Raw genomic sequence first — 72,089 nt, forward strand, 5'->3', positions numbered from 1 at the left:
TCAACACGCAATCTGTAGATTCTATTCGATTAGATAGATTGAAATTGTACGTTAAACATCATAGCATAGTTCAAAGATATGTGTTGCGTAGAAACACGAAGTGGGTGGCCAGCAGAGATAGATGTGATGGGCTGAGGGAAGCTGAGGGTTGGTATGTGGAATTGGAGACAAGTTGTAATGGAGTTGCTGTGTGAGAAGGAGAATGATGGTCAAAAGATAAAGGGAAAAAAAGTCAAAATAAAACATAATAAAAGTCTTTAGTTCATTTCATCTCTTGGTTGTTGGTGCATTGGGGGGTTCTTGGGGGTGGGGAATGGAATAATTTTTTTTTAATTATTTTTTATTCCGGGGGGGACTGTGGGAGGGGTCTCGAATGGTTGAGGGACAGCTATTGGGGAACTGTGGGGGGGATCTTGGAGGGTTCGGGTTTCACAAGATTGTGATCATGAAAAAGGAAACTATGACATATATTTTATATCACTATCATGCACACACGCACCCTCACACATAAGGATGGCTCTGTTGCGGAAAGACTGATACATGTTTGATCGTGTCTTGATGCTGTATTGTTTGTCCTTCATGTTCTAATACTTTAATGTTACCCCTTCCTTGTGTTTTTTGTAATAAATAATTATTTAAAAAAATATATATATAATTAAAAGACGATGATCCAAACACACAATCAAGTCTATATGGAAATAGCTAAAAAGTAACACATTTGAAGTTTTGGAACGGCCTAGTCAAAGTCCAGACATAATCCCAATTGAGATGTTGTGGCAGGACTTGAAACGAGCAGTTCATGCTTAAAACCCCCAAATTGTCGATGAGTTAAAGTATTTCTGCATGAAAGAGTGGGCTAAAATTCCTCCACTGAAATGTGAGCGACTGATCAACAACTACAGGAAGTGTTTGTTTGGAGTCCTTGCAGCTAAAGGTGGCACAACCAATTACTGAGTGTAAAGGGGCAATTACTTTTTTCACACAAGGGCATCGGGTGTTGCATAACTTTGTTTATGAAATATGTATGTAATTGCTGTGTTATTTGTTCACTCAGGTTCCCTTTATCTAATACTAGGTTTTGGTTGAAGATCTGACAACATTCAATATCAAAAATATGTGAAAGTAGAAAAAATTGGAAAGTGGGCAAATACTTTTCACAGCACTGTAACTAGTACTCACATCTGTATTCATAAAAAGGCTTTGAAAGGCTGGTCAGGGCTCACATCAACACCACCATCCTAGATACTATGGACCCCACTCCAATTCGCATACCGCCCAAACAGATCCACACATGACGCTATCTCTATTACACTCCACACTGCCCTCTCTCACCTGCACAAGAGGAACACCTATGTGAGAATTCTGTTCATTCACAGCTCAGCGTTCAATACCACAGTGCCATCCAAGCTCTTCGCTAAGGTAAGGACCCTGGGACTGAACACAGCCTTCTGCAAATAGATCCTGGACTTCCTGATGGGCTGCCCCCAGGTGGTGAGGGTAGGCAACAACACATCCACTATGCAGAACCTCAACACTGGTGCCCCTTAGGGGTGCGGTTTAGTCTCTTCCTGTACTCCCCGTTCACCCACGTCTGCGTGGCTGCGCATGACTTCAACACCATCATTAAGAGTGCTGATGACACGACAGTGGCAGGCCTGATGACCACTTATAAGGAGGAAGTCAGAAACCTGGCAGTGTCGTGCCAGGACAACAACCTCCCCCTCAACATCAGCAAGACAACGGAGCTGATCGTGGACTACAGGACACGGAGGGCCGATGACGCCCCATTCACATCGAAGGGGCTGTAGTGGAGTGGTTCGAGAGCTTAAAGTTCCTCGGTGTCCACATCACTAAGGATCTATCATGGTCCATACACACCAACACAGTCGTGAAGAAGGCACGACGACGCCTCTTCCCCCTCAGGAGGCTGAAAATATTTGGCATGGGCCCTCAGATCCTCAAAAAGTTCTACAGCTGCACCATTGAGAGCATCTTGAATGGCTGCATCACCGCTGTGATGGCAACCGCAAGGCGCTACAGAGAGTAGTGAATACGGCCCATCCATGTCCTCTATACCAGGCTGTGAGGAATACCAGGCTCAGAGGATGAGCCTGGTATGTGAGGAATACCAGGCTATACCAGGCTCAGAGGAAGGCCCTAAAAATGTCGTAAGCAGTACCGATGCGCCAAGTCTAGAACCAACAAGACCCTGGACCCTACCCCCAAGCCATAAGACTGCTAAAGAGTTAGTTAAATAGTTAACCAAATAGCCATGCGGACGATCTGCATGGACCCTTTTTGCACAAACTGTTTTGTCTCATCACATATGCTGCTGCTATTGTTTATTGTCCATCCTGTTGACTTATACATATATAACTAGAAATAAAGTAATATCTATCTCAAATAACTCGTACACCTGCACATCAACTTGGTACTAGTACCCTATGCATATAGCCAAGTTATCACTACTCATTGTCTATTTATTATTACTTGTGTTATTACTTTTCTATTATTTCTCTATTTCTTTCTCAATTAATTGTTGGCAGGGGCCGTAATGAAATATTTCACTGTTTGTCTGCACCTGTTGTTTACAAAGCATATGACAAATACAATTTCATTTGATTTGTAATGCATTGAAATTGCTACTCCTCATTTTGATAGGAACGATCAAATGTATTTTCTTATCCATTTTAATCTTCTGTAGCTAAGATATTGATATACTGTCAGCCTACTCTTCTCTGTAAGCTATGATGAGACCCAGCGTTCAGATGGCATTTTGATGTGAGTTATGATGTCTTTGTATGTACTGTCATCTACTGGCCATATATGAGATTGCGTAACATTATATTTGAACATGCTTGTTATGCAGTGGGCGCTAAGACCCGGTTCAGACAGTAGTGTTTTGTAAGAAAGTGTCGATTGCCGAGTCATGGAATACTTTGCTCCATGCATGCTGCAAGAAGAATAAGGACAATTTACAAGTGGATACAACAAGATTACAATTATTGTTGTTTTTGACTTTTAATATCTCTTCGCGTAAAACGGGTTATTTGTTTGGAGCTTCAATTCACTAAATCGCTTTCCAGCACCAGCTTGTCTTGAGAAGGTGAGTGTTGTTATAACAGCAACAGATCTAAGCTAGCTAATGTAGCTAGCTAGCTATCTTGATAGGTCAAACAGATAACGCCACAAATGTATTGATTTTATTTTTTATTTAACTAGGCAAGTTTCACAAATGATAGTTAGAGAAAAACTCTACTGCTAAGGTTATTCTGAAGCTCTGTCGTTGTTGTCACATTGTTTAAATATGCTCTGTCTGTCAAAAAGCGGGCCACCAAGAAAAACAGGCTAAACAATGCCACTGGGACAAATGCATCATGATTCACATGATAATATCTGTAGTGCTCAAGAAATGATTCCATGAGAGCAACAACAACTGAAGCATTTGTTTAGAAAGTTCCATATCATATAACAACAAAAACATAAACAATGGAGTAATAGGGGTTAATAGTTTTTTTTTTGGGGGGGGGGGGGGTTTATGATAGTAAGGTACAGTTGTTCTTTCATTAAGAACATTTATGTACATCCAAATGAATAATTTTATTAGTTGAAATTACAATGTGCACTCTGACCTCTCTGAACTAGAGTTTGTGAGGGCTTCGTTCCTACATACCAAGCTACTCCATGGTACATTAGCCGTGTGTCGGCACACCACTGTAACCTAATTCTATGATATTTTGAATGAATATCAGTTGATGAAATGTGATGTGTTTCAGGTGTCTTAAGTGCCTTGACTGAATCAGAATTGGTCCACTGCCCACCCCAGATGACTGTCTGGGGTGCTTTTAGGAGCCATGACTGAAGCACTAACCATATCTTAAAGTTCACAGCCCAATATAGCAGGGTTGGCCTGGATCTCTTAGGCCTATTACGTCTGTTGAATGATTATAGACTAGGAAGAGATGCTTGCTGTGTTTTGCTTCATAGTACAACACACACACCTCAAGGAGATTCAATCTGCTCTTGACCCTGATACATTAAGTAGGGTATAGCATGATTGTCCTGCAAAATAATGAACAGGTGTTCATTGTGTTGACTAACTTCACATTTGATCGCTGCATTGGGGAGTTATGAATGGAAGACAAGTTGAATTTCATCATGAATAGCAGTTTAGAATAGGATACAAATAAGTTCCGGTGAAAATACTGCAGAGAATGTATTTTTGAAAACTAATTTCATGCAATCAACTGTATGATTTCCTTTGCCTGCCCTGCCTTTTTCAAATCTCTTAACATACATGCGGACCAGGTTTATGATATTGAGCCCTATGTGTAGGCTTAATGTGGTAGTAATATGTATGTTATAGTGAATACTCTCTTTCCCCTCCCTGTCTCCCCAGCTCCCAGCCACCATGGTGGTAGTGCAAAGCTACTGTGAGGCCAGCGCTTCCATTTCCGAAGCCTGGCTGGAGGGCGGCATCTCGCCCTGCTTCTACTTCACCCTGGTGCCCACCGTCCTGCTTACCCTCTCCTTCTTCTTCGGCGCCTTCCACTGCGTCTGCTACCGCCGCTACGGCACCGAGATGGAGCCCAAGTTCGTGCCGCGCTCGCGCCTCTATGGCCTCCAACTGGGAGTCTCCCTGCTCCTCCTGCTGCAGTTCCTAGGGGGGCTGGTGTGGAGGGCCGCCGGGGGAGGGGAGCTCCCTGGCTATGTGGTGCTGTATGGCTGCCTGTCCATGCTGGGCTGGGCCTGGGCCGTGGCCCTGCTAAGGCTGGAGAGGAGGTGGGTGCTGGTGAGGGACCGGACAAGGGGCCACAGCACGGTGCTGCTGCTCTTCTGGGCTGTGGCATTCTCAGCGGAAAACCTGGCCTTCGTCTCCTGGGCCAGCCCCTACTGGTGGTGGGGCCTGGAGAACACACAGCAGCAGGTGAGAGAGGACCAGCGGTATTGTTGAGGGTTTAACATTATAGAATGTCCCCAATAGAGCTGACGTGACTCCTCACTCTATATATCACTCAAAGAGACACGTCTATTCTGTATAATGTATTTATATCTGAATGTTTCACAACCTTGCCTACTGAACGTGGCACTGGAGTCTGTTCAGGAGGGTGTAGCGTTAGAGGACCTTCAGATAGAAATGTATTTGTGGAGAATAAACATGTTTAACTGTCAGGTTAAGTTGGAAATGGTGTTAGATCTGTTCCTTGCATTTCTGTCTGCATCGTTTGAAACGTTCCACCTCTTTGAATGAACCCCACAGCTCATTCCACAGTGAGGATGAACTGCCATCCCACTCCCTAGTTTCATTGAGGTTGTTAAAACATTGATATATAATGTTACTGGCTATTAGTATTACACTTAACATTGAGTTTTTACATTCCATCACACAAGTCTAGTAATTGGCTTCCTAAAAAGTAAGTTAGTCTACCCATAGGGTGTGATACTGTATCTGTGTAAATGGGACACATAGGCTAGGTTTTATGTTTCTTAAATCCCATTTCATAATGACTGTTTGTGATTGTAAAAAATATATATTACAAAGCAATTTCTCGCAAGAAGACTGCTAATATAGAAACTGGCATTCCAACCATGACACAGCAGTGAAAGGGGGCGGAACCATTATCATTAGTCAGCTATGAGTAACTCCAGGAGTGCTGAGTCATTGCCCTATCTTGTCATTCTACATCCCTCTCCCTTGGCCACGCCCCCAAATATACATTTTGTAACCAATCAGATCACGCCTTTTCTTAGTCCCACCCTGTTGCTGTCATTGGTCGTCCCACTCAGCATGACTTTAGGTTGTACAAGTCATGTCTGGAAGTATGGCTGTTTAATATGTCTCCCAGTTGTGTTCAACTGATGCATTCTGAATGCATCTTCATTAGTTTTTTACCAAGCTTTCACCATCTTCGTTCTTCCAATGGGTTGTTATACCACAAAGTATATGACACGGTCCACTGTTTACTTTGTGTCATAATATGTACAGTATTTTACTTTGTACAGTCAGTCTGACTGTAACCACTGACTCACCTCACCGCCGATCCTGAATGATCCAACAACTCCTGAGTATATTACTTTTGATTGATAACCTCGGCCTCACAGAGCAGACTTGATGACAAATCTGCTGATGTGCCCTTGAGCAATGCACTTAACCATAATTGCTCCTGTAAATCGCTCTGGATAAGAGTGTCTGCTAAATGACTTAAATGTCAATTGTATGTGTCGAATGGAGTATTGAAATATGTTTTTTTCTGTGTTTTATGCAGTTATGCTTGTCAGTCAGCACTTATTTAAAGGAATACTACACTCATACTACACTTATCAGTGGACAACATACTAAAATATAGTATATGAGTGCAAGATTCCTTTAAAGAGTCAATCTGTAATTGCTACATCCATTTTTGGACTAATGATCTATACTCATTGATTCTTGAAGATTATAACTTATGGAATGCCTCATCAGAACCCAAAATATGAGTTTGTTTTACTTTAATGTTTATAACATTGTAAATGTAAACAAACAGTGTATAACCTCTAAAGATGGTTAAAACTAGAATGTTAATACCATGGATGGTCAGTCCTTGCATCCATAGCTCTGTCTATGTATTTGAGTGGTTCCATTTCTCCAGGCCATCCCCTCAGCTTTTTACCAAAACTGCAGATTGCCCCTTCAAAGGTTCAGTCATGACTAAGCATTTTTCATTCATTACCTCAGGTGGAATTTTCTCTGTGGTTGATGCGCTACATCGGCACAGGAACACTATTCTTCCTGGGCCTGAAGGCTCCGGGATTACCTCGGAGACCGTACATGCTCCTGATCAACGAGGACGAACGTGACGTGGAGGGTGGCACTGGCCAGGTAACCTAGTAATGAAATCAAATGTTATTTGTCACATGCGTCGAATACAACAGGTATAGACTTTACTGTGAACTGCTTACTTACAAGCCCTTAACCAACAATGCAGTTTTAAGAAAATAGAGTTAAGAAAATATTTACTAAATTAACTTTTTTTTTTTAAACACAATAAAATAACAATACAGGGGGTACCAGCACCGAGTCAATGTGCGGGGGTACAGGTTAGTCAAGGTAATTGAGGTAATATGTACAGGTAGTTAAGGGTAAAGTGACTGCATAGATAATAAACAGCGAGTAGCCGCAGTGTAAAAAAAGGTATAGAGGTCCTGGATGGCAGGATGCTTGGCCCCAGTGATGTACTGGGCCGTACGCACTACCCTCTGTAGCGCCTTACGGTCGGATGCCGAGCAGTTGCAATACCAGGCCTCGACGTAACCGGTCAGGATGCTCTCAATGTTGTAGCTGTAGAACTTTTTGAGGATCTGGGAACCCACCAATCTTATCAGCCTCCTGAGGAGGTATTCTTTGCGTGCATTCTTTGCGACTGTCTTGGTGTGTTTGGACCATGATAGTTTCTTGGTGATGTGGACACCAAGGAACTTGAAGCTCTCGACCCGCTCCACCACAGCCCCGTCGATGTGAATGGGGGCGTGTTCGGCCCTCCTTTTCCTGTAGTCCATGATCAGCTCCTTTGTCTTTCTCACGTTGAGGGAGGTTGTTGTCCTGGCACCACACTGCCAGGTCTCTGACCTCCTCCTAAAAGGCTGTCTCGTCAGTGATCAGGCCTTCCACCGTTGTGTCGTCATCAAACTTGATGGTGTTGGAGTCGTGCTTGGCCAGGCAGTCATGGGTGAACAAGGAGTCCAGAAAGGGACTAAGCACGCACCCCTGAGGGGCCCTCATGTTGAGGATCAGCGTGGCGGATGTGCTGCTGCATACCCTTACCACCTGGGGGGCGGCCCGTCAGGATCCAGTTGCAGAGGGAAGTGTTTAGTCTCAGGGTCCTGAGCTTAGTGATGAGCTTTGTGGGCACTATGGTGTTGACTACAGCTCAGCATTCAATGAACAGCATTCTCACATAGGTGTTCCTTTTGTCCAGGTGGGAAAGGGCAGTGTGGAGTGCAATTGAGATTGTGTCATCTGTGGATCTGTTTGGACTGTATGCAAATAGGAATGGATCTAGGGTTTCCAGGATGATGGTGTTGATGTGAGCCATGACCAGCCTTTCAAAACACTTCATGGCTACCAATTTGAGTGCTACTGGGCGGTAGTCATTTTGGCAGGTTACCTTGGCGTTCTTGGGCACAAGCACTATGGTGGTCTGCTTGAAACATGTAGGTATTACAGACTCGGTCAGGGAGAGGTTGAAAATGTCAGTGAAGACACTTGCCAGTTAGTTCACACATCCTCTGAGTACACTTCCTAATAATCTGTCTGGCACCATGGCCTTGTGAATGTTGATCTGTTTAAAGGTCTTGCTCACATCGGCTACGAAACAGCTGGTGTTCTCATGCATGCTTCAGTGTTGCTTGCCTCGAAGTGAGCATAAAAGGCATTTAGCCTGTCTGGTAGGCTCGCGTCATTGGGCAGCTCGCGGCTGGGTTTCCCTTTGTGGTCCGTAATAGTTTGCAAGCCCTGCCACATCCGATGAGCGTTAGAGACGGTGTAGTAGGATTCTATCTTAATCCTGTATTGACGCTTTGCCTGTTTGATGGTTCGTCTGAGGGCATATCAGAATTTCTTATAAGCGTCTGGATTAGTGTCCCGCTCCTTGAAAACGGCAGCTCCATGGCTTCTGGTTGGGATAAGTACGTACGGTCACTGTGGGGACGACATCAACGATGTACTTATGGATGAAGCCGATGACTGAGGTGGTATATTCCTCAATGCCATTGGATGAATCGCGGAACATATTCCAGTCTGCTAGAAAAACAGTCCTGTAGCTTAGCATCCGCTTCATCTGACCACGTCAGTATTGAGCGAGTCACTGGTACATCCTGCTTTAGTTTTTGCTTGTAAGCAGGAATCAGGATGATCTAAGTTTTTATTTTTTTATTCTGGTTGTACAGGTGACATGTTGGAAGAAATTAGGTCAAACCTATTTAAGTTTGCCTGCATTAAAGTCCCTGGCCACAACCTTTTTTGTTGTTTATTGTCTCTGTCTGTATTTATTAAGTTCACAATAACCCCTAATATCTCTATCTGTATGCCAGCCCCTGTTGGATGGGGCAGAGGAATCCCAGTCTACCTGGCAGGACTTTGGGCAGAAGGTGCGTCTGCTGGTGCCCTACATGTGGCCCAAAGGAAGCATGCTGTTACAGGGCCTGGTGGTGCTCTGCCTGTGCCTGCTGGGTCTGGAGAGGGTCATCAATGTCTTCGTGCCCATCTACTACAAGAACATTGGTGAGAGAGCATCCCTCGTTTCGCAACATCTGCCCTAGATCCAGCTTTTATCTGGATTCCTAACCTGTACCCCCCTTTTATCTGGATTCCTACTCGTTGCTGTCACAGCCTTATTGGTTGTGTTGCAGGTTGTCTTTATTGGTGCTGCGCTGCATATTCTCAGAAGTATTTTGTGATATCATTGCGGCTGACATATGATAATCTGCCCAGCAAAACTGCAGAAAAGATGACCTGGGACTGTCAACCCTTTTCAAAACCTCTTTCTCTCACTCTCATAGTGAATGAGCTGACTGATGGAAGCAGCTGGAAGACCTTGGCCACCACTGTGTGTATCTATGTCTTGCTCAAGTTCCTGCAAGGTGGAGGGGCAGGTGAGTGCAAGGCTCTAAAGTGCAACTAATTTGGTAAATAATATTTTGCTGTGCAACTACGTTTTATTTTGTGCTTTATTTATAGATAGATAATAATTGTAATGATAAGACTTAGCTGTACCGTTGTTTCAGAGTGCCCTAGAGAAACAAGCGAGTGCAGATTCATTAGCGTCCTTGTTGCACCATTACTACAGCGAAAGCGGCTTGTTTCTAGCCAAACCAGGTCAAAAGATCTGACCCGTATTACCGCCGCAACATTTTCATCTTCCTATAGCGGATAGCTGGGACCACATTTTACATTCATAAACCATGTTGTGGGCCGTTCTAAAACTACTAGCGAACCATTTGTTGACACTTTGTTCTGTCATGTTACTGCATTGGCTAGCTAGCTAACAACCTGGTAACTTGACCAGTATATCCAGACATTTGGGGGCACAGAAAGAAAGGAAAAGGGATAGCTTCTTCAGGAGATCAATGAATATAGCAATGAATGAATGAGAGATATCTTGCATGTCATCATAACAAACCTGACTTTTTAAAGAGACAGTGTAAAATGTTTTATCTAATGCATCTCAAACAATATGGTGTATTTGCAGACTGCAATTCGGGGCATTTCCTGATGTTGTCATTCCTTGATATCAGGAAACGTCCATTGGTGCCTGCCATTGGTCAATTCTGGTGTTATGCGACGGATGGTTTCTCGACACATATGATTTGTTTACATAGCAGGTTAGGATAATTAACGTGGCAGGTTAGGATAATTAACGTGGCAGGTTAGGTGAATTAGCGTGGCAGGTTGGGAGAAGACTAAAGTTAGGAAAAGGGTTAGGCTTAGCTACAATGCTACAGTTGTCAACAACTGTTGTCCCCGACGTGAAAGAAACGGCCAAGGACCAATGGCGAGCAACAATGGGTGTAACTTGATATCAAAAAACGCCTATATAAAAAAAAAACGCCCCTAATTGCGGTCTGCAATTACACCCTTCTCTCTCAATAGGAAAATAGGGCTTTTACACAATGTACAAACCTAATATTCCACAAATTACATTGTAATTTCAATGACAGGTATTTGTATCAACGTTTTAGCTTTTATAATAAACTCATGTATTTACAGTGTTACATATTAGTTTCCAGGGCACAACATGTGCTTCAAAGCAGCTATAATTCATAATAGCCTAATATAAGCTACAGTGGGGAGAACAAGTATTTGATACACTGCCGATTTTGCAGGTTTTCCTACTTACAAAGCATGTAGAGGTCTGTAATTTTTATCATAGGTACACTTCAACTGTGAGAGACGAAATCTAAAACAAAAATCCAGAAAATCACATTGTATGATTTTTAAGTAATTAATTTGCATTTTATTGCATGACATAAGTATTTGATCACCTACCAACCAGTAAGAATTCTGGCTCTCACAGACCTGTTAGTTTTTCTTTAAGAAGCCCTCCTGTTCTCCACTCATTACCTGTATTAACTGCACCTGTTTGAACTCGTTACCTGTATAAAAGACACCTGTCCACACACTCAATCAAACAGACTCCAACCTCTCCACAATGGCCAAGACCAGAGAGCTGTGTAAGGACATCAGGGATAAATTGTAGACCTGTACAAGGCTGGGATGGGCTACAGGACAATAGGCAAGCAGCTTGATGAGAAGGCAACAACTGTTGGCACAATTATTAGAAAATGGAAGAAGTTCAAGATGACAGTCAATCACCCTCGGTCTGGGGCTCCATGCAAGATCTCACCTCGTGGGGCATCAATGATCATGAGGAATGTGAGGGATCAGCCCAGAACTACACGGCAGGACCTGGTCAATGACCTGAAGAGAGCTGGGACCACAGTCTCAAAGAAAACCATTAGTAACACACTACGCCGTCATGGATTAAAATCCTGCAGCGCACGCAAGGTCCCCCTGCTCAAGCCAGCGCATGTCCAGGCCCGTCTGAAGTTTGCCAATGACCATCTGGATGATCCAGAGGAGGAATAGGAGAAGGTCGTGTGGTCTGATGAGACAAAAATAGAGCTTTTTGGTCTAAACTCCACTCGCCGTGTTTGGAGGAAGAAGGATGATGAGTACAACCCCAAGAACCCATCCCAATCGTGAAGCATGGAGGTGGAAACATCATTCTTTGGGGATGCTTTTCTGCAAAGGGGTCAGGACGAATGCACCGTATTGAGGGGAGGATGGACGGGGCCATGTATCGCAAGATCTTGGCCAACAACCTCCTTCCCTCAGTAAGAGCATTGAAGATGGGTCGTGGCTGGGTCTTCCAGCATGACAACGAAACGAAACACACAGCCAGGGCAACTAAGGAGTGGCTCCGTAAGAAGCATCTCAAGGTCCTGGAGTGGTCTAGCCAGTCTCCAGACCTGAACCCAATAGAAAATCTTTGGAGGGAGCTGAAAGTCCGTATTGCCCAGCGACAGCCCCGAAACCTGAAGGATCTGGGGAAGGTCTGTATGGAGGAGTGGGCCAAAATCCCTGCTGCAGTGTGTGCAAACATGGTCAAGAACTACAGGAAACGTATGAGCTCTGTAATTGCAAACAAAGGTTTCTGTACCAAATATTAAGTTCTGCTTTTCTGATGTATCAAATACTTATGTCATGCAATAAAATGCAAATTAATTATTTAAAAATCACACAATGTGATTTTCTGGATTTTTGTTTTAGATTCCGTCTCTCACAGTTGAAGTGTACCTATGATAAAAATTACAGACCTCTACATGCTTTGTAAGTAGGAAAACCTGCAAAATCGGCAGTGTATCAAATACTTGTTCTCCCCACTGTATATATCAATCAATGAAAAAATATATATATTCTGGTGCTCCTAAATTTTATTTGGCGCTCCTAACTTTTTAAAATTGGGAACACCAGTGATACCAATAAAACATTTAAAATAATTTAGAGCCCTGGGTGAGGGGGATTTCACCTCCCATATTGTCTTTCTCTGCTACACCCATTCCTTGGACTCCTTGAGTACTGTTATTTTAATTGTCTCTCTTGCTCTAAATATCTCCTCTCCCCAAACCCACTCTTACACCTTGCCCGCTGTTAAAGGAATTTTGATTCCTGTTTATTAACCAATTCAATTAAAACACTCTGCCCATAAATAAGAATTTGTAAGATAATTATCAGCATAAAATGGACAGATACCAGTCTTAAAATCAATCAATCAATAGCGTTTATTCTCGAGAGTACTGATCATAATACATTTTACATCAGGTTATATAATAAAGATGATGTCATAGGTTTTAATGTCCAACCTCCTCTCAGATACAATGGCAATACAGTTCGAGTTCTCATTACTGTCTGCCACCTGTTAAACTATCTACAACCAACCCAAGGTCTTTCCCCTCCCTGGGTAGAGACATCATTCTAGCCTGTCTGAAGATAAACCCATTCTTTCTAACAAGGAACACATAACATTCAACATTTATGATTATAATAAGGTTCATTAGTAGTATTCTGTTTAGTTATAATTCTAAGTCAAATGTATACATATTTTAGTCATTAAACACAAAAATCCCGTAACACCCGCCCTCTCTCTCTTCTTCTCTTTCCTGAACCTCACTCTCTCCCTAGGTGCGTCCGGCTTTGTCAGTAACCTGCGCTCCTTCCTGTGGATCCGCGTGCAGCAGTACACCAACCGGGTGGTGCAGGTGCGTCTGTTCGGCCACTTACACTCACTGTCACTGCGCTGGCACCTGGGCCGACGCACCGGGGACGTCCTGCGCAGCATCGACCGTGGCACCTCCTCCATTAACAGCCTGCTCAGGTGAGTCTCCTAATAATAAATTGTGTTCGTGGTTTTCTGAGCCATGCCCCTACCTTTTTTTTAAAGGTATGCATATCTGTATTCCCAGTCTTGAGAAATCCATAGATTAGGGCCTAATGAATTCATTTCAAGTGACTGATTTTCCTTATGAACTGTAACTCAGTAAAATCTTTTAAATTGTTGCATGTTGTGTTTTATATTTTTGTTCAGTGTATATACTGTACAGTGCCTTCAGAAAGTATTCACAACTCTTGACTTAATTTTTATTTTTTTTACTCATTATTTAAAAATGAAAAGCTGAAATGTCTTGAGTCTATAAGTATTCAACCACTTTGTTATGGAAATTTTAAATAAATTCAGGAGTAAAAATTTGCTTAACAATAACATTTAAAAAAGAAGACATTGAATATCCCTTTGAGCATGGTGAAGTTAGTAATTATACTTTGGATGTTGTATCAATACTCCCAAGTCACTACAAAGATACAGGCGTCCTTCCTAACTCAATTGCCGGAGAGCAAGGAAACCGCTCAGGGATTTCACCATGAGGCCAATGGTGACTTTAAAACAGTTACAGAGTTTAATGGCTGTGATAGGAGAAATATGAGGATGAATCAACAGTGTAGTTACTCCACAATACTAACCTAATTGACAGAGTGAAATGAAGGAAGCCTGTACAGAGTAAAAATATTCTAAAACATGCATCCTGTTTGCAATAAAGCACTAAAGTAAAACTGCAACAACAAAAATGGCAAGAAATGTACTTTGTGTGCTGAATACAAAGCGTAATGTTTGAGGCAAATCCAAGACAACGCATCACTGAGTGCCACTGCATCATGTTATGGGTATGCTTGTAATTGGCAAAGACTAGGGAGTTTTTTTTTATATAAATAAATGGTATGGAGCTAAGCACAGGCAAAATCCTAGAGGAAAATATTGTTCTTTCTGCTTTCCACCAGACACTGGGAGATTAATGCCCCTTTCAGCAGGACATTAACCTAAAACACAAAGCCAAAATCTAAACTGGAGTTGATTACCAAGACGACATTGAATGTTTCTGAGTGGCCTAGTTATAGGTTTTGTCATCAATCGGCTTGAAGAATTTTAAAATAATAATGTGCTAATATTGTACAGTCCAGGTGAACAGAGCTCTTAGAGACTTACCCAGAAAGACTCACAGCTGTAATTGCTGCCACAGATCATTCTAACATGTACATGTATTGACTCAGGGTGTGAATACTTATGTAAATAAGATTTCTGTATTTATTTTCTGTAAATTAGCAAAATATGTTTATTTTGTTACTTTGTTATTATGGGGTATTTTGTGTGCGTTTTTAGATGGGTGAGAACAAAAAATCTATTTAATCCATTTTGAATTCAGGCTGTAACACATCAAAATGTGGAATAAGTCAAGGGGTATGAATACTTTCTGAAGGCACTATATATACATTACCGTTCAGGAGTTTGGGGTCACTTAGAAATATCCTTGTTTTCCATGAAAACATACATGGCATGAGTTGCAAAATGAATAGGAAAGATAGTCAAGACGTTGATAAGGTTATAAATAATGATTCTTAATTGAAAAAATAATTGTGTCCTTTTGTCAAAGAATCCTCCATTTGCAGCAATTACAGCCTTGCAGACCTTTGGCATTCTAGTTGTCAATTTGTTGAGGTAGTCTGAAGAGATTTCACCCCATGCTTCCTGAAGCACCTCCCACAAGTTGGATTGGCTTGATGGGCACTTCTTACTTAAACTATCCCCAATTCAATGGAATTACAACCGTCTGCATGCACAGTGCATTCTTCCATCACATGTGCAGTGCATTCTTCCATCACATGTACAGCTGATTCTCAAGATCTTGCACACTAATGAGATGCTATTGTGTCCACACTACTACACAGTCTGAGCCAAGGACTACTACTGCTGCTTTCTGGTAAGTTTTGATTACAATACTGGGTGGTGTGAATATATTTTAGATGACATACATGATTTTTTGTTAACTAGTAAATAGTAACAAACAGCAAAGTGTGTTTAAATAATTGCTAACTTGTTATCAATGTCTGCTAGTTAGTTTTTGCTACCATGTGGGTTTTAGCTCGCTTGAGCCTGCTAACTGTGGAGTTTCCATGTTTAATTTTAAAACATTTATCTTACAAAGGAGTTGTTTAATCTAACTGCTTAATTATCTGTACATGGAATTGTATTTTTATTTTTTTAACAATTTTTTTTCTAATCTTTACAGGAAAATGCCATGGGCACTATCTGATGTGTGGAGACATTTCACTGCAGCTGATGTAGAAGGAACAGCTGTGTACATTTGCAAATACTGTGCCAAATCATATGTGAAGAATGCAACAAAGATGCAGAATCATCTGGCCAAGTGCCTAAAGTTCCCTCAGCACTCACAACAAGCAACCTCTGACAAAAGTCCCTGTACTTCGATTCGAGGTGAAAATGATGAATCAGACACCTTATCGATAGCAACAGCTCATGGTCCTCCTGGAATCAGAGGTTTGTTTGACTCAGTGGAGGAACGTAGTCAGAGAAATGCTGATGAATGTCTTGCTCGAGCTGTGTATGCAACAGGTTCTCACAGGCAATGTCTATTGGAAGAGATTTCTGAATGTTCTTCGCCCAGCATACACCCCTCCAACCAGACATGCTTTATCTACTAATTTGCTGGATTCAAGAGTTCAAGTGAAAGCAGACTGTATTGCAATCATCTCTGATGGGTGGTCGAATGTTCGTGGGCAAGGAATAACTAACTACATCATCTCCACACCTCAACCAGTATTCTACAAGAGCACAGACACAAGGGACAACAGACACACCGGTCTCTACATTGCAGATGAGCTGAAGGCAGTCATCAATGACCTTGGACCACAGAAGGTATTTGTACTGATGACCGACAATGCTGCGAACATGAAGGCTGCTTGGTCTAAAGTGGAGGAGTCCTACCCTCACATCACACTCATTGGCTGTGCTGCTCATACATTGAATTTGCTCCTCAAGGACTTGGCACTGAAAACAATGGATACACTCTAGAAGAGAGCCAAGGCAATCCTTAGGTATGTGAAGGGTCATCAAGTTATAGCAGCAATCTACCTCACCAAGCAAAATGAGAAGAATAAGAGCACCACATTGAAGCTGCCAAGCGACACCATTTGTGGTGGTGTTGTCATCATGTTTGACAGTCTCCTGGAGGGGAGGGAGTCTCCAAGAAATGTCCATATCACAGTCTGCCGATATGGACAGCCCCATCAAGAGGATCCTCCTGGATGATGTATTTTGGGAGAGAGTGGTAATCAGCCTGAAACTCCTGAAACCTATAGCAGTAGCCATTGCACGGATTGAGGGAGACAATGCCATCCTGTCTGATGTTCAGACTCTGCTTGAAAATCCGTACTTCCCTGCCCACTTCACTGTTGAAACTGCAGATCTGAAATACATCAAAAAGCGTGAAGACTTCTGGCTGAAGCCCATACACGCCGCAGTGTACATGTTGGACTCCAAGTATGCTGGCAAGAGCATCCTGTCTGGTGCAGAGATCAACAAGGCCTATGGTGTCATCACTACCGTGTCTCACTAGCGTGTCTCGCCACCTTGGCCTGGATGAGGGCAAGGTTCTTGGCAGTCTGGCGAAGTACACTTCCTAGCAAGGGCTTTGGGAGGGAGATGCAATATGGCAGTCGTGCCAACATATCTCATCAGCCACTTGGTGGAAGAGACTTTGTGGATCTGAGGCTCTTTCCCCTGTTGCCTCCATCATCCTCCAAATCCCACCAACATCAGCCACCTCAGAGCGCAACTGGTCCTTGTTTGGGAACACACACCAAAGCACGCAACAGGCTGATCAATACAAGGGTTGAAAAATTGGTGGCCATCCAGGCAAATGTTCAGCTTTTTAAGCCTGACAACGAGCCATCCTCAACAAGGTTGTAAAGTGACAGTGAAGATGAGGCCTCAGAGTCTGATGTTCAAGAGGTGGACATTGAGGAGGTTCAGGGAGAAGACATGTAAGCCTGAGAGGAAGACAACCAAAGATTTAGTTTCTAGACTATCATTTTATGTATGTTGAAAACGTTTTTAGGAGATGCGATGGGTCATTGGGGATCATTCAAAATCTCCTTTCTTTTGTTGTTCAGTGAAATCATCCCATGTGAAGAGTAAACCCATTTAATTAAAGTTCAATATGTAACTAAATAGTTTTCTTTATTTCTATTGGAAGGATTTCCTAATTTTCAAGTATGTCTACTTATCATAAAGTAAAAGGTTTATGTTTCTGTCTCAATATGATATGGTAAATATATCCAATGCAAAAAAACATCTACATTTAAATGGTATTAATATTAATTTGCATATATGTCCGTTAATTTCCATGGAAAGTTTCCACCTCTGAATATTCCCCAAAATGTGCAACACTACGTACCATACGGTCAAGCTGCTCCCACAACAGCTCAATAGGGTTGAGATCTGGTGACTGAGCTGGCCTCTCCAATATAGAGAGAATACCAGCCGATTGCTTCTTCCCTAAATAGTTTTTGCATAGTTTGGAGCTGTGTTTTGGGTCATTGTCCTGTTATAGGAGGAAATTGGCTCAAGTTAAGTGGCGTCCACAGGGTATGGGCATGGCGTTGCAAAATGGAGTGATAGCCTTCCTTCAATAACCTTTTTACCATGTACAAATCCCCCACTTTACCACCACCAAAGCACCCCCAAGACCATCACATTGCCTCCTCCATGCTTGACAGATGGCGTCAAGCACTCCTCCAGCATATTTTAATTTTTTCTGCGTCTCACAGATGTTCTTCTTTGTGATCCAAACACCTCAAACTTAGATTCGTCTGTCCATAACACTTTTTTTCCAATCTTCCTCTGTCCAGTGTCTGTGTTCTTTTATTTTTATTGGCCAGTGTGAGATATGGCTTTTTCTTTGCAACTCTGCCTAGAAGGCCAGCATGCTGGAGTCGCCTCTTCACTGTTGACGTTGAGACTGGTGTTTTGCGGGTACTATTTAATTAAGCTGCCAGTTGAGGACGTCTGAGGCGTCTGTTTCTCAAACTAGACACTCTAATGTACTTGTCCTCTTGCTCAGTTGTGCACCGGGGCCTCCTACTCATGTTTCTATTCTGGTTAGAGTCAGTTTGCGCTGTTCTGTGAAGGGAGTAGTACACAGCGCTGTACAGTGCCTTGCAAAAGTATTCATCCCCCTTGGCGTTATTCCTATTTTGTTGCATTACAACCTGTAATTTAAATTGATTTTTATTTAGATTTCATGTAATGGACATACACAAAATAGTCCAAATTGGTGAAGTGAAATGGAAAAAATGACTTAAAATTACAGAAAAGTGTTGCGTGCATATGCATTCACCCCCTTTGCTATGAAGCCCTTAAATAAGATCTGGTGCAACCAATTACCTTCAGAAGTCACATAATTAGTTAGATTGCACACAGGTGGACTTTATTTAAGACTAACATTATCTCAGTATGTGTATATATATATACCTATTCTGGAAGACCCCAGAGTCTGCAACACCATTAAGCTTGCGGCACCATGAAGAACAAGGAGCTCTCCAAAAAGGTCAGGGACAAAGTTGTGGAGAAGTACAGATCAGGGTTGGGTTATAAATAAATATCCCCAAAAAATTAAGAATATGGCACCACAACAAACCCGCCAAGAGAGGGCCGCCCACCAAAACTCACAGACCGGGCAAGGAGAGCATTAATCAGAGGCAAAAAAGAGACCAAAGATAACCCTGAAGGAGCTGCAAAGCTCCACAGCAGAGATTGGAGTATCTGTCCATAGGACCACTTTAAGCTGTACACTCCACAGAGCTGGGCTTTAAGGAAGAGTGGCCAGAAAAAAGCCATTGCTTAAAGAAAAAAATAAGCAAACACGTTTGGTGTTCACCAGAAGGCATGTGGGAGACTCCTCAAACATATGGAAGAGATATGCACACTCAAGTTTTACGTTTTTTTTGTCTTATTTCTTGTTTGTTTCACAATAAAAAATATTTTGCATCTTCAAAGTGGTAGGCAGGTTGCATAAATCAAATGATACAACCGCCCCAAAAATCTATTTTAATTCCAGATTGTAAAGCAACAAAATAGGAAAAATGCCAAAGGGGGTTGAATACTTTCGCAAGCCACTGTACGAGATCTTTAGTTTCTTGGCAGTTTCTCGCTTGGCATAGCCTTCATTTCTCAGAACAAGAATAAGCTGCCGAGTTTCAGAAGAAAGTTCTTTGTTTCTGGCCATTTTGAGCCTGTAATCGAACCCACAAGTGCTGATGCTCCAGATACTCAACTATTCTAAGGAAGGCCAGTTGTATTGCCTCTTTAAATTGCAAAAAGGTTTTCTATGATCAATTAGCATTTTAAAATGATATACTTGGATTAGCTAACACAACGTGCCGTTGGAACACAGGAGTGATGGTTGCTGATAATGGGCCTCTGTACGCCTACTATATGTAGATATTCCATTAAAAGTCAGCCGTTTCCAGCTACAGTAGTCATTTACAACATTAACAATGTCTACACTGTTTCTGATCAATTTGATGATGGACAAAAAATTTGCTTTTCTTTCAAAATCAAGGACATTTCTAAGTGACCCCAACCAAACTTTTGAACGGTAGGGTATATATATTTTTACATCATATTTTTTGGAGTGGCGGTAACAATTTTAGTAGTGGCAGCTCACCACTTCTAAATGAATATAGGGAAAACACTGGACATACGTGTTTGATCTTGGTGTGATTTACCTTATCCTCAAAGTTTAGAGACTGCTTCCTCGGGGGTTTACTCAATTGTCAAAAAGAGAGATTAAACTCTTCTCCTTTCCACCTTAAAATTGAGTCTACATTCCATTTCTTCCATCACTACCAACCAGTGTGGTGACCCAACTATGATCCCCCTGTAGTATGTCTTAGTTTCTTAGTGTCATCCTAACCTCTCTCTGTGTTAATTCAGAGGTAAACCTGGCCTCCCTCTCTTTCTCTCCACAGCTACATTGTATTCAGCATCTTCCCCACCATCGCAGATATCGTCATCTCCATCATCTACTTCATCACCTACTTCAATGCCTGGTTCGGACTCATCATATTCGTCTGTATGTTCCTCTACCTCAGTGAGTACAAGGTCTCCTTTCCGGAACCAATTTAGTTATATTTATAAGGTAATAATAATCTGATCTGAGTCAAATATGTGAAATACTTTCAAATGACTTGACCTGCACCAATGGAATAGTCCCAAAAGTGTAAAGTAAATCAAATCAAAATGTATCGGTCACATGCGCCGAATACAACAGTGAAATGCTTACTTACGAGCATCTAACCAACAATGCAGTTAAAAATTTAAAATACGGATAAGAAATAAAAGTAACAAGTAATTAAAGGGCAGCAGTTAAATAACAATAGCGAGACTATATACAGAGGTGTACCGGTACAGAGTCAATGTGCGGGGGCACCGGTTAGTTGAGGTAATATGAACATGTGGGTATAGTTATTAAAGTGACTATGGATAGATGATTAACAGAGAGTAGCAGTGGTGTAAAAGAGACAATGCAAATAGTCTGGGTAGCCATTTGATTAGGTGTTCAGGAGTCTTATGGCTTGGGGGTAGAAGCTGTTTAGAAGCCATTTTAAATCAACTCCAAGCTAAATCAATCACACCTATTTGAAAGTATTTTGCATGTGCATTTGACCGAGGTCTGGTAATAACTATGTAATATTTCATAATGGTCCATCAATACATCTCTTCAGCCCTTACCATCATCATCACGGAATGGAGGACCAAGTACAGGCGAGACATGAACACCCAGGACAACAACACAAAGTCCAAGGCTGTGGACTCCCTGCTCAACTTTGAGACGGTACCGAGATGGTCCCATTGACCTTTAACCTCTACTTGGATTGTGTTCTTTAGGACACACAACAGAAAAATGTTTAAAACATTATTCAATGTAAAAATTCCAGGTAGTCTCTCCCAGTTTGTCTGTTTGATCCCTAATGAACACGACCCAGAATCCCTACCTGCCATGGTGGCACATGAAGATGCCCGCAAACATATTGTATTTCTGCAACTTCAGAGTTGCTTCATGGCTACAATTGTAACGTTTTTTCCAACAGGTGAAGTACTACAACGCAGAGAATTACGAGGTGAACCGTTTTGAGGACGCCATTCTGAAGTATCAGGTAATCCAGGCTATAGATGTCAAACTCTGAAGAGTTGAGAATATAGATCTGAGTTAATTTACGCCAGAGTGCTTGCTTTGGTTTTTCACATGCACAGTCCCAAGACCCCAGCAAAAATCAGCTTTTCATATATATGACTTTCATTTATCTGTCCAGCCTTTTATATTCAGCCTCACTATTATTTTTTCGTTATCAGGACAACCAGGGCTACAAGCAGGACACAAAACAATTTGACATAAACAGTTGCATTCATGAGTTGTATTGACAAATGTCAATAATAAAAATGAGGTCAGCCAAAGCAAAAACCTGATAAACATGAATTTATATGAATGCTGTAAGTACAGAAGTTGTTTGCTCATTTGGAAATGAATGTCCAACTAGTCAGTGACAACTGTGGAGTTTGACAGCAACTATGTAAGCGTATTACAGTATTATATTACAGACACTTTGTCCTGGGATTTCCTATGATCTTCTATGTAGGAGAACTCTTTACCTTCTAACGATTCTTGTGTAGCTTGTGAGTGTTCGTGGGAGTCTCATCTTTTCATATACTGTATAGCTTTTAATAGTTTGTAGCTCAAACCATTCGGACTGTACAGATGTTTTTGTTTACAAAACCCTGCCCTGGTCCCCTTCGAGATCCACCCTTGTCTCACAAATACCGCTGTAGCTCAACCCCTGTTAATCACACAGACTATGGATGCAGAAGAAATAGACAAATCCAATGTTACAATCCAGAAGTCTGTAGCGCAAACACACAATCTATAAAATTAGAAGTTAGAAGTCCTAAATCACACCTTCATTACAGTGGGGCTCATTGTGTACACTTGCAAGCCCTACCCAGCAGTGCAGTATTCAATATAATATCAAAAAAAGTTATAACTAATAAGAAAATGTTTTGTAATAACACAAGAAATAAGAGAGGAAGCTATATACAGGGTACATGTACAATGTGCAGGGATACTGGAGTTAGGTATGCACATGTAGGCAGGGATTAGGAGAAAGTGACTGGTAGCAGGATAAATAATAATAGTAAACAGGATGGCAGAAGCGTGTGTGTGTGTGACAGGTGCCTTCAGAAAGTATTCATACCCCTTGATTTATTACACATTTTGTTTTTACAGCCTGAATTCAAAATAGATTAAATATAATTTTGTCTCACCCATCTACACACAATACCCCATAATGAGAAAGTGAAAACGTGTTTTTAGACATTTTTGCAAATGTATTTAAAATGAAATACAGATATCAAATTTACGTAACTATTCACACTCAGGAGTCAATACTTTGTGGGAGCACTTTTCGCAGTGATTACAGCTGTGAGTCTTTCTGGGTAGGTCTCTAAGAACTTTCCACACCTGGATTGTGTAACATTTGCCCATTTTTATTCTTTATAAATTCTTCAAGCTCTGTCAAATTGGTTGGTGATCATTGCTAGACAACCATTTTCAGATCTTGCCTGAGATTTTAAAGTAGATTTAAGTCAAAACTGTAACTCAACCACTCAGGAACATTTACTGTCTTCTTGGTAAGCAACTCCAGTGTAGATTTGACTTTGTGTTTTAGGTTATTGTCCTGCTGAAAGGTGAATTCATCTTCCAGTGTCTGGTGAAAAGCAGACTCAACCAGGTTTTCCTCTAGGATTTTGCCTGTGCTTAGTTCCATTCTGTAAAAAAAAAATATTCTGAAAAGCTCCTCAGTCCTTAATGATTACAAGCATACCCATAACATGATGCAGCCACCACTATGCTTGAAAATATGGAGAGTTACGGTCCTCAGTTAATTGCTTTGACACATTTCTTGCAGCAGGTAGCCTAGTGATTAGAGTGTTGGGCCAGTAACAGGAACGGTTGCTGGATCGAATCCCCGAGCTGACAAGGTAGAAATCTGTCGTTCTGCCCCTGAGCAAGGCAGTTAACCCACTGTTCCCCGGGCGCCGAAGACGTGGATGTCGATTAAAGGCAGCCCCCGCACCTCTCTGATTGAGGGGTTGGGTTAAATGCGGAAGACACATTTCAGTTGAATACATTCAGTTGGAGAACTGACTAGGTATCCCCCCCTTTCCCTATTACTTTAGTGCCTTGTTGGAAACAGGATGCATGTTTTGGAATATTTTTATTCTGTACAGGCTTCCTTCTTTTCACTCTGTCAATTAGTTTAGTATTGTGGAGTAACTACAATGTTGTCGATCCATCCTCAACTTTCTTCTATCACAGCCATGTAACTGTTTTAAAGTCACCATTGGCCTCATGGTGAAATCCCTGAGCGGTTTCCTTCCTCTCCGGCAACTGGGTTAGGAAGGATGCCTGTATTTTTGTAGTGACTTGGTGTATTGATACACCATCCAAAGTGTATCAATAAATTTACAACAATCCTGACAGCAATATAGTTTGTCGCTCATGTGATTATTCTCATGTGACTACCGCCAGTGCTGAAAGATCTGCTTTAATTTACAACAAATTTACAACAATCCTGACAGCAATATAGTTTGTCGCTCATGTGATTATTCTCATGTGACTACCGCCAGTGCTGAAAGATCTGCTACTATAGCGACAATGATGTGATGCTATAAGATATTGCTCAAAGATATTCAATGTTAGCTTTTGTTTCTACCAATAGGTGCCCTTCTTTGCGAGGCATTAGAAAATCTCCCTGGTCATTGTGGTTGAATCTGTGTTTGAAATTCACTGCTCGACAGAGGGACCTTACAGATAATTGTATGTGTGGGGTACAGAGATGAGGTAGTCATTCAAAAATCATGTTCAACACTTATTGCACACAGAGTGAGTCCATGCAACTAATGTGACTTTAAGCACATTTTTACTCCTAACTTATTTAGACTTGCCGTAACAAAGGGGTTAAATACTTATTGACGAAAGACACTTCAGCTTTTCATTTTTAATTAATTTGTAAAGATGTCTAAAATTATAATTCCACATTATGGGTTATTGTGTGTGTGTGTGTGTAGGCCAGTGACAAAAATCTAAATTGAATCCATTCAGTCTGTAACACAACTAAATGTGGAAAAGTTCATGAATTTTTTCTGAAGGCATTTTACATGTAAACAAAAGTGACTGGTAGCATATATTTAAATACTATGGTAATATACTAATGATAATATATACAGTTGAAGTCAGAAGTTTACATACACCTTAGCCAAATACATTCAAACTCAGTTTTTCACAATTCCTGACATTTAATCGATTGTCATTATGGCCAAACAGTTTTGTTTCATCAGACCAGAGGACATTTCTCCAAAAAGTACGATCTTTGTCCCCATGTGCAGTTGCAAACCGTATTCTGGCTTTTTTATGGTGGTTTTGGAGCAGTGGCTTCTTCCTTGCTGAGGTTATGTCGATATAGGACTCGTTTTACTGTGGATATAGATACTTTTGTACCTGTTTCCTCCAACATCTTCACAAGGTCCTTTGCTGCTGTTTTGGGATTGATTTGCACTTTTCGCACCAAAGTACGTTCATCTCTAGGAGACAGAATGCGTCTCCTTCCTGAGTGGTATGATGGCTGCGTGGTCCCATGGTGTTTATACTTGCGTACTATTGTTTGTACAGATAAACGTGGTACCTTCAGGCGTTTGGACATTTCTCCCAAGGATGAACCAGACTTGTAGAGGTCTACAATAGTTTTTCTAAGGTCTTGGCTGATTTCTTTTGATTTTCCCATGATGTCAAGCAAAGAGGCACCGAGTTTGAATGTAGGCCTTGAAATACATCCACAGGTACACCTTCAATTGACTCAAATTATGTCAATTAGCCTTGGCTGATTTATTTTGCTTTCCCCATGATGTCAAGCAAAGAGGCACTGAGTTTGAATGTAGGCCTTGAAATACATCCACAGGTACACCTTCAATTGACTCAAATTATGTCAATTAGCCTATCAGAAGCCTCTAAAGCCATGACATCATTTTCTGGAATTTTCCAAGCTGTTTAAAGCCACAGTCAACTTAGTGTATGTAAACTTCTGACCCACTGGAATTGTGAAACAGTGAATTATAACTGAAATAATCTGTCTGTAAATAATTGTTGGGAAAATGACTTGTGTCATGCACAAAGCAGATGTCCACCCGACTTGCCAAAACTATAGTTTGTTAACAAGAAATGTGTGGAGTGGTTGAAAAACAAGTTTTAATGACTCCAACCTAAGTGGATGTAAACTTCCGACTTCAACTGTACATGTAAACAGGAGTAATAGTGACCAGTAGCAGAATGAATAGATAAATACGAAATGTGTTTGACCACCTCAGAAGCATAGTTAAATAGAGCTTGCCATCATTAATGATGTTCTAGGATTTTCGAACTGCAACCAGCAGACATTTCTTTAGCTTTTGTATCTCTACCCTGGTTCTAGGTCTGTTCAGCAGTGCAAACAGACATCACAAACAGATCTGGGACCAGACTATAACTCTTTTGATTGTACTGTTGCGTTTGTGGCCTGTTTGTTTGTCTGTCCCCTTCCGTCTTAGACCTCAGAATGGAAGACACAAGCCTCTTTGGCCTTCCTGAACCAGACACAGAACCTGATCATCGGTTCAGGTCTACTGGCCGGGTCACTGCTCTGTGCCTACTTTGTCCAGGAGGGCAAGTTTAAGGTACTGAGCTCGGAGCCCTTACTAGCTTAAAGGGAAAGTTGAGTATTTGACAAATTAATGTTAGATGGTTCCTCACCCTGACAATAGTCTATGAGCCAGGACTATGGTCTTTAATCCTTGTTTGGTTTTTATTAAATAACCACTTTCAGGGTGAGAAACCATTTAACATGAAGTTGTGAAATACTGAAGTTCCCGTTAAAGGTCTAGATACTCTTTTCACACTATTGAGCCGACCGAAACACATTGTCATTATCAGCACTGTTCCAGCAACAATGGTAAATGTCTGGATGTGTAACCTGACCAGTGCAGCTTGGTTTGCCTCAGTAGTGTGAAAATCCCTATTGACCCACCTCAAGCTCTCTTCACTCATCCACTTTTCTCTCCTCTATGCTAGGGCTATGTTGTTTTTTGGCTCTATGTCCTACATTAGATTAGGAAACGTTATTGTACTCTATGAAGGAAATGATTTGTAACTTTCCTTGCCGACAAAAGCAATCAATACAAATGCAAAACAGACATTGCGTCACTACTAGGCCGTGCAGCCTTGCTACTGTATGTATGTTTTCATGCATGTTTGAACATTTGCTAAAAAACGTACCTTTGACACAGTGTTGTGGTACTACATGTTTTTCTCAGTAATACATGTGGTGTATGAAGTATACATTCAAGTCAGCTGCTGTGAACTTTAGCCTGGTTAAACAAAACTGAACGAAGTGAAACAATAGTGAGCCAAAAGTTCAGTCCGGTTTAACCAGGCTAATGCACTCTATTTCCAGGTTGGAGACTTTGTCCTCTTCGGCACCTACATCATACAGCTCTACACCCCTCTCAACTGGTTTGGAACCTACTACAGGTGAGCGGTGTTATGGGCTGGGTTTCAATTCTACTTCCTGTCATCCTTCCCTAGTCTCTTTTATGTCTGTCACTTATAGCTAAATGGACTGTATTGGTTTCCACCATATTGCTTCCACATGTCTGATTAGATCAGGAAAGACACAAGCAAATTAAGCTAGACTATTGACACAGATCTATGGAAGGCATTGTTTATAGCATCATGTACTACAGTACCCATAATGCACAACAGGTGCTCTTTATAATACATATGTCCTCAACCTCCACAGAATGATCCAGAACTCCTTTATCGACATGGAGAGCATGTTTAAGCTCTTTACAGAGGAAGAGGAGGTAATTTTGAAATTGGTTGTCAATGACCAGCTTTTAGGTGTGTATGGGAGATACTCAATTGGAAAAGTCTGTCCTCTCCCCCACTCCTCCACCCTCCGTGACCCGGAAAAACGAGAAGTGATCGAGAAGTGCCAATTCGCAAGTAGGTCGTCTTCTCCCATCCTCGATTACCTACTTCGACCGAGGATGCACAATTAGTATCCTCGTGGCAGGTAGCATGGAAGTGTTTTAAAATCCCTTCGAATCAGCTTTTGTTTTCTCGGGGGAGAAAAGCATGTACACATTTAAAAACAACACACTACTTATCCTTTTTATCTATAAAATGTCTTGCACAACTAGCTAATTTAGTTTTTTATCACTACACATTTATTTTGCTGTAAGCATCATTTGCCTGATGATGCGTGAGTGGAGAAAGAGTCTCATTTCATGAAAAGATTATTTGTTTCCACGTTCCTTCTCCTCGCCACCTCTCCTTGATTACCTTCAACCTTTTTCAAACGAGGCGAGGATGGAAGAGAGGAGGGAGGAGGCAAAAAAAAACAATCGAGATTCTCCCTGTGTCAGAATATAATCTTTGCATTTCATTATGGGAAATCAATTTTTTGTAATTTGATGTGCTTTATCTTGATTTCCCTTCAGGTGAAGGACGTGGTGAATGCAGGGAACCTCCTCTATAAACTGGGAAAAGTGGAGTTTGAGAATGTGTACTTTAACTACACTGACGGGTAAGTCCTAAGATTTTTATTTATATTCAGGACCATCAAACAGGCAAAGCATCAATAGAGGACTAAGATTGAATCGTACTACACTGGCTACGAAGCTTCCTGCCATCCAGGACCTCTATACTAGGCAGTGTCAGAGGAAGGCCCTAAAAATTGTCAAAGACTCCAGCCACCCTAGTCATAGACTGTTCTCTCTGCTATCGCACGGCAAGCGGTACCGGAGCGCCAAGTCTACGTCCAAAATGCTTCTTAACAGCTTATCAAATGGCTACCCAGTTGCATTGCCCCCCTCCCCCTCTTTTACGCTGCTGCTACTCTCTTTTTATTATCTATGCATAGTCACTTTAACTCTACCTACATGTACATATTACCTCAACTAAATGGTGCCCCCGCACATTGACTCTGTACCGGAATCCCCTGTATATAGCCTCGCTATTGTTATTTTACTGCTGCTGTTTATTTTTTTATTTTTTTTTTTACTTTTCTGTTGTTTACTTAACACTTATTTTCTTAAAATTGCACTGTTGTTTAAGGGCTTGTAAGTAAGAATTTCACAGTAAGGTCTACACCTGTATTATTCGGTGCATGTGACAAATAAAATTTTATTTGATGAAATATCTTTTTTGTGTTTCTGTTTTTTTAAGGAAGGAGATTCTTAAGGACGTATCATTCACTGTGCAGCCAGGCCATACTGTTGCATTGGTAAGATTGGATTCCAAGCTTCCGAGCATTACCCAGAGGTTACGCACACTTGAGCAGTGTTCGATTTCTCTGTCAGTCATGTGATGGTTTGTGTCTCAACCATGTGTAGTACAGATGTTTTTTGCTTCTCAACAGTTTGTGTGTTTGTTGACATCCCTAGGTTGGCCAGTCAGGGTGTGGTAAGAGCACCATCCTTCGACTGCTCTTCCGTTTTTATGACGTCCAGGGAGGATGCATCCGCATCGATGGCCAGGACATCTCTAAGGTGAGTAATTTGCCCAGTTGCACAAAAATAGTTCCCAGACAAACTGCCTTGTTAGCAGGTGCTGTATATAACATTAGGTTTGTTATATGTTGGTGGTCTACTGGTTCAGTTATACAGTATAGTTAATATGATACACCTGGGTTGTGTTCATTAGACACCAAATTAAGAAAAAACGATTATCAGGACGTTTGAAAACATTTTTCCGTTGCGTGTCCTAATGATCTTGACCTTGTATTAATATAGTGTATTCCTCTTGGTATCTGGGCGCAGGTGAAGCAGGTGTCTCTGCGTGCCCACATTGGCGTGGTGCCCCAGGATACGGTCCTCTTCAACGACAACATCCGCGACAACATACGCTACGGACGCATCTCCGCCAGCGACCACGAAGTGGAGGAGGCGGCCATCGCCGCAGACATTCACGAGAAGATCCAGACGTTCCCAGAAGGTACGGAAATACCACGGTCTCTTTTGCTGGTTTCCCGGACACCGATTAAGCCTTGTCCTAGACTGAAAAACAATTTCAGTGGAGATTCTCTATTGAGTCCAGGACTAGGCTTAATCTGTGCCTGGAAACCAGAACTGTATGTTGCCATTATATTTCTGTCTGTAGTTAACCTGAAGGTGGCTTATGGGTGTCAATATTGTTGTTTTAAGGGTTTGTATTTACTAACCACATTTGCAGAATAATTTTGACATCTAAATCTCCTCAAACAAGTGGGGAGATTTGCGGCGTTCCCACAGTAGCTGCCAGGTGCATTGTTACTGTATGAGGTGAGTGACGTTTGTGTCTGTTTTCTGTCTGTACCCCTCCCAGGATACGACACCCAGGTGGGCGAGAGGGGTCTGAAGCTGAGCGGTGGGGAGAAGCAGAGGGTGGCTATCGCCCGTACCATCCTCAAGGCCCCTCAGATCATCCTCCTGGATGAGGTAAACTTTAAGGAAGGTTCACCAGTAGGCTCAATGACCCTGTTCAAGGTGTAAGGTGAAGATGCCCCGAGACACTGATCTTGGGTCAGTTTATAATTTTTACCCCAGTACGTTCAAATACTTTAAAAACACACACTTCCTCCCTTCTCTCCTTGAAGTTATTGCTGAGCTTACACAAATTGATAGGTGAACACAATGGCTCTGTCTCTTAGCTTTCACCAGTCCAGCCATGTCCGATCAGATATTTTTTCAAGAACGAGAGGAAGCAAGGACGCATTCTTAACGTATTTGATGAGGGCCAATGTTTGCCCACTGATCCTCCTGTCATATTGTGTTACAGTGGATTAATACAAGTTCACTGAACTTGAATATGTTATGCATGTTACTTATCTCATAAAGCTTTCCCTCTGCACAGGCCACATCTGCTCTAGACACACAGACGGAGCGCAACATTCAGGCGTCGCTCAACAAAGTGTGCTCCAATCGGACCACCATCGTCGTGGCTCACAGGTAAGGGATGGGTCTCAGGTGGACAAAAATGCATGTATAGAGGGAACCCATACATTAGGATCAGTGGAGGCTGCTGAGGGGAGGATGGCTCATAATAATGGCTAGAACGGAGCGAATGTAATGACATCATGATGTATTGGATACTATTCCACTCCAGCCATTACCACAAGCCCGTCCTCCTCAATTAAGATGCCAACAACCTCCTGTGATTAGGACACACACATTTCTCCCCTCTAATGCTGAGTTTGTATGGTTTGGATCAGTCTATAGTCTGATTGTGAATCATCTGTCTTCAGGTTGTCGACCATCATCGGTGCCGACCAGATTCTTGTTCTAAGTGACGGTCAGATAGCAGAACGAGGACGGTGAGGGAATGGTTGAAAGAGTGATTGTTCTATTGCTGCACACTCCACAAGCCTATTCCAATCAAAAGATTGTTTTATGCTCTTCAAGAAACAAACACCTAAAGAATGTATGTAAATGCCAAGAATGGGACAGGCCAATGTTTATGATGCTTCTCACACAATAGTCCTATTCTCAAAATCGTATACTGCCGATGTGGGAACATCTTGGCGATGATGTTAATGGTGATTGTGTGTCCCCATTGTAACTACATATTCTCCACTTTCTCCCTCCCAGACATGATGAGCTGCTGGCTAAGGGAGGGTTGTACTGTGACATGTGGATGAAGCAGCAACATGCCCAGGACTCGGACTCAGCCTCTGACACAGAAGCCAAAGACAGGAAGTCTGAGAAACTACAGCCCCCATCAGTCACTGCAGGCCACAGGAGCCACTGAGGATGGAGTGAGAGGTCAAGGATAAGTAGACATTGTGAGGAGACGGAGGAGGGACGCAGGGAGAGGATTAGATACCTCAAAAGGCTGTTTTGTCTGCACTTTTTTAGGGTATCTGTCCATCAAGGTTCATTCTGTTATGAGTGAAGTTAAGCACATTTATTGGGTATTTAATGTTTGATCATTCAATCAAAATGTTTGTGCCATGAATGCCTCAGGCCAGTTGTTTTTAAGTGTATTCAGGATCGTGTTCATTAGGTTAATTAACAGAAAATCTAAAATTAGTGTTTCTTATAGGACAAGTCCAGGAAGTCCCTCCTTATTGCAGTCTGTTTTGATCCGTTTCGTGCGTAATTAATCTCATTTTCCCCACCCCAATATTTTTTAAATGCTCGTTAACGTGTCGGAAAAGATACTAGAACGAGTAGCAGAAGCAGGGCGGTAGCTCCCTCCCACACACACTCTTTCTGCATGTTACGGGCAAGTCAAGGGGCCAAATGTCCCCTCCCCTTCAAAAATGTGAAAGATGCGAACACCTGCAAAATCCTGATTTCTCCAACTGATCAGTGGCAAAACATCTGTACAACAGAAACAAATTTCCTTGCTGTTGTCACATCCCACAGTCTGTTGACATACACTACGATACCAGTTCTGTTACATGCGTCTGTCCTCAAGAGATTAGTGCCTAATGAACACGACCAGGACTCAGTATAATTTGTCCTCTTGCTGTCTGAAGTCGGTTGACTGCAGCCATCCAGAGAAGTGGCAGCAAATCCAAAGTAGACTAATCCCTACCCTTAAGCGCAGGAATAGGCAGTTTGGCACAGTGTCTCACAACACTTTGAATTGTTGACTAATGTTTAGTGGTTGACAAATGTTTTATTTACAGCATCTAGAGATTTTTACTATACCCACTTTAAGCTTATTTTGTTAGCTATTATACAAGCAATAGACTTACATAATACTTTATAGACTAATGAAAAGATTCAGACCGATTTGTTTAACAAAGAAATCAGTTGCACTCTAATTGGGTTTTTTTAAAGTACAAAGGTATGTGATCGAGAACTTCAACTTTAACATTTTAATTTGGTTATTAGTAAAATAGATATTTAGTCTGTGTTTGGTCTGTTTCACATCCAAGCTGCATTAATTTTACCCCAATCTGACTCAGGTATTATCATGTACAGTCTAGGTGTTGACTGATGCATGCCAAATTATCCTGGTTGTAACTTTTATTTGTCACCAATGGTGATCAATAAGAAGTACTGGCAGAAAATTTAAGAAAACAGAATCGATAGAGTTGACTAAATTCCCAGCGGAAAAGCAAACCTTTCTCTATGAATGAACTCTCAAGCCTGTCTGTGCTGCTACCTATTTTGATTAAAAACCTACTGTCAGTGTATCTTTATTTTAATGGAAGAAATTTGTCTGTATTTGAATTTGTTAATATCTATGCCTTGCATTCCCAAGGCAGTGTGGAGTTTGTCAATATCTGTTGATAATAATCACACTCCAGTACGTATTGTCAAATTCTGTTTCATTTATTTTTAAAAAGGGCCATAAGGGAAGGTCTAGCCATTTAGCTGAAGTTAGTTATTTGAGAGAATGGGGACTTTACACTTCCGTTCAAAAGTTTGGGGTCACTTAGAAATGTCCTTGTTTTTGAAAGAAAAGCTCATTTTTTATGTCCATTAAAATAACATCAAATTGATCAGAAATCAAATTGATCAGAAATACAGTTAATGTTGGAAATGACTATTGTCGCTGGAAACGGCTGATTTAAAAAAAGATGGAATATCTACATAGGCGTACAGAGGCCCATTATCAGTGACCACCACTCATGTGTTCCAATGGCATGTTATGTTAGCTAATCCAAGTGTATCATTTTATAAGGCTAATTGGTCATTTGAAAACCATTTTGCAATTATGTTAGCACAGCTGAAAACTGTTGTCCTGATTAAAGAAGCAATACAACTGGCCTTCTTTAGACTAGTTGAGTATCTGGAGCATCAGCATTTGTGGGTTTGATTACAGGCTCAAAATGGCCAGAAACAATTAACTTTCTTCTGAAACTCGTCAGTCTATTCTTGTTCTGAGAAATGAAGGCTATTCCATGCGAGAAATTGCCAAGAAACTGAAGATCTCGTACAACGCTGTGTACTACTACCTTCAGAACAGCGCAAACTGGCTCTAACCAAAATAAAAAGAGTGGGAGGCCCCGGTGCACAACTGAGCAAGAGGACAAGTACATTAGAGTGTCTAGTTCGAGAAACAGACAGCTCACAAGTCCTCAACTGGCAGCTTCATTTAATAGTACCCGCAAAACACCAGTCTCAACGTCAACAGTGAAGAGGCGACTCCGGAATGCTGGCCTTCTTGGCAACGTGTCATTGGAACACAGGAGTGATGGTTGCTGATAATGGGCCTCTGTACACCTATGTAGATATTCAACAAAAAATCTACCGTTTCCAGCGACAATAGTCATTTACAACATTAACAATGTCTACACTGTGTTTCTGATCAGGTTGATGTAATTTTAATGGACAAAAAAAAAATAATCTTTCAAAAACAAGGACATTTCTAAGTGACCCCAAACTTTTGAACGGTTGTGTATATCTACGTGAAGTCCTTAGGGTTTGGGGTTGAATCGGAATTGGAAACTGTCTGCATTAATCAAGTGAAAACTGACATACTTAACAGCCATATAGTGCACAGCGGACTTTACATCATGAAAAGTTGTCAGACTGAAATAATTAGATGAATCCCAATGCATTTGAGCATTTGTGACTGCAGAAGTAATAACAAAGAGCTAGAGTGGTTCTGCTAGCTAATCATTGCTCTACCACTACAGTCAATAATTTGTAGGTGTACAATGTGCACAAATTGTTGCAGTCAAATGACTTACATTAATGCACCATGAGTTTGAAATGTTCTGTGCCAATGAGTGACATTGACACCACAGGAGGTTGGTGGCACCCTAACTGGGGAGAACGGGCTTGTAATGGCTGGAGCGGAATCAGTGGAATGGTATCAAATACATCAAACTATTGGTTTCCATGTGTTTGATGCCACTGCATTTGTGCCATTCCAGCCATTCTTTTTGAGCAGGTCTCCCCTCAGCAGCCTCCACTGATTGACACAGCGAAAAATGTGTTTGTTTTTTCTTTCTATTTATATGTTAATAAAGGGTATAATTAAAGGTGTATTATGACGAAGTGGGCTCTGTTTTTACTAATTTACCATATTGCTAGCTTTATATTATTAGACAACATTTTGAAGCCATACAGTAACTTGCATAACTGTTCCCTCCCTCCCTTCATCTCAGCTGTTGATTGGTTTCTAAGCAAGCTTGTCAGCCATTACAACAGGGGTTACTGCTGTGCTAGCTAGCGCTGTTTTATAGATATTCAGCTAGAGTTTTCTCTTTATAGTATTTGGCTAATGTTGGATAGACAGCATGGATTTCAGCTAATTGTTTAGTGAACGAACATTTCAATTTTCTGACTTGGAGACCTGAAAGTAGCTGTGCAGCGACGCTCCCCATCCAACCTGATGTGATATTTCAGTTTTTTTCTAAAAACCTGTTTTTGCTTTGTCATTGTGGTATTGTGTGTCGATTGGGTAAAAAATGATTTAATACATTTTAGAATAAAGCTGTAACATAACAAAATGTGGGAAAAGTCAAGGGGTCTAAATACTTTCCGCATAAACTATATGAAAAGTGCTACTGGCTGTTCTAGATATGTAAATGTGCTACTGAATCAAGAAACAGGCCCATGATGCAATCATTGTTCACATCAGCATTTTCAATCTGTGATCTTTTAACCTATCAGTGACCTTTCCACAGCTCTGCTCTCTCCTCTCTGACATGTCAGGCCCTCAGCGTTTCAGAGATTTTTTTTTAAATTGATTTTATTTTATTTAACCTTTATTTAACTAGGCAAGTCAGTTAAGAACAAATTCTTATTTACAATGACGACCTACCCTATCCAAACCCTAATCCGGACGAAGCTGAGCCAATTGTACGCAGCCCTATGGGACTCCCAATCACGGCCGGTGGGAAACAGCCTGGAATCTAACTAGGGTCTGTAGTGACACCTCTAGCACTGAGATACAGTGCCCGGGTAGATATTGTGCTCAACATCACAGGGTCCCCAGTATTGCAATATCAAGGCACAAGAAAACAGAGCAAAAACAGATATACAGTCAAATCCAAAGCTATTGACACCCTTGATAAAGACTATAAAAATACTGAGCAATACTAAATGCTCAAAAGTGTATTATATTATTTTAGTCTAACAATTGCTTTGAGAAAGATTTTTTTTTAACAAGTTTTTAAAAATTCTCAAAAAGATACGTGTCAAAATAATGAGACTGAGCTTTTATCTGAAATGTTTTATGAGATTGGAGAACACATTGGGAGGGATCTTAGACCATTTTTCCATACAGAATCTTTCCAGATCCTTGATATCATTCGTCTGCGCTTATGGAATGCCCTCTTCAATTCAAACCACAGGTTTTCACTATGGTTCAAGTCGGGAGACTGCGATGGCCATTGCACTATTTAGATTTTATGGTCAATGAACCATTTCTTTGTGGATTTTGATGTGTGCTTGGATCCACTTGCAGCCAAGTTTCAGCCTCCTAGCAGAGGCAACCAGGTATTGGCTAAAATGTCCAGGTACTTAGTAAAGTTCCTGACCCATGCCAAATCTGGAAAGATTATGTATGGAGGAATGGTCTAAGATCCCTCCCAGTGTGTTCTACAATCTCATTAAACATTTTCGATAAAGGCTTGGTGTCATTATCCACACAAGGGGAGGCTGCTGGAGTTTTGAAAACATATTTTTTTCAGCAGAAAATGATTACTTTTTAAACAAAATCTCTTTGTGTAAGACTAAAATAATATATACTGTACAAAAATATAAACGCAACATGTGAAGTCTTGGGCAAAGGTTTTAAAAAAGTGGAAACTTTCAATTGACAGGGACAGGCCCATAATGCAACCATGGTTTACAAAGCCACAGCTGGCTCTGGTTTTCAATCTGTGATGTTTTGACCCAACAGTAACCTTTAACACTGCACTCTGCTCACTCTTCTCTGACATGTCAGGCCCTCAGCGTTTCAGAGAAAGATATGAGTGGATATTGGGCTCAACATCATGGGGTCACCAGTATTGCAACATCGAGGCATAAGATAACTGAGCAATAGCAGATAAATAGCTAGTGGTTTGTCACAACACATCAGCAGAGACAGAGTGTGTACAATGGCCTCTGTCACAAAGCTGTACATTCTACTTTCTGTATTGATGGGAACCATCTATACTGTCTATGATATTAAAGCAGAAGGAGAAAATTACGATTTTACAACAATGTGGGAAAGGACTACTGTTTGAGCTTTAAATCCGAAGCTGAATAGAGCCTGTTTTTGGGGAACTCTTCTAACACTTCACCTGAAAATTCCACACTGAATGCCAAATTAAGGGATCGACTGAAACTGATTCATAACATTTCACCTGTCCTGATCCAGAACATCGCTGTCAGACACTGGACTATATAGAGCGGAGTGCTGGACAGCTGGCAAGGTGAATCTCCAGAAAAGCATCAACCTCAGTGTCTGCACTACTGAAGCTGTATAATCAGTTTATACGTATGTATGCTCCTTTGGGAGGGAAATTGGACCTGCAGTGTGGGTATTCTTGGGGGGAGAGTAACAGTACAGTCAGATGGAAATTTTGGGACATGAACGAACCCGCAAAGCCATTCATGGAGGAAGTAAGGGGCCGGGTGCTGTTGGCTGACAACGGACCCTCTCTCCATATGACCAACTTCACATTTAATGCCTGGTAGTGGAGAGACAGTGTTGTGTTTACAGTCAGACCATCTTAGCGATCTATAAGACAGTGTACTTTATAATCAGCATTTTGTGGGAGTGAATGCTTTGCTTCCCTGTTTCAACTCTGACCCTAATGGGACAAAGACAAGGTGGAGGAGAATCCTAAGTCATCAAGGGAAGCAGATTAAATGTTGTGGATGGAAGATTGTAAGGAAATTACTCCCTAGTCATCCCATCACGGATGCTCAACCACTCAGGGTTTTATGAGTGCCAGAAGAAGCCTCCATCAAGAGTCATCTCATATTGTCTAGTGGTGTGCCCAAAGTCTGAGCCCCTCAAAGAGTTCTTCTCAGAGGGAGGAGAGGTTTCCCCCACATGCAGCTCTGATTTTCCAGAGTATGACAGGATGGTGTGGTACAGAAATTGTACAAAGGTGTGCAATGTTATTCTGGACACAAGATGTAGAGTATGGATAAGTATAAACAATTCTCTGATGATTTGGAGGGCAGAATGAATGTATTTCTCCCTAACGTCTCTCTGGACCGGTCTAACAGTGGGAAATACTGGTGTGCTCTCATCTCTGACCAAAATAACATGGTCTGTTTATCAATAACTACAACCCACTTGATTGAAGGGGAGAGAGACCCGTTTGGTATCGACTCCACGTTCTATGCTGTGGACTTTTCACTACTGGTCTGTGCTCTGCTGGGGATGGTCTTTCTCATGATCAATGTGAACCTGGAGACCAGGAGAAGAAACCAGGCTTCCATGAAGACCAGGAGAAGTTACCAGGCTTCCCCTGAAGATCATGAAGTCTGCAGCCAAGACGCTGGGCAGCAGAACAGCAGAGTGGAAGAGGGGAGCGAGAGAAGAGAGTGAATTAAGGGGAGAGAGAGAATAGTGAACAGAAAAGAAAGTGAAGAATAAAGAGGACTTTTTCACTTGCTCAATTGATCCAGACAGGTTTAAAGTGCTCATTCGGGTTGTTTTCTTACTTTCAGTAGCTTCTGGCTAATCTTTTTGTGCATGTAACAAAGCTAATGTAATTGTGTAGGGCAGCTATATCTTAGTGCAAAACAAAATACATCTAAAGTCATTTTAAGTATGTCCAAAGGAACCTGTACAGTGACTTTGTCTTTTGAGTTTGCACATACAGTGGGGAGAAGAAGTATTTGATACACTGCCGATTTTGCAGGTTTTCCTACTTACAAAGCATGTAGAGGTCTGTAATTTTTATCATAGGTACACTTCAACTGTGAGAGATGGAATCTAAAACAAAAATCCAGAAAATCACATTGTATGATTTTTAAGTAATTAATTTGCATTTTATTGCATGACATAAGTATTTGATACATCAGAAAAGCAGAACTTAATATTTGGTACAGAAACCTTTGTTTGCAATTACAGAGATCATACGTTTCCTGTAGTTCTTGACCAGGTTTGCACACACTGCAGCAGGGATTTTGGCCCACTCCTCCATAAAGACACTCCTCCCACTCCTCCATCCTTCAGGTTTCGGGGCTGTCGCTTGAAAATGCGAACTTTCAGCTCCCTCCAAAGATTTTCTATTGGGTTCAGGTCTGGAGACTGGCTAGGCCACTCCAGGACCTTGAGATGCTTCTTACGGAGCCACTCCTTAGTTGCCCTGGCTGTGTGTTTCGGGTCGTTGTCATGCTGGAAGACCCAGCCACGACCCATCTTCAATGCTCTTACTGAGGGAAGGAGGTTGTTGGCCAAGATCTCACGATACATGGCCCCATCCATCCTCCCCTCAATACGGTGCAGTCGTCCTGTCCCCTTTTCAGAAAAGCATCCCCAAAGAATGATGTTTCCACCTCCATGCTTCACAGTTGGGATGGTGTTCTTGGGGTTGTACTCATCCTTCTTCTTCCTCCAAACACGGCGAGTGGAGTTTAGACCAAAAAGCTCTATTTTTGTCTCATCAGACCACATGACCTTCTCCCATTCCTCCTCTGGATCATCCAGATGGTCATTGGCAAACTTCAGACGGGCCTGGACATGCGCTGGCTTGAGCAGGGGCACCTTGCGTGCGCTGCAGGATTTTAATCCATGACGGCGTAGTGTGTTACTAATGGTTTTCTTTGAGACTGTGGTCCCAGCTCTCTTCAGGTCATTGACCAGGTCCTGCCGTGTAGTTCTGGGCTGATCCCTCACCTTCCTCATGATCATTGATGCCCCACGAGGTGAGATCTTGCATGGAGCCCCAGACCGAGGGTGATTGACCGTCATCTTGAACTTCTTCCATTTTCTAATAATTGCGCCAACAGTTGTTGCCTTCTCACCAAGCTGCTTGCCTATTGTCCTGTAGCCCATCCCAGCCTTGTGCAGGTCTACAATTTTATCCCTGATGTCCTTACACAGCTCTCTGGTCTTGGCCATTGTGGAGAGGTTGGAGTCTGTTTGATTGAGTGTGTGGACAGGTGTCTTTTATACAGGTAACGAGTTCAAACAGGTGCAGTTAATACAGGTAATGAGTGGAGAACAGGAGGGCTTCTTAAAGAAAAACTAACAGGTCTGTGAGAGCCGGAATTCTTACTGGTTGGTAGGTGATCAAATACTTATGTCATGCAATAAAATGCAAATGAATTACTTACAAATCATACAATGTGATTTTCTGGATTTTTGTTTTAGATTCCGTATCTCACAGTTGAAGTGTACCTATGATAAAAAAATTACAGACCTCTACATGCTTTGTAAGTAGGAAAACCTACAAAATCGGCAGTGTATCAAATACTTGTTCTCCCCACTGTATAGCAATGATGTCGCTCTTGCTGCTGGTGATTCTCTGATCCACCTCTACGCAGACGACACCATTCTGTATACATCTGGCCCTTCTTCGGACACCATGTCAACAAACCTCCAAACGAGTTTCAATGCCATACAACACTCCTTCCGTGGCCTCCAACTGCTTTTAAATGCTAGTAAAACTCAATGCATGCACTTCAACCGATTGCTGCCCGCACCCTCCAGCCCGACTAGCATCACTACTCTGGACAGTTCTGACTTAGAATATGTGGACAACTACAAATACCTAGGTGTCTAGTTAGACTGTAAACTCTCCTTCCAGACTCACATTAAGCATCTCCAATCCAAAATGAAATCTAGAATTGGCTTCCTATTTCATAACAAAGCCTCTTTCACTCATGCTGCCAAACATATCCTCGTAAAACTGACTATCCTACCGATCCTTGACTTTGGAAATGTCATTTACAAAATAGCCCCCAACACTACTCAGCAAACTAGATGTAGTCTATCACAGTGCCATCCGTTTTGTCACCAAAGCCCCATATACTACCCACCACTGCGACCTGTATGCTCTCGTTGGCTGGCCCTCACTACATATCCGTTGTCAAACCCACTGGCTCCAGGTCATCTATAAGTCTTTGCTAGGTTAAGCACCGCCTTATTTCAGCTCACTGGTCACCATAGCAACACCCACCCGTAGCACGTGCTCCAGCAGGTATATTGCACTGGTCATCCCCAATGCCAACACTTCCTTTGGCCGCCTTTCCTTACAGTTCTCTGCTGCCAATGACTGGAACAAATTGTAAAAAATCTCTGAAGCTGGAGTCTTATACCTCCCTCTCTAACTTTAGGCATAAACTGTCAGAGCAGCTTACCGATCACTGTACCTGTGCACAGCCAATGTGTAAATAGCACACCCAACTACCTCATCCCCATATTGTTATTTGTTTTGCTCTTTTGCACCCCAGTATCTCTACTTGCACATCATCATCTGCACATCACATCACTCCAGTGTTAATGATAAATTGTAATTATTTCGCCACTATGGCCTATTTATTGCCTTTACCTCCCTAATCTTACTACATTTGCACACACTGTATATAGATTGTTCTATTGTGTTATTGACTGTACTTTTGTTTATCCCTTGTGTAACTCTGTGTTGTTTTTATCACACTGCTTTGCTTTATCTTGTAAATGAGAACTTGTTCTCAACTGGCCTACCTGGTTAAATAAAGGTTAAATAAAAAATTAAATAAATACCTCCCCGGCAGATCTACAAATCGCTATTGCACTCCACACTGCCCTCTCCCACCTGGACAAAAGGAACACCTATGTGAGACTAATGTTCATTGACTACAGCTCAGCGTTCAATACCACAGTGCCCTCCAAGCTCATCACTAAGGTAAGCACCCTGGGACTGAACACCTCCTTCTGCAACTAGATCCTGGACATCCTGACGGGCCTCCCCCAGGTGGTGAGGGTAGGCAACAACACGTCTGCCATGCTGAACCTCAACATTGGTGCCCCTCAGGGGTGCGGCTTAGTTCCTTCCTGTACGCCTTGTTTACCCACGACTGCGTGGCCAAGTACAACTCCGACACCATCATTAAGAGTGCTGATGACACTACGGTGGCAGGCCTGATCACTGATGACAATGAGACCGCTTAAAGGGAGGAGGTCAGAGACCTGGCAGTGTAGTGCCAGGACAACAACTTCTCCCTCAACATCAGCAAGACAAAGGAGCTGACCGTGGACTACAGGACACAGAGGGCCGAGGATGCCCCATTCACATCGAACAGGCTGCAGTGGAGCGGGTCGAGAGCTTCAAGTTCCTCAGTGTCCACATCACTATCATGGTCCATACACACCAAATCAGTCGTGAAGAGGGCACGACAATGCCTCTTCCCTCACAGGAGGCTGAAAAGATTTGGCATGGGCCCTCAGATCCTCAAAAGATTATACAGTTGCACCATTGAGAGCATCTTGAATGGCTGCATCACCGGTTGGTATGGCAACTGCTTGGCATCCGACCGCAAGGTGCTACAGAGGGTAACGCGCACGGCCCAGGACATCACTGGGGCCGAGCTCCCTTCCATCCAGGTCCTCTATACCAGGCGGTGTCAGAGGAAGGCCCTAAAAATATGCTAATTCTCCAGACACCCAAGTCCAAGACTGTTCTCTCTGCTACCGCACGGTAAGCAGTACCGATGCACCAAGTCTAGAACCAACAAGACCCTGAACAGCTTCTACCCCCAAGCCATAAGGCTGCTACATAGTTAGTTAAATAGTTAACCAAATAGCCACCCGGATTATCTGCATTGACCCTTTTCTGCATTGACCCCATTTACCCTATTTGTCTCATTACATATGCTGCTGCTACTGTTTATTATCCGTCCTGTTGACTAATCACTTCATTCCTAGTTATACATACAGATCTATCTCAATTAACTCGTACCCCTGCACATCAACTCTGTACTGGTACCCTGTGTATATAGCCAAGTTATCGCTACACATTGGTGATTTATTATTAGTTTTATTATTACTTTTCTATTATTTCTCTATTTTCTTTCTCTCTGCATTGTTGGGAGGGGCCGTAAGTAAACATTTCACTGTTTTTCTGCACCTGTTGTTTACAAGGCATATGACAAATACAATTTGATTTTTTATTGCGTTGAAATTTCTACTCCTCATTTTGGACTTACAGGAATGAACAAATGTATTTTCTTATCCATCTTAATCTTCTGTAGCTAAGATGTTGGTATACTGACTGACTGTATACTGTCAGCCTATTCCTCTCTGTAGACTATGATGAGACCCAGCGTTCAGATGGCATTTTGATGTGAGGTATGATGTCTTTGTATATACCGTCATCTACTGGTCATATATGACATTGCGTAACATTCGTTTTGAACATGTTTGTGACCCAGGGGGCTCTAGGACCCGGTTCAGGCAGTGTTTTTTTTAGGAAAGTGTCGATTGTCGAGTCATGGATTACTTCGCTCCTGAATGCCGCAAGAAGAATAAGGACAATTTACAAGTGGATACAACAAAATGACCATTATTGTTATTTTTTACTTCTAATATCTCTTCGCGTAAAACGGGTTATTTGTTGGTAGCTGCAATTCACTAAATCGCTTTCCAGCACCAGCTTGTCTTGAGAAGGTGAGTGTTGTAATAACAGCAACAGATCTAAACTAGCTAATTTAGCTAACGTTAGCTATCTTGATAGGTCAGACTGAAAAACCCACAAATGGTAGCTAGAGAAAAATTACTACTGTAAATCTGACGCTCTGTCGTCACAGTCACATTGTTTAAATACTCCCTGTCTGTCAAAGAGCTGGACACCAAGAAAAACAGGCTAAACAATGCCACAGGGGAATATGCATCTTGATTCCTATGATGATATCTGTAGTGCTCAAGAAATGATTCCATAAGAGCAACAACTGTTTTGTAAAACATAATCTGAAGCGTTTGTTTAAAGTTCCATATCACATGACAACAAAAACAATGGAGTAATAGGGGTTAATAGTTTTTTGGGGGGTTATGATAATAGAGTGCAGTTGTTCTTTCATTAAGATAAGTCATGTACATCCAAATTAATAATTGTATTAGTTGAAATTACAATGTGCGCAGTGACCTCTCTCTGAACTGGAGCTTGTGAGGGCTTGTTCCAACATGCCAAGCTACTCCATGGTACATGTGTCGGCACACCACTGTAACCTAATTCTAGTGTGATATTTTGAATAAATATCAGTTGATGATATGTGATGTGTTTTGGTGTCTTAAGTGCCTTGACTGAATCAGAATTGGTCCACTGCCCACCCCAGATGACACTATGGGGTGTGGATTCGCCTGTTCATTGTGTTGACTAACTTCACTTTTGATCGTTGCTGGGGGAGTTATGAATGGAAGAAGTTAAACTAGTTGAATGTCATCATGAATAGCAGTTTAGGATAGGATACAAATAAGGTCCGGTGCAAATTCAAAAATACTATTTTGGAAAGCTAATTTCATGCAGTCTACTGTATGATTTCCTTTGCCTGTCCTGCCTTTTTAAAATATCTTAACATACATGCGGACCAGGTTTATGATCTTGAGCCCTATGTGTAGGCTTAATGTGGTAGTAATATGTATGTTATAGTGAATACTCTCTTTCCCCTCCCTGTCTCTCCAGCTCCCAGCCACCATGGTGGTAGTGCAAAGCTACTGTGAGGCCAGCGCTTCCATTTCCGAAGCCTGGCTGGAGGGCGGCATCTCGCCCTGCTTCTACTTCACCCTGGTGCCCACGGTCCTGCTTACCCTCTCCTTCTTCTTCGGCGCCATCCACTGCGTCTGCTACCGCCGCTACGGCACCGAGATGGAGCCCAAATTCGTGCCGCGCTCGCGCCTCTATGGCCTCCAACTGGGAGTCTCCCTGCTCCTCCTGCTGCAGTTCTTAGGGGGGCTGGTGTGGAGGGCCGCCGGTGGAGGGGAGCTCCCCGGCTATGTGGTGCTGTTTGGCTGCCTGTCCATGCTGGGCTGGGCCTGGGCCGTGGCCCTGCTAAAGCTGGAGAGGAGGTGGGTGCTGGTGAGGGACCGGACAAGGGGCCACAGCACGGTGCTGCTGCTCTTCTGGGCTGTGGCATTCTCAGCAGAGAACCTGGCCTTCATCTCCTGGGCCAGCCCCTACTGGTGGTGGGGCCTGGAGAACACACAGCAGCAGGTGAGAGAGGACCAGCGGTTTTGTTGAGGGTTTAACATTATAGAATGTCCTCAATCTACAAATGACTCAGAGAGGCATGTCTGTTAAACATAATGTATTTATATCTGAACGTTGCACAACCTTTGCCTACTGGACGTGGCACTGGAGTCTGTTTAGGAGGGTGTAGCGTTACAGGACTTTCAGAAATAAATATATTGTTGTAGAACAAACATGTTTAAAATGTCAGGTTAAGGTATTTTCATTGCCTTTCTATCTGCAACGTTACAAACATTTCACCTTTTTGAATGAACCCCACAGCTCAACCCTCAGTGAGGATAAACTGCCATCCAACTCCATAGTTTCATTGAGGTTGTTCAAATGTTGACATATAATGTTGCTTGATATAAGTATTAAACTTAGTTTCAACACTCCATTGCACAAGTGTAGTAGTGGGCTTTCTAAAAAATGAAGTTAGTCTGCTCATAGGGTGTGATATCCATGTAAATGGGAGACATAGGCTAGATGTAATATGGTAAGTACCTACTTAATAACCTCTAAATCCCTTATTCATCATGAGTGTTGTGATTGTATATATTTTTTTTTAACAATCTATTTCAAAGCAGTTTCTCACAAGTAGACGCTAAAATAGGAACTGATTTTCCATCCATGACACAACAGTGGGAGGGGAGCCATGATCATTATTCAGCTATGAGTAACTCTAGAAGTGCTGAGTCACTGCCCCATCTTGCCCTTCCACATCCTTCTCCCTCTGGACACTCCCCCAAATAAATATACAGTTGAAGTCGGAAGTTTACATACACCTTAGCCAAATACATTTAAACTCAGTTTTTCACAATTCCTGACATTTAATCCTAGTAAAAATTCCCTGTCTTTGGTCAGTTCGGATCACCACTTTATTTTAAGAATGGGAAATGTCAGAATAATAGTAGAGAGAATTATTAATTTCAGCTTTTATTTATCTCATCATATTCCCAGTGGGTCAGAAGTTTACATACACTCAATTAGTATTTGGTAGCATTGCCTTTAAATTGTTTAACTTGGGTCAAACGTTTCGGGTAGCCTTCCACAAGCTTCCCACATTAAGTTGGGTGAATTTTGGCCCATTCCTCCTGACAGAGCTGGTGTAACTGAGTCAGGTGGGTAGGCCTCCTTGCTCGCACATGCCCACAAATTTTCTATAGGATTGAGGTCAGGGTTTTGTGATGGCCACTCCAATACCTTGACTTTGTTGTCCTTAAGTCATTTTGCCACAACTTTGGAAGTATGCTTGGGGACATTGTCCATTTGGAAAGACCCATTTGCGACTAAGCTTTAACTTCCTGACTGATGTCTTGAGATGTTGCTTCAATATATCCACATAATTTGCCTCCCTCATGATGCCATCTATTTTGTGAAGTGCACCAGTCCCTCCTTCAGCAAAGCACCCCCGTGCTTCACGGTTGGGATGGTGTTCTTCAGCTTGCAAGCCTCCCCCATTTTCCTCCAAACATAACGATGGTCATTATGGCCAAACAGTTCTATTTTTGTTTCATCAGACCAGAGGACATTCCTCCAAAAACTTCGATCTTTGTCCCCATGTGCAGTTGCAAACCGTAGTCTGGCTTTTTTATGGCGGTTTTGGAGCAGTGGCTTCTTCCTTGCTGAGCGGCCTTTCAGGTTATGTCGATATAGGACTCGTTTTACTGTGGATATAGATACTTTTGTACCTGTTTCCTCCAGCATCTTCACAAGGTCCTTTGCTGCTGTTCTGGGATTGATTTGCACTTTTCGCACAACTACGTTCATCTCTAGGAGACAGAACACGTCTCCTTCCTGAGCGGTATGACAGCTGCGTGGTCCCATGGTGTTTATACTTGCATACTATTGTTTGTACAGATGAACGTGGTACCTTCAGGCATTTGAAAGTCGCTCCCAAGGATGAACCAGACTTGTAGGGGTCCACAAATTATTTTCTGAGGTCTTGGCTGATTTCTTTTGATTTCCCCATGATGTCAAGCAAAGAGGCACTGAGTTTGAAGGTAGGCCTTGAAATACATCCACAGGTACACCTCCAATTGACTCAAATGGTGTCAATTAGCCTATCAGAAGCTTCTAAAGCCATGACATTTTCTTGAATTCTCCAAGCTGTTTAAAGGAACAGTCAACTTAGTGTATGTGAACATCTGACCCACTGGAATTGTGATACAGTGAATTATAAGTTAAATAATCTATCTGTAAATAATTGTTGGAAAAATTACTGTCATGCAAAGTAGATGTCCTAACCGACTTGCCAAAACTATAATATGTTAACACGACCCCAACCTAAGTGTATGTAAACTTCCGACTTCAACTGTATATATATGTGTATACTGTATATAGATGTAGTGTGTATACTGTAAATAGATGGCCTAGCCTACCTCTTTCAGGTAATACATTCAATGCAGTCTTAGCATTGTATTTAGCTAATTAATGATGGGTTATGCATAATAAGCTTCTAACTTATAGCCTCTCGTGCGCAATACGCACGCACCTGTGCTCCGCTGGCCTCTCGCCTTAAAAAACTCTCCTTAGCTTTTGGAGTCCCATGCAGGACAAGCTAGACTGGAATAGCTTGGCGGACATTATAGAACTCACAGGTCATTTTAAAGAAGAGCGAACGTGCGATGGCGGTAGGCTATAGCAGTTATTTATTCAGACCCATAGCCATTTAATCTTCGTGAAGAGAAGTGAAAGCCTTCTGCATCTAATTCTAGTCCTATATTATTTAAGGATGTCATTAGAATGATGAAGATAAGGACAACTGTTGAATGCGAGGAAGGAATGACGCAACAAGAGGAGATGAGGTAGGCTAATAACATTAGGGGAAGTATTGTGAAAGGTATATATGCGTCAGCCTACTAATTATACAAATAGGCCCTAATTTATATTTCAAAGTTCAAATCAAATTCACTAGCCTACAGGCTACTTGTAACTTTGAGGCTGCATGTGCTGCACCAGAATTGCATGTTATCTCCTTGCTTTATCATGGTTTGAACGATGTGCGTATTTTCAGTCCATATATTACAGTACAGTAATACAGTTAACACTCAAAGATTAGCATGTTGGAGCTTGTTTCATTTATTTACTGGAGAGAGCATATAGCTAGCTACAACTATGGGCTTTTATGTGTTTCTGTCGTGCGTAATGTGCAGTAACCTATATCATATACTGTATGTATTGGATAACGGCACAATCATTTGGGCTTTTTTTCTGGGCTTGGGATCATTAACCTCTACGGGATCGGTGTCCGTTTCTCAAACTAGACACTCTAATGTACTTGTCCTCTTGCTCAGTTGTGCACCGGGGCCTCCCACTCCTCTTTCTATTCTGGTTAGAGCCAGTTTGCGCTATTCTGTGAAGGGAGTAGTACACAGCGTTGTACAAGATCTTCAGTTTATTGGCAATTTCTCGCATGGAATAGCCTTAATTTCTCAGAACAAGAATAGACTGACGGGTTTCAGAAGAAAGGTTTCTGGCCATTTTGAGCCTGTAATCGAACACACAAATGCTGATGCTCCAGATACTCAACTAGTCTAAAGAAGTCCAGTTTTATTGCTTCTTTAATCAGAACAACAGTTTTCAGCTGTGCTAACATAATTGGAAAAATGGTTTTCTAAGGATCAATTAGCCTTTTAAAATGATAAACTTAGATTAGCAAATACAACGTGCTGTTGGAACACAGGAGTGATGGTTGCTGATAATGGGCCTCTGTACGCCTATGTAGATATTCCATAAATAATCTGCTGTTTCCAGCTACAATAGTCATTTACAACATTAACAATGTCTACACTGTATTTCTGATCAATTTGATGTTATTTTAATGGACAAAAAATGTGCTTTTCTTTCAAAAACAAGGACATTTCTAAGTGACCCTAAACTTTTGAACGGTGCTATAGTTTATAAATTCCTCGTGAGCTTAGTTCAACTTTCACACCACATCAGAACCCAAAATATAAGCTTGTTTTACTCCAATGTTTGTAAACATTGTAAATGTTAACAAACACTGTATAGCCTCAAAGCATGATTCAAATTATAATGTTGATATTATGGATGGTCGGTCCTTGCATACATAGCTGGGTCTATGAAGTTGGGTGGTTTCATTTCTCCAGACCGATCCCTCAGCTTTTTTCCAAAACAGGCGGGGTCCCCACTTTGTTATTGTTACAACTGCGGATTGCCCCTTTAAAGGTTCAGTTATGACTAAGCATTTTTCATTCATTACCTGAGGTGGAGTTTTCTCTGTGGTTGATGCGCTACCTCGGCACAGGAATGCTCTTCTTCCTGGGCCTAAAGGCTCCGGGGTTGCCACGAAGACCATACATGCTCCTGATCAACGAGGACGAACGTGACGTGGAGGGCGGCACTGGCCAGGTAACCTAGTAATCAAATCAAATCAAATGCAGTATTTTGATGACCTGTAATCACATCCCTTATGTGTGTATAATATCCAATGACTGTATAAATATGAATATATCCTGATTCAGTTTGTGCGTGTGTGTAAGTTTGTAATGAGTGTCTGTTTGTCTGTCTTTGCCACCATGTCCCATAATAACCCCTATCTCTACCTCAGCCCCTGTTGGGTGGGGCGGAGGAGTCCCAGTCTACCTGGCAGGACTTTGGGCAGAAGGTGCGTCTGCTGGTGCCCTACATGTGGCCCCGGGGCAATATTCTACTACAGGGCCTGGTGCTGCTCTGCCTGTGCCTGCTTGGTTTGGAGAGGGTCATCAATGTCTTTGTCCCCATCTACTACAAGAACATCGGTGAGAGATCCTCCCTCGTTTCTGAACGTCTTCCCTGAATACCTTTTAAGATCTTAGTTGTTGTCACAGCCTTATTGTTTGCGTTGCAGGTCATCTTTAGTTTTTCTCAAAAGGCTTTGATATCGTTGAGGCTGACATCTGAATATCTACCAAGCACAACTGCAGAAAAGATGACCTGACACTGTCATTCCTTTTCAAAACCTCTCTTTCTGTCACAGTGAATGAGCTGACTGATGGAAGCAGCTGGAAGACCTTGGTCACCACTGTGTGTGTCTATGTCCTGCTCAAGGTCCTGCAAGGTGGAGGGGCAGGTGAGTGGGACTTTCACCCCATATTTTCTTTCTCTACCGCATTACCCATTCCTTGTATGCTGTTATTTTAATTCTCTCTTTTGTTTCCTCGCTCTCTCACTCCTCTCCCCTTTCCCCCTCTCTCTCTCTCCCCAACCCCACTCTCCCCCCCTCCCCTTTCTTTCCCCTCTCTTTCCTAGGTGCGTCTGGCTTCATCAGTAACATGCGCTCCTTCCTGTGGATCCGCGTGCAGCAGCACACCAACCGGGTGGTGCAGGTGCGTTTGTTTGGCCACCTGCACGCACTGTCACTGCGCTGGCACCTGGGCCGACGCACCGGGGACGTCCTGCGTAGCATCGACCGTGGCACCTCCTCCATCAACACCCTGCTCAGGTGAGTCTCATAATAATAAATTATGTGTGTCAATGAGTACATTTACATGCACACTAATAATTAGTGATGCACCGATATGACATTTTTGGCCGATACCGATATCTGATATTTTCCTTGTAAAAAAAAATACGATACCGATAACCAATATTTAAAATTTTATCAGCCTTTTAAGCATTCTAGTACAGTTAAATAGTTAACACACACACACATGGACGCAGCGGTCTAAGGCACTGCATCTCAGTGCAAGAGGCGTCACTACAGTCCCTGGTTTGAATCCAGGTTGTATCAGATCCGGCCGTGATTGGGAGTCCCATAGGGCGGCGCACAATTGGCCCAGTGTCGTCCGGGTTTGGCCGGGGTAGGCCGTCATTGTAAATAAGATTTTGTTCTTAACTGACTTGCCTAGTTAAATAAAGGTTACACACACACACTGACCAAAAAGTTATTTTGTTGGCATTTACGTATGTCCCCATTACCAGTAAAACATAATCAAAACCTATTTCTTTCACTTACTTGCTATGCCACTTACTTGCTGTGCCATTGTTCATTTGTTCAGTCGTTTCATTCTTAACCAGGATTTCTATGGTATGCCATTTGGGTTTTTGCGTATCAAATAATAGAATATTTAACACTAGTTCACGTGTCAAATAAGCTTGTTGACCAATCAGGACCTGAATATGACTGCACGTCACATAATAATTTGACGCGTTCATCCATTTTTTACGTAGTTATTACACATTGATTACACTGTCACTCGTATTTCATGTCACAACGATTCATCGATACGTTTGCTATGAAGCTGGTAAAGCTGTCTTGCGCGCCTACATTGCTAGCTTAGCTAACTATATAGCTAAGTGCCATCATCTAAATAACCCTAATTTATAGGACAGTTCTTATTTGATTAATGGTCGGACCCATCTATGTGAAGCTAGCCACAAAAGGATTAGCTACAATAGTGGACTTTGCGGTTAGCCTTCAAAATAAAAGTATGGCATAATTCTGCTATTTGTATTCATTTGCATCACTGTCAATGACATACTTTTATTTTGAAGGCAGACCGCAAATTCCACTATTGTGCCTAATCCGTATTGTGGCTAGCCTCACTAGCCAGATGAAGCTTGCTGGCTGCTTATAACGTTAGTTCTGGGCAACAGGGTTAAGTAGCTGGCTAGCAATTTATTTTCATGAACTGAAGTTCAATTTCAATAGGCGAACAACAATACTTACTCACAAGGACTCCTAAATCATTACTAAGAATAATGAAAATGACTGCAGTTTCTACTGGTCATTATTTTCAGGCTGGGTGTATTGGTGCTAGCTAGGTACCAAGCTAAAGCTAGCTACCAGAGAAGTTGTGGTCGAAGAAATGATGCTTTATTACCAACACGGTATTTAAAACACAACGTTCGTGGCCGGTGTTTGCTTGTTTGCAGACTTTTTTGTACAGCTTTGACAGTGCTACTGACACGCAAAGACCGAAACGGTGTTCCATAGTATGTATGTCGTGAAGCTAATAGCAGTGACGCTATTACTTTGTAACTCCGGTAGGGCAACATCTGAAAAATAGCGCACTTGGTAGTGTGTACCGGTGCTCAACCAGTCGGCGAAAGCCAACATAACCCACGACAGAGAACGGTTGATTGTCAAGGGCAATTATCTTGGCTTTAATGGATTTTGTGTATGAGTGTCTCGCTGAAATGTTCTTACTCTTTCAAATGACTGCCCGACTTGTTGACTGCTCGATCCACACTGCAGACATTGTGGCCTAGTTTAGGAATGCTGTGTTGCACATGTCGCGCAAAATTTTACGCGCCGTCATTACGTCATGTACCTATGTTATATAGGTATGCACATCAGCTTTGACATCGGTTTTGCACATCGGCGTTAAAATAGACATCGGCCGATACCGATGTTGGCATTTTTAGTTAATATCGTCCGATTCCGATATGTTCACCGATATATTGTGCATCCCTACTAATAATTAAATATTAAACTGATTATAGCAGTAGGCCGAGTATGAAAATAGTCATGTAAAAACACCTTACTCTGCTTATATTAATTGGTTTCAAAATCAAAGTAAGCATACGCCGATTAAAACACCTGGTTTTCTGAGAAATCTATTGAATTATTAGGACATGTAAACCGCTTAATCGGCGTTCCAGCAGTGTGTTTGATCTGCACATGTGCCAGCGTTGGTGGCGCAAGCCTCCCTCTTATTCGCGAGTGAAGCGAGTTCGGAAAAACTGAAAGTAGGCATCTTAGAAATAGCTTTAACATATAAACATTGGCTGTAGTTGATTCAAAAAGGTAGTTCTTGGATATTTCGTTTCCTGTCGACATTAAAAGCCATATTTTCTTAGTTATCTTTCTCAGTAACTCAACATTAAACTGTTCTTATGCCTGTGTAATAAAACTAATTACGTTTGGAGCAACATTTTATTAGCATGTTACATAATACTTTGGTAATATTGTATTTTAATTGCATAGAAATTAGCTGAGTTTTTGTAACTACTGTTACTACAAGAGGAATAGTGACTGTTCCTTATCAGTGGGAGGAGGCCTACAAACCTGACTCAGTTACTCCAGCTCTGTCAGGAGGAATGGGCCAAAATTCACCCAACTTATTGTGGGAAGCTTGTGGAAGGCTACCCGAAACGTTTGACCAAGTTAAACAATTTAAAGGCAATGCTACCAAATACTAATTGAGTGTATGTAAACTTCTGACCCACTGATAAGGTGATGAAATAAATAAAAGCTGAAATAAATCATTCTCTATGTTATTATTCTGACATTTCACATTCTTAAAATAAAGTGGTGATCCTAACTGACCTAAGACAGGGAATTTTTACTGGAGTTAAATGTAAGGAATTGTGAAAAACTGAGTTTAAATGTATTTGGCTAAGGTGTATGTAAATGTTATGCTGATGAATGAGGACCCAAAAGCGACTTAATAGAAACAGAGTCTTTATTCCAGTCTTAAACAAAAACCGATACTCCTGGATAATATCTTAGGTAAATCCAAAACAGGAAAACTGAAATCCTCTCGTCAGTAGAGAGGAACGACTGGAGACGCGGCCACAGACTGCAGGTCGCTTCGGGAAGGCACAGGCCGTAGCTGACATAGACACCTGCTCACACGCAGCATCTGTAGAAGGCAAAAACACGACAGGGCGGAACAAGGACACAGAACAGCAAACATCAAACAAGGATCCGACAAGGACAGAAGCGGAAAACAGAGGGAGAAATAGGGACTCTAATCAGAGGGCAAAATAGGGGACAGGTGTGAAAGAGTAAATGAGGTAGTTAGGAGAATGAGGAACAGCTGGGAGCAGGAACGGAACGATAGAGAGAGAGAGCGAGAGAGGGAGAGAGGGAGGGAGAGAGTGGGATAGAAAGAGGGAAAGAACCTAATAAGACCAGCAGAGGGAAACGAATAGAAGGGAAGCACAGGGACAAGACATGATAATCAATGACAAAACATGACAGTAAACTTCCAACTTCAACTGTATATAGCATTTTCAAAGCATTTTACATTATAAGGGGGAAACTCATCTGCCTTAGATTACTAATGATATCTTTCAGACACAGGTTGTACAGTGGGGAGAACAAGTATTTGATACACTGCCGATTTTGCAGGTTTTCCTACTTACAAAGCATGTAGAGGTCTGTAATTTTTATCATAGGTACACTTCAACTGTGAGAGACGGAATCTGAAACAAAAATCCAGAAAATCACATTGTATGATTTTTAAATAATTAATTTGCATTTTATTGCATGACATAAGTATTTGATCACCTACCAACCAGTAAGAATTCCGGCTCTCACAGACCTGTTAGTTTTTCTTTAAGAAGCCCTCCTGTTCTCCACTCATTACCTGTATTAACTGCATCTGTTTGAACTCGTTACCTGTATAAAAGACACCTGTCCACACACAATCAAACAGATTCCAACCTCTCCACAATGGCCAAGACCAGAGAGCTGTGTAAGGACATCAGGGATAAAATTGTAGACCTGCACAAGGCTGGGATGGGCTACAGGACAATAGGCAAGCAGCTTGGTGAGAAGGAAACAACTGTTGGCGCAATTATTAGAAAATGGAAGAAGTTCAAGATGACGGTCAATCACCCTCGGTCTGGGGCTCCATGCAAGATTTCACCTCGTGGGGCATCAATGATCATGAGGAAGGTGAGGGATCAGCCCAGAACTACACGGCAGGACCTGGTCAATGACCTGAAGAGAGCTGGGACCACAGTCTCAAAGAAAACCATTAGTAACACACTACGCCGTCATGGATTAAAATCCTGCAGCGCACGCAAGGTCCCCCTGCTTAAGCCAGTGCATGTCCAGGCCTGTCTGAAGTTTGCCAATGACCATCTGGATGATCCAGAGGAGGAATGGGAGAAGGTCATGTGGTCTGATGAGACAAAAATAGAGCTTTTTGGTCTAACTCCACTCGCCGTGTTTGGAGGAAGAAGAAGTATGAGTACAACCCCAAGAACACCATCCCAACCGTGGAGGTGGAAACATCATTCTTTGGGGATGCTTTTCTGCAAAGGGGACAGGACGACTGCACCGTATTGAGGGGAGGATGGATGGGGCCATGTATCGCGAGATCTTGGCCAACAACCTCCTTCCCTCAGTAAGAGCATTGAAGATGGGTCGTGGCTGGGTCTTCCAGCATGACAACGACACGAAGCACACAGCCATGGCAACTAAGGAGTGGCTCCGTAAGAAGCATCTCAAGGTCCTGGAGTGGCCTAGCCAGTCTCCAGACCTGAACCCAATAGAAAATCTTTGGAGGGAGCTGAAAGTCCGTATTGCCCAGCGACAGCCCCGAAACCTGAAGGATCTGGAGAAGATCTGTAGGGAGGAGTGGGCCAAAATCCCTGCTGCAGTGTGTGCAAACCTAGTCAAGAACTACAGGAAACGTATGATCTCTGTAATTGCAAACAAAGGTTTCTGTACCAAATATTAAGTTCTGCTTTTCTGATGTATCAAATACTTATGTCATGCAATAAAATGCAAATTAATTACTTAAAAATCATACAATGTGATTTTCTGGATTTTTGTTTTAGATTCCGTCTCTCATAGTTGAAGTGTACCTATGATAAAAATTACAGACCTCTACATGCTTTGTAAGTAGGAAAACCTGCAAAATCGGCAGTGTATCAAATACTTGTTCTCCCCACTGTATATGTCAAACACTGTCTAAGGCAATATTTCCTAAAATCGGTGCGCATCTCCCCCGGGACTGCTGCGCAGAAGAAATATCAGCCCGTGCAGAGAAGCACGAGATTGAACTTCACTTAATTTTCTACAGTTTTCCATGTCAGATAACACTACCAACGTTTTCCTTTTACTGTTGTAATTGCGATCGAATCAACGCAATATTAGCCACTTTCAATGCAACATACCGAAACAAAACTTACTATCCAAGAGATTTTATTATAGGGAGAATGCATCGGATTGACAAGGCCCGTACTCTATACACAGACCGGTGCACCATAAACTATCAGAACTGCAGTAGGCCTATATGCAAATAGACCATTGCCATATATGGAACCTGTGCCATTCACTTTGAACTGGACAGTGTTTACAGCATGAGCGGTCGTTAGTAGATGCGCTTGTCTTGAGATCAAAGTGAGAGCTACATGTAGCCACCTGTGCACATTTGTTCAAATCCTTTGCTAATGAGTGAGTCATTAGCCCAGTTAGCGATAATTTGTAGTCAGCAATGGGGGGGAGTGATTGCTTCCTACAAGAGAACAAAATGTGTGCATTTCTAGCTATCTTTGAAAAGTGAGTCAGATAGTTTTTTTTTGTCTTAGTGGCAGTGTTGTATTTTGAGATAGGCTTGAATAAGCTAAGTAGCCAATAGGCAGAGGGTAGCATAATTTGTCTGATTCTCTGTAATAATGGTATGGGAATAATTATTTTATTTTGTCAAGTGGTTTCTTGCATCAAAGAGCACAACAACATTTTCAGACCGCCTTGTCTGAAGGACAAGTGGATAAACAGGTTCATGTCAAGCCATGCATGTTTTGTTTTCAAAAGTGTCATGGAATGTAGGACTACATTGAACACCACACATTGGCTGCTAATGTAGGCTGGATGATAGAACACTTATTTCCATGTTAAAATGTTTTGAGATACATTTTCTACATTGTTTTTGATGGTAGGCCACTGGTAGGCCTTCATTATGATCAAATAGCCACAATAGCCTACTTGAGCACTTAACTGTAACTTAAAGTAGGTACAGCCTCAGTGTTCACATTTAACGCCCGCCGGAGGTTGCACAGAATTTTCACAATGTTCAAGTTTGCGCTCAGCAGACCTGAAATTTGCTCAGTGCTGAAAAAATTGAGGGAACATTGGTCTGAGATATGCTTGATTGAGCTTGGCCTTAGCTTTGCACTTTTTCAACTATTCAGTTGGCAACATAGAACCAGACTAACTGTATCAATTGTTTGGAAGTATTTGACATATATATTTGATCTGATTTACTTTATCCTCAAAGCTTAGATACTGCTTCCTCGGGTGTTTGCTCTATCCTCAAAAAGAGCAATTATGCCAAAACTGTACTCTTTTCCACCTTAAAATTGATTCCACCTTCCATTTCTACTTGCCAGGCCGTGTAACTATGATCCATCCCCCTGTAGTATGTCTTAGTTTCTTAGTGTTATCCTGACCTCTGGACAGTGTGTAGTTTCCTGTGAATGTCTGAATTTCTGTGTCTGAACCCAGAGGTAAACCTGGACTCCCTCTCTTTCTCTCCACAGCTACATTGTATTCAGCATCTTCCCCACCATCGCAGATATCGTCATCTCCATCATCTACTTCATCACCTACTTCAACGCCTGGTTCGGACTCATCGTATTCGTCTGTATGTTCCTCTATCTCAGTGAGTACAAGGCCTCCTTTCCAGAACCAATTCAGTTATATTTATAAGGTAATAATAATCTGATCTGAGTCAAATATGTGATATGTCCTCTTGCTCAGTTGTTGCTCAGCTCTCTTTCTATTCTGGTTAGAGCCAGTTTGCGCTATTCTGTGAAGGGAGTAGTACACAGCATTGTACGAGATCTTGAGTTTCTTGGCAATTTCTCGCCTTAATTTCTCAGGACAAGAATAGACTGACGAGTTTCAGAAGAAAGTTCTTTGTTTCTGGCCATTTTGAGCCTGTAATTGAACCCACAAATGCTGATGCTCCAGATAATCAACTAGTCTAAAGAAGGCCAGTTTTATTGCTGCTTTAATCAGCACAACAGTTTTTTCTAATGATCAATTAGCCTTTTAAAATTATAAACTTAGATTAGCTAACACAACGTGCCATTGGAACACAGAAGTGATGGTTGCTGATAATGGGCCTCTGTACACCTACAGTGTGGCAAAAAAGTATTTAGTCAGCCACCAATTGTGCAAGTTCTCCCACTTAAAAAGATGAGAGAGGCCTGTAATTTTCATCATAGGTACACTTCAACTATGACAGACAAAATGAGAGAAACAAAATCCAGATTGGCAATGACAGAGGTCAAATGTTTTCTGTAAGTCTTCACAAGGTTTTCACACACTGTTGCTGGTATTTTGGCCCATTCCTCCATGCAGATCTCCTCTAGAGCAGTGATGTTTTGGGGCTGTTGCTGGGCAACACGGACTTTCAACTCCCTCCAAAGATTTTCTATGGGGTTGAGATCTGGAGACTGGCTAGGCCACTCCAGGACCTTGAAATGCTTCTTACGAAGCCACTCTTTCGTTGCCCGGGCGGTGTGTTTGGGATCATTGTCATGCTGAAAGACCCAGCCACGTTTCATCTTCAATGCCCTTGCTGATGGAAGGAGGTTTTCACTCAAAATCTCACGATACATGGCCCCATTCATTCTTTCCTTTACACGGATCAGTCGTCCTGGTCCCTTTGCAGAAAAACAGCCCCAAAGCATGATGTTTCCACCCCCATGCTTCACAGTAGGTATGGTGTTCTTTGGATGCAACTCAGCATTCTTTGTCCTCCAAACACGACGAGTTGTGTTTGGTCCCGTGTGGCTCAGTTGGTAGAGCATGGCGCTTGCAACGCCAGGGTTGTGGGTTCATTCCCCACGGGGGGACCAGGATGAATATGTATGAACTTTCCAATTTGTAAGTCGCTCTGGATAAGAGCGTCTGCTAAATGACTTAAATGAGTTGAGTTTTTACCAAAAAGTGATATTTTGGTTTCATCTGACCATATGACATTCTCCCAATCTTCTTCTGGATCATCCAAATGCTCTCTAGCAAACTTCAGACGGGCCTGGACATGTACTGGCTTAAGCAGGGGGACGCGTCTGGCACTGCAGGATTTGAGTCCCTGGTGGCGTAGTGTGTTACTGATGGTAGGCTTTGTTACTTTGGTCCCAGCTCTCTGCAGGTCATTCACTAGGTCCCCCCGTGTGGTTCTGGGATTTTTGCTCACCGTTCTTGTGATCATTTTGACCCCACGGGGTGAGATCTTGCGTGGAGCCCCAGATCGAGGGAGATTATCAGTGGTCTTGTACGTCTTCCATTTCCTAATAATTGCTCCCACAGTTGATTTCTTCAAACCAAGCTGCTTACCTATTGCAGATTCAGTCTTCCCAGCCTGGTGCAGGTCTACAATTTTGTTTCTGGTGTCCTTTGACAGCTCTTTGGTCTTGGCCATAGTGGAGTTTGGAGTGTGACTGTTTGAGGTTGTGGACAGGTGTCTTTTATACTGATAACAAGTTCAAACAGGTGCCATTAATACAGGTAACGAGTGGAGGACAGAGGAGCCTCTTAAAGAAGAAGTTACAGGTCTGTGAGAGCCAGAAATCTTGCTTGTTTGTAGGTGACCAAATACTTATTTTCCACCATAATTTGCAAATAAATTCATTAAAAATCCTACAATGTGATTTTCTGGATTTTATTTTCTCATTTTGTCTGTCATAGTTGAAGTGTACCTATGATGAAAATTACAGGCCTCTCTCATCTTTTTAAGTGGGACAACTTGCACAATTGGTGGCTGACTAAATACTTTTTTGCCCCACTGTATGTAGATATTCCATAAAAAATAATCAGTTTCCAGCTACAATAGTCATTTACAACATTAACAATGTCTACACTGTATTTCTGATTAATTTGATGTTATTTTAATAGACAAAAAATGTGCTTTTCTTTCAAAAACAAGGACATTTCTAAGTGGCCCCAAACTTTTGAACGAATGAGGTTGTTCTTCTCAAACAGCCCCTTTACCCCACTTGGATTTTTCATCCAATTTTGGGGGGGAATTTCAAAAAATAATTTTTACAATTTTAGTTTAGTGTTCAATGTATTTTCAGTGTTATGTCTAACTCTGGCCTTTTCATTATGGGAGCAATGATAAATAATATTATAAATGTATTTGTTCATTTCTTTTTTAAACTATTGCGGTAATGTGAATTTTGTAAAGATTGTAGTGAAATGCATAATATCTGATCAAAAAACATATGAATAATTATGAAATAGATAAGTACAGATCCTAATCTCAGTGATCCAAGAGGACATTTCATGAAAAATGACAATTTTTGGAGTCAAATTTCAGCTAGTAGTTTACGTTTTTGATTGGTCAGATTTACATTACAGATACAGTGGGGCAAAAAAGTATTTAGTCAGCCACCAATTGTGCAAGTTCTCCCACTTAAAAAGATGAGAGAGGCCTGTAATTTTCATCATAGGTACACTTCAACTATGACAGACAAAATGAGAAAAAAAATTCCAGAAAATCACATTGTAGGATTTTTTATGAATTTATTTGCAAATTATGGTGGAAAATAAGTATTTGGTCACCTACAAACAAGCAAGATTTCTGGCTCTCACAGACCTGTAACTTCTTCTTTAAGAGGCTCCTCTGTCCTCCACTCGTTACCTGTATTAATGGCACCTGTTTGAACTTGTTATTAGTATAAAAGACACCTGTCCACAACCTCAAACAGTCACACTCCAAACTCCACTATGGCCAAGACCAAAGAGCTGTCAAAGGACACCAGAAACAAAATTGTAGACCTGCACCAGGCTGGGAAGACTGAATCTGCAATAGGTAAGCAGCTTGGTTTGAAGAAATCAACTGTGGGAGCAATTATTAGGAAATGGAAGACATACAAGACCACTGATAATCTCCCTCGAACTGGGGCTCCACGCAAGATCTCACCCCGTGGTGTCAAAATGATCACAAGAAGGGTGAGCAAAAATCCCAGAACCACACGGGGGGACCTAGTGAATGACCTGCAGAGTGCTGGGACCAAAGTAACAAAGCCTACCATCAGTAACACACTACGCCGCCAGGGACTCAAATCCTGCAGTGCCAGACGTGTCCCCCTGCTTAAGCCAGTACATGTTCAGGCCCGTCTGAAGTTTGCTAGAGAGCATTTGGATGATCCAGAAGAAGATTGGGAGAATGTCATATGGTCAGATGAAACCAAAATATAACTTTTTGGTAAACTCAACTCGTCGTGTTTGGAGGACAAAGAATGCTGAGTTGCATCCAAAGAACACCATACCTACTGTGAAGCATGGGGGTGGAAACATCATGCTTTGAGGCTGTTTTTCTGCAAAGGGACCAGGACGACTGATCCGTGTAAAGGAAAGAATGAATGGGGCCATGTATCGTGAGATTTTGAGTGAAAACCTCCTTCCATCAGCAAGGGCATTGAAGATGAAACGTGGCTGGGTCTTTCAGCATGACACTGATCCCAAACACACCGCCCGGACAACGAAGGAGTGCCTTCGTAAGAAGCATTTCAAGGTCCTGGAGTGGCCTAGCCAGTCTCCAGATCTCAACCCTATAGAAAATCTTTGGAGGGAGTTGAAAGTCCGTGTTGCCCAGCAACAGCCCCAAAACATCACTGCTCTAGAGGAGATCTGAATGGAGGAATGGGCCAAAATACCAGCAACAGTGTGTGAAAACCTTGTGAAGACTTACAGAAAACGTTTGACCTCTGTCATTGCCAACAAAGGGTATATAACAAAGTATTGAGATAAACTTTTGTTATTGACCAAATACTTATTTTCCACCATAATTTGCAAATAAATTCATAAAAAATCCTACAATGTGATTTTCTGGATTTTTTTTCTCATTTTGTCTGTCATAGTTGAAGTGTACCTATGATGAAAATTACAGGCCTCTCTCATCTTTTTAAGTGGGAGAACTTGCACAATTGGTGGCTGACTAAATACTTTTTTGCCCCACTGTAAGTGCAGGCGTGAGATGCGACTGACATTTCACCGGTGGGGAGAGAGCGCGAGAGAGGGGTGGACATGGAGGGTGCTTTGCTTGAAGCGCTGAACATCATGACATGACGTGAACTAGAATGTGCTTGAGCTATAGAACCCCACTGTGGAGGTGTCATAATTCCCATCAAACCTAGCGGTCAAACAGGGAAAGGGTTCCAATTGTTCACATGCGCCGAATATAACCTTACTGTGAAATGCTTACTTAAGAAAATATTTACTAAATAAACTAAAGTAGAAAGAAGAAAAAAACACTACAAATAACAATAATGAGGCTATATTCTGTACAGGGGTACCGATACCGAGTCAATGTGCGGAGGTACAGGTTAGTCAAGGTAATTGAGGTAATATGTACATGTAGGTATGGGTAAAGTGACTATGCATAGATAATAAACATTGAGTAACAGCAATGTATTTTTTTAATACAAAATACATATCTTCAGCTCTATTTACTCTCAGAATCAAAAATGCTAATTATCATCAAAGTAGACATCATGCAAGACTACAAATCCTTGAAGCTCCTGCAAGTCATCTCTCGCTGACACCTTTGGTAACAGGTATTGTGTATATTTTAAAACTTACACAAGACATTTCAAAGAATTGTCAATTTTAAAGAAATGTTGGCAATTTATTCATTGTTCAATTTAGCTAACATTAGTTAATTCAGAGATTCTTACCTTTGCCTCTATTCGGCAGTCTAGTACAGATCATTAAATTTGTAGTTCTTTATGATCACCACATTAGCAGCTAATTAGCATTTCATTTTTGGGTGATAAATACAGGCAAATATATTGATAAAGTCACCTTGTCTTCGAGAGATTTACACGGTAATCAAAACGTCACGCCAGGGTAAACCTACACGAATCACCACCCTTATTTTTTGTGTTTCTAAAATCCCCTATAAGAAAAATAAATGGTGGGAAAATTATTCTAATCGAATCACATTTTATTAGTCACATGCACCGTATACAAAAAGTGTAGACCTTACAGTGAAATACTTACTTACGAGCCCCTAACCAACAATGCAGTTTAAAAAAATACGGATAAGAATAAGAAGTAGCAGCGGTGTAAAAGAGGGAGAGGGGAGGCAATGCAAATAGTCTGGGTAGCCATTTGATTAGATATTCAGGAGTCTTATGGCTTGGGGGTAGAAGCTGTTTAGAAGCCTCTTGGACCTAGACTTGGCGCTCCAGTACCACTTGCCGTGTGGTAGCAGAGAGAAAAGTCTATGACTAGGGTGGCTGGAGTCTTTGACAATTTTTAGGGCCTTCCTCTGACACCGCCTGGTATGGAGGTCCTGGATGGCAGGAAGCTTGGCCCCAATGATGTACTGTGCCATTTGCACTACCCTCTGTAGTGCCTTGTGGTCGGAGGCCGAGCAGTTGCCATACCAGGCAGTGATGCAACCAGTCAGGATGCTCTCGATGGTGCAGCTGTAGAACCTTTTGAGGATCTGAGGACCCATGCCAAATATTTTCCGTCTCCTGAAGGGGAATAGGTTTTGTCGTGCTCTCTTCACGACTGTCTTGGTGTGTTTGGACCATATTAGTTTGTTGGTGATGTGGACGCCAAGGAACTTGAAGCTCTCAACCTGCTCCACTACAGCCCCGTTGATGAGAATGGGGGCGTGCTCGGTGCTCTTTTTCCTGTAGTCCACAATCATCTCCTTTGTCTTGATCACGTTGAGGGAGAGTATGTTATACTGGCATCACACTGCCAGGTCTCTGACCTCCCTATAGGCTGTCTCGTCGTTGTCTGTGTTCAGGCCTACCACTGTTGTGTCATCAGCAAACTTAATGATAGTGTTGGAGTTGTGCCTGGCCGTGCAGTCATGAGTGAACAGGGAGTACAGGAGGGGACTGAGCACGCACCCCTGAGGGGGCCCTGTGTTGAGGATCAGCGTGGCGGATGTGTTGTTACCTACCCTTACCACCTGGGTGCGGCCCGTCAGGAAGTCCATGATCCAGTTGCAGAGGGAGGTGTTTAGTCCCAGGGTTCTTAGCTTATTGATGAGCTTTGAGGACACTATGGTGTTGAATGCAGAGCTGTAGTCAATGAATAGCATTCTCACATAGATTCCTTTTGTCCAGGTGAGAAAGGGCAGTGTGGAGTGCAATAGAGATTGCATCATCTGTGGATCTGTTGGGGCAGTATGAAAATTAGAGTGGGTCTAGGGTTTCTGCGATAATGGTGTTGATGTGAGCCATGACCAGCCTTTCAAAGCACTTCAGGGCTACAGACGTGAGTGCTACGGGTCGGTTGTCATTTTTTCAGGTTACCTTAGTATTCTTGGGCGCAGGCACTATGATGGTCTCCTTAAAACATGTTGGTATTACAGACTCTGACAGGGAGAGGTTGAAAATGTCAGGGAAGACACTTGCCAGTTGGTCAGCACATGCTCGGAGTACACGTCCTGGTTATCTGTCTGTGAATGTTGACCTGTTTAAAGGTCTTACTCTCATCGGCTGCGGCGAGTGTGATCTCACTGTCTTCCGGAACAGCTGGTGCTCTCATGCATTTTTCAGTGTTATTTGCCTCAAAGTGAGCATAGAAGTAATTTAGCTCGTCTGGTAAGCTCTTGTCACTGGGCAGCTTTCGGCTGTGCTTCCTTTTGTAGTCTGTAATGGTTTGCAAGCCCTGCCACATCTGACGAGCTTCAGAGCTGGTGTAGTACGATTCGATCTTAGTCCTGTATTGATGCTTTGCTTGTTTGATGGTTCGTCGGAGGGCATAGAGAGATTTCTTATAAGCTCCCGGGTTAGAGTCCTTGAAAACGGCAGCTCTACCATTTAGCTCCGTGCAAATGTTGCCTGAAATCCATAGCTTCTGGTTGGTGTATGTACATACAGTCACTGTGGGGACGACATCATCGATGCACTTATTGATGAAGCCAATGACTGATGTGGTGTACTCCTCAATGCCATCGGAGGAATCCCAGAACATATTTCAGTCTGTGCTAGCAAAACAGTCCTGTAGCTTAGCATCTGCTTCATCTGACCACTTTTTTTATTCATCAAGTCACTGGTACTTCCTGCTTGAATTTTTGCTTGTCAGCAGGAATCAGATTTATGGTAATATTTGCCAAATGGAGGGCGAGGGAGAGCTTAGAATGCATCTCTGTGTGTGGAGTAAAGGTGGTCCAGAGTTTATTTTCCCTCTGGTTGCACATTTAACATACTGATAGAAATTTGGTAAAATGGATTTAAGTTTCTCTGCATTAAAGTCCACGGCTACTAGGAGCATCACCTCTGGGTGAGCATTTTCTTGTTTGCTTATGGCGGAATACAGCTCATTCAATGCTGTCGTAGTGCCAGCCTCTGACTGTGGTGGTATCTAAACAGCTATGAAAAATACAGATGAAAACTCTCTAGGTAGATAGTGTGGTCTACAGCTTATCATGAGATACTTTACCTCAGGCGAGCAATAGCTCGAGACTTCCTTAGATATCGTGCACCAGCTGTTATTTACAAAAATACATAGACCGCCGCCCCTTGTCTTACCAGACGCCGATATTCTATTCTGCCGGTACAGCGTATAACCAGCCAGCTGTATGTTGATAGTGTCGTCATCCAGCCACGATTCCGTGAAGCATAAGATATTACATTTTTGAATGTCCCGTTGGTAGTTTAATCTTGCGTGTAGGTCATCTATTTTATTCTCCAAAGATTGCACGTTTGCTAGCAGAATGGAAGGAAGTGGGGGTTATTCGATCGCCTACGAATTCTCAAAAGGCAGCCCTCCTCTGGCCCCTTTTTCTCCACCTCTTTTTCACGCAAATCACGGGGATCTGGGCCTGTTCCCGAGAAAGCAGTATATCGTTGACGTTGGGCTCGTTTAACTCGTTAAAGGAAAAAAAGGATTCTGCCAGTCTGTGGTGAGTAATCGCAGTCCTGGTGTCCAGAAGTTATTTTTTGGTCATAAGAGACGGTAACGGCAACATTATGTACAAAATAAGTTTAAAAAATAAGTTACAAACAAGAGCAAATAAACAAACAAAAAAACACAATCGGTTGGAGACACGTCAGCCCTCTTCTCCGGCGCCATTTTTTTTTTACCATTTCCTTGTTTGACCACTAGATTTTATTGTTATTATGGCTCATACTGTGGTACTCAATAACTAACATTATAACTTTACAGAATTATATAAACATAATAGATCGGGAGGAATATTTTTGGAACTAAAAATAACATTCATTATTAACCGGTTCTCAAGATTTTAAAAGAATGGTTATATTTCGGAACACAAGAGATCAGTTTCCTTCTTCATTTTTTGTTCTTTCGGTTTTTGGTTCTGTTCCCTGAACGGGTTCCTACCCCTGGTAATAACAATGTAATATTTCATAATGGTCCATCAATATATTGCTCCAGCCCTTACCATCATCATCACGGAATGGAGGACTAAGTACAGGCGAGACATGAACACCCAGGACAACAACGCCAAGTCCAAGGCAGTGGACTCCCTGCTCAACTTTGAGACGGTACGGAGATGCTCCCATTGACTTATAACCTCAATACTTGGGTCGTGTTCATTAGGACTATGGTGGAGAAATCACAAGATTAAGTTATAATACTGTTATTGCATCAAAAAGTTGTTTTATGCAATAGAATAGGGTTCTATTAGGACTCGCTTATCTGTGTCTGTGTGAACTGAGAGGAGGAGCCTTTGATTTATGAATGGTTTGGTGATTAATTCCTACAGCATGCATTTCATAGAATGAGTTGGTGTTTGTGTTAGTGTTAAGTACCAAGGAGAGATGGCTTGGGTATGAGAGGAACCTTGTCTTAGGGGCCAAACTCTGATTTCTGTACAATAAGAACAGTCTACACGACAAATACTATTTGGCTGGGGGATACTCCTTTCTCTTATATCAAGTCTCACCTTGTGACCCATTCCACATATCTGTTGTTTGTCATGTAGATTAAGTGGGTGTATCTTTGCAATAAAATATCTTTGTATTCTTTGTGTCAGGGCTCACAACCCAACAGTCAAGAGTGTTGGGTTGACCAGCCTTGTTATTGCAGAGCACTTGTGTGTGTGGTGTGACCTGCTTTCCTTATTAATAAGTTCATAAATATTTTGTTTAAGTACAACTCTGACTTGTGTGATACGTTTGTCTCTCCTCATTTGATAATAAAGAAATAACCACCACATGACACACAACGGAAAATGTTAAAAAAAAAAAAAGTTTTGCAACAGAAAATGAAAAGTAAGTCCACGTAGTCTCTCTCTGTTTAAGTCTGTTGGGTGCCTAATGAACACGATCCAGAATCCCCACCTGGCACATGAAGCTGTCCACAAACACATTACATTTTGCAGTTTCAAAGTTGCTTCACGACTGCGATTGTTGTGTTTTTCCAACAGGTGAAGTACTACAACGCAGAAAATTATGAAGTGGACCGTTTTGAGGACGCCATCCTGAAGTATCAGGTAATCTAGACTATAGATGTCAAACGCTGAAGAGTTGAGAATGTAGATCTGTGTAAAGTTACACCAGAGTGCTTGCTTTGGTTATTCAGGTAGATGTGTTTGACCACCTTAGATGCATGCATAGTTCGAGTTTCTGCAGACCATCTCTACCCCCCCCCCCCCCTCAGGAGCATTTACTCCTGAGATGCTGAACTGTTGCACCCTCTATAACCACTGATTTATTATTTGACACTGCTGGTCATAGAAGAACATTTGAATGTCTTGAAGAACGATCTGGTCTTAATGGCCATGTACTCTTATAAAGCACAGCCATAAGGGGACTGGCCACCTCTCAGAGCCTGGTTTCTGCCTAGGTTCCTTCTTTTCTATGGAGTTTTTCCAAGCCAATGTGCTTGTACATCTGCATTGTTTGCTCTATGGGCTTTTAGGCTGGGTATCTGTATAAGCACTTTGTGACAACTACTGATGTAAAAAGGCCTTTCTAAAATACATTTGATTGAAATGTTGATTGATTGAGCCTGCCATTATTGATGATGTGCTATGATTTTAGAACGGCCACCAGTAGGCATTGCTCTTTACCTTTTGTAAATCTGTTGGTTCCAGGTCTTTTTGACAGCACAAGCAGATCTGGGACCAGGCAATAACTCTATTTATTATAATGTTGTATTTATGGTCTGCATAACAATGACCATAGGAGTTGGCAAGACGGCACAAACAGATCTGGGACCAGGCTATAACTATATTGATTGTAATGTTGCATTTGCGTTCTGTCTGTCTGTCCCCTCCCATCCTAGATTTCAGAATGGAAGACCCAAGCCTCTCTGGCCTTCCTGAACCAGACCCAGAACCTGATTGTTGGCTCAGGCCTACTGGCAGGCTCACTGCTCTCTGCCTACTTTTTCCAGGAGGGCAAGTTTAAGGTACTGAGCTCAGAGTGCTTGCTAGCTTAAGGGTCATTCCACCTCGAAAAGCAGAAGAAAGAGGATTTTGACACCCACTATCTCAGATTGTGCTGAAAACTACGTCTCTCCCGAGCCCGTACGGGAGTTGTAGCGATGAGACAAGATAGTAATTACTAGCGATTGGATACCACGAAAATTGGGGAGAAAAGGGGGAAAAAACAACAAAAAAACAACTGAGACATAAACTGAACAAGTTCCACAGACATGTGACTAAGAGAAATGGATTAATGTGTCCCTGAACAAAGGTGGGGTAAAAATCAAAAGTAACAGTCAGTATCTAGTGTGGCCACCAGCTGCATTAAGTACTGCAGTGCATCTCCTCCTCATGGACTGCACCAGATTTGCCAGTTCTTTCTGTGAGATGTTACCCCACTCTTCCACCAAGGCACCTGCAAGTTCCCGGACATATCTGGGGGGAATGGCCCAAGCCCTCACCCTCTGATCCAACAGGTCCCAGACATGCTCTTCGCTGGCCATGGCAGAACACTGACATTCCTGTCTTGTAGGAAATCACGCACAGAAAGAGCAGTATGGCTGGAGGCATTGTCATGCTGGAGGGTCATGTCAGGATGAGCCTGCAGGAATGGTACCACATGAGGGAGGAGGATGTCTTCCCTGTAACGCACAGCATTGAGATTGCCTGCAATGACAACAGGCTCAGTCCGATGATGCTGTGACACACCTCCCCAGACCATGACGGACCCTCCACCTCCAAATCGATCCCGCTCCAGAGTATAGACCTCGGTGTAATGCTCATTCCTTCGTCAATAAACGCGAATCCGACCATCATCTCTGGTGAGACAAAACCGCGACTCGTCAGTGAAGAGCACTTTTTGCCAGTCCTGTCTGGTCCAGAGACGGTGGGTTTGTGCCCATAGGCGATGTTGTTGCCTGTGATGTCTGGTGAGGACCTACCTTACAACAGGCCTACAAGCCCTCAGTCCAGCCTCTCTCAGCCTATTGCGGACAGTCTGAGCACTGATGGAGGGATTGTGCGTTCCTGGTGTAACTCGGGCAGTTGTTGTTGCCATCCTGTACCTGTCGCGCAGGTGTGATGTTCGGATGTACCGATCCTGTGCAGGTGTTGTTACACGTGGTCTGCCACTGCGAGGACGATCAGCTGTCTGCCCTGTCTCCCTGTAGCGCTGTCTTAGGCGTCTCACAGTATGGATTTTGCAATTTATTGCCCTGGCCACATCTGCAGTCCTCATGCCTCCTTGCAGCATGCCTAAGGCACGTTCATGCAGATGAGCAGGGACCCTGCGCATCTTTCTTTTGGTGTTTTTCAGAGTCAGTAGAAAGGCCTCTTTAGTGTCCTAAGTTTTCATAACTGTGACCTTAATTGCCTACCGTCTGTAAGCTGTTAGTGTCTTAACAACCGTTCCACAGGTGCATGTTCATTAGTTGTTTATGGTTCATTGAACAAGCATGGGAAACAGCATGGGAAACAATGAAGATCTGTGAAGTTATTTGGATTTTTACGAATTATCTTTGAAAGACAGGGTCCTGAAAATGGGATGTTTATTTTTTTGCTGAGTTTATAATACTTAACATCCTATTTGGACCATGATTCTTCCTAACAATGAGTAAGACATGAGGAATCCAATGAAATGATCAAAAGCCACACACGGACCCCCCACATCACACGGCAACAACCAGTATCAGTTCTCAATGTCTGACAAATAGTATGGAGCTGTGGCTTGGAGTATTGCTTCTTCATTCTATGTAATGTATTCACTGATTACATGTTTTTTCTTCTGTTCAGAGAGATTTGTTATTTTAGTTGATTGCATTATTTACAATAAATTAGTGTGAGAGTACCAGGCTTTGCAGCTGTTCCTGCTACTGCCACAACCTTTTATCCATTTTGCTGTAAATTTAAATAAATTGTGTGGTCATCTTCACAATTTAAGCCAGTCCTCCATGAAAGCAATTTAGTGTGCCCTTCTCTTAAGCTTAATATGTGTCCAGGAAACATATCTTCTGTGTGTGGTTTATTCCCTTCAAAAAAGGTTAGTTGGACCATTCCATGTGAACAAGCAAACCATTAGGCTACATCCATTGTAATGGTTCCAATGTTATGACCTTTAATGCTTAAAGTCCCAAATATAGTGTTTGCAATGGTATTGGGTTGGGCTGGGATTAATGGTCAATGTCACTAAACACACTACCTATAGAGATGTTTTCTAATAATTATATTGAAAAACATACGACTGCCATGCAAGGGTTTATAATTGTATTATTTTGTTAGGGTTGTCACATTTTAGTCTGCCAATTTCTCCGTTATGGGCTTGACGGAAAAGTCTTCATATGAGAATTGCGCAATACATTTTTTGTACAATTCAAGAAGAGTTGGGTTAAAGCATTAGGTTACCAAGAGAAGGACAAACTGAATTGCTTTCATGGAGGACTGTTTTGGCCACACAATTGTGACTAGTTTCAGGAAACTAGGTGTATGTCGCACGTCACTACTTCACAGGAGCGCCATTTGTTTGTTTTAAATCAAAAGGCATTGTTTTGGCAGAAATGCCTTCTGGAACATGTGAACTTCCATGTGCCTTAATAACAAACTTGTATGCCATCAGTAAATACAAATACAATTGTTAAATTACGAGCCTAGTTGGTTTAGCCATGGAAAAAGTCAGCAACCTTCCTGCTAGCCATGATTGGCTGAGATAATGAGCTGGCTGGAAATGCTGAGAGAGGATTGGTCTGTCATGTAGCGCTATAATTTGAGCTGGTCAGTATGTGTAGGTAATCCTTTCTCATGCTGCTTTTTAAAAAAGATATCATGGAGTAGACCTGCATAATTGTTGCTCTCCACTTTCTGGAGGACCGAGAGTATGATAGCTAAGGAGAAGGAGAAAATTCTGGCGTTTGATTGCAAATATGCAGACGGGGACGAAAAGAGAACACTGAAGGCTTTTTTTCTTTGCTACTTTAGGTAGAAAATACATTTTCCATCATGAGCGAAAATACTTTATTTTCTACCTAAAGTGGCAAAGAAAATGTTCTGATCAATTTATTAAACACGAGACCAGCTAAATTTATAAATGGTGTGGCAGTAGCAGGAACAGCGGCATCTAGTGGGCAAAAACATGGTACTTTTACAGATTTGTGGTAAATAACGCAAGCAACTTCAATGCCAAATTTGACTTTATACTGGTTGGGGTGGGATTGGCGTGGGGTCTGTGGGTGGCTTTTGACAATTTTATTGGATTCCTCAGGTCTGAAGAAAGAAGTTTGGTCCAAATTGAATGTTGGGTAGGGGAGAGTGGGGTAAGTTGTGTCTAAGGCAGTGGTTCCCAAATTAGGGGTCGCCTAATATTAAAATGGGGTCGCGGGATATCCTGAAAAAAAAGCAAATATATACAAAACTATATATGCCTTCGGAAAGTATTCAGACCCCTTGACTTTTTCCTAATTTTGTTAGGTTACAGCCTTATTCTAAAATGGATTAAAAAATATATATATATCCTCAGCAATCTACACAGAATAACCCATAATGACAAAGAGAAAACAGATGACCACACCATTTATTTTCATCAAAAGTGATTTATTTTCTACCTAAAGTTGCAAAGAAAAAGCTTATTTACATAAGTATTCAGACCCTTTGCTATGACACTCAATTGAGCTCAGGTGCATCCTGTTTCCATTGATCATCCTTGATGTTTCTACAACTTGATTGGAGTCCACCTTGAATTTACTGGACATGATTTGGAAAGCCACACACCTGTCAATTTTTTTTATTTAACTTTTATTTACCTAGGAAAGTCAGTTAAGAACAAATTCTTATTTACAATGACGGCCTACCCCAGCCAAACCCTAACCCGGATGACGCTGGGCCAATTGTGCGCAGCCCTATGGGACTCCCAAACATGGCCGGTTGTGATACAGCCTGGAATCGAACCAGGGTCTGTAGTGACGCTGCGCCACTCGGGAGCCCCCAGTGTGTGTGTGTGTGTGTGTGTGTGTGTGTAAGGTCCCACAGTTGACAGTGCATGTCAGAGCAAAAAACAAGCCATCAGGTCAAAGGAATTGTCCGTAGAGCTCCGAGATTGTGTCGAGGCACAGATCTGGGGAAGGGTACCTCCATTATTCTTAAATGGAAGAAGTTTGGAACCACCAAGACTCTTCCTGGAGCTGGCCGCCCGACCAAACTGCGCAATCGAGGGAGAAGGATCTTGGTCAGGGAGGTGACCAAGAACCCGATGGTCACTCTGACAGAGTTCCTCTGTGGAGATGGGAGAACCTTTGAGAAGGACAACCATCTCTGCAGCACTCCACCAATCAGGGCTTTATGGTAGAGTGGCCAGACGGAAGCCACTCCTCAGTAAAAGGCACATGACAGCCCGCTTGGAGTTT

General features: G+C 42.1%; 2 protein-coding genes across 3 annotated transcripts in view; both read left to right on the plus strand.

Moving 5' to 3' along the window:
• Nucleotides 1-2,892: 2,892 nt before the first annotated feature.
• LOC139532109 (ATP-binding cassette sub-family B member 6-like) lies at nucleotides 2,893-34,520 on the plus strand. The gene is made up of 20 exons (XM_071329265.1): nucleotides 2,893-3,106; nucleotides 4,400-4,927; nucleotides 6,716-6,859; nucleotides 9,070-9,259; nucleotides 9,538-9,630; nucleotides 13,220-13,412; nucleotides 20,417-20,538; nucleotides 21,173-21,282; nucleotides 21,539-21,604; nucleotides 26,085-26,210; nucleotides 26,987-27,063; nucleotides 27,332-27,395; nucleotides 28,035-28,120; nucleotides 28,762-28,819; nucleotides 28,980-29,084; nucleotides 29,355-29,529; nucleotides 29,899-30,011; nucleotides 30,427-30,521; nucleotides 30,818-30,886; nucleotides 31,161-34,520. The coding sequence occupies exons 2-20, from the start codon at nucleotides 4,412-4,414 to the stop codon at nucleotides 31,318-31,320; spliced, it is 2,562 nt and encodes an 853-aa protein (XP_071185366.1). The 5' UTR covers nucleotides 2,893-3,106; nucleotides 4,400-4,411; the 3' UTR covers nucleotides 31,321-34,520.
• Nucleotides 34,521-42,889: 8,369 nt separating this feature from the next.
• LOC139532110 (ATP-binding cassette sub-family B member 6-like) overlaps nucleotides 42,890-72,089 on the plus strand; it is a 41,354-nt gene continuing 12,154 nt past the window's right edge. Inside the window, exons 1-10 of one of the 2 annotated variants that reach the window (XM_071329266.1) lie at nucleotides 42,890-43,080; nucleotides 44,093-44,620; nucleotides 48,866-49,009; nucleotides 49,209-49,398; nucleotides 49,617-49,709; nucleotides 49,889-50,081; nucleotides 56,861-56,982; nucleotides 65,703-65,812; nucleotides 66,697-66,762; nucleotides 67,557-67,682. In XM_071329266.1, the coding sequence (XP_071185367.1) occupies nucleotides 44,105-44,620; nucleotides 48,866-49,009; nucleotides 49,209-49,398; nucleotides 49,617-49,709; nucleotides 49,889-50,081; nucleotides 56,861-56,982; nucleotides 65,703-65,812; nucleotides 66,697-66,762; nucleotides 67,557-67,682 (1,560 nt within the window). In that variant the 5' untranslated portion in view covers nucleotides 42,890-43,080; nucleotides 44,093-44,104. Of the gene's footprint in view, nucleotides 43,081-44,092; nucleotides 44,621-47,368; nucleotides 47,443-48,865; nucleotides 49,010-49,208; nucleotides 49,399-49,616; nucleotides 49,710-49,888; nucleotides 50,082-56,860; nucleotides 56,983-65,702; nucleotides 65,813-66,696; nucleotides 66,763-67,556; nucleotides 67,683-72,089 lie in introns of those variants that run through there. The other variant, XM_071329267.1, reaches the window with a different exon arrangement.

The sequence above is a fragment of the Salvelinus alpinus genome, chromosome 10, assembly GCF_045679555.1.
Source record: "Salvelinus alpinus chromosome 10, SLU_Salpinus.1, whole genome shotgun sequence".
Lineage (NCBI taxonomy): Eukaryota > Metazoa > Chordata > Actinopteri > Salmoniformes > Salmonidae > Salvelinus > Salvelinus alpinus.

Excerpts from the sequence above, each read along its gene's own strand:
- LOC139532109 (XM_071329265.1), top strand. The coding sequence starts at position 4,412 with ATGGTGGTAGTGCAAAGCTACTGTGAGGCCAGCGCTTCCATTTCCGAA. Across the intron at positions 21,283-21,538 it reads CCCTGCTCAACTTTGAGACG|GTGAAGTACTACAACGCAGA; the intron begins GTACCGAGATGG and ends TTTTTCCAACAG. Across the intron at positions 21,605-26,084 it reads ACGCCATTCTGAAGTATCAG|ACCTCAGAATGGAAGACACA; the intron begins GTAATCCAGGCT and ends CTTCCGTCTTAG.